The sequence below is a fragment of the Xenopus tropicalis genome, chromosome 2, assembly GCF_000004195.4.
Source record: "Xenopus tropicalis strain Nigerian chromosome 2, UCB_Xtro_10.0, whole genome shotgun sequence".
In the NCBI taxonomy this organism is placed as follows: Eukaryota; Metazoa; Chordata; class Amphibia; order Anura; family Pipidae; genus Xenopus; species Xenopus tropicalis.
The window spans coordinates 47,978,246-48,050,334 of NC_030678.2; the positions used below are offsets into that span (position 1 = coordinate 47,978,246).

The window sequence follows — 72,089 nt, forward strand, 5'->3', positions numbered from 1 at the left end:
GTGAGTCAAATTCTATCTGTTACTTCTATATTTGCTCTTAAGTTGGTGTGAATGGGGCAGTAGCCCTTATTGCATAGGTCTGTTCCTTTGGGGTATATAATTTTGGGAAATAAAATAATCCCATTTTGACCATATTTTATCATGTTGTGGGGTTGTTGCCCTGAGTCTAGCTGTCATTTCTTCAATAAAACAGTACTTTGTACTTGATCCCAACTAAGATATAATTAATCCTTATTGGAGGCAAAACAAGCCTATTGGGTTTTTTCAATATTTAAATTATTTTTAGCAGATTTAAGTAATGGAGTTCCAAATTACGGAAAGAACCCTTATCTAGAAACCCCAGATTCCGAGCATTCTGAATAACAGGTCCTATACCTGTAGTATTATTGTTATAGAAATATACTCTTCATGCCATGTATTTCAGTCAGATTAAAGGGCTGTGGCTGCTTGGGCTGGTACAGAAGCACAAAACATAAATTACAACATTTCTAGCCTACATCTTTAGTTAAGTTTTAGTTCTCCTTTAAAGAAAATTAGAATGATAGTTTGAATAAAGATAACTTATAATATGATTGCTATAGAAATATACTCAACTCTTCATCCCTGATTTATCAGGGATTCCTGAGATTTTGCCAGCAGTTCCAGTTTCATGATATTTATAAACACTGTCCTGACTGTCAGGGAAGTGTTTAAAAATCTTGCGTATTAATGAAGCAATTCCCACATTGTCAAGTGTGGCACTTCATCAAAATTCAAACAAAATTGTTGGCAAGCCCAAAGAAATTTAATTCAGTTCATTACTATGGTTGGGGGTGGTGGGTTGGGGTAATGTAATAAAAGGCACTATTTGCACAGGAGCAGTAACCCATAGCAACCAATCAGCAGGTAGAATTATCTGGTTTAGTGCCTTTAGTAACTTAATGCCTTTTATTACATGTGGGTGATAGGAGTCGCTGCCTTGCAAGACAGAACGGAATTCTACCAGCTTACAAATTGATATAGTTGCCCAAAATTATTCATTACCCTAATACAGGTATGGCATACGTTATCCAGAAACCTGTTATCTAGAAAGTTTCAAATTACGGAAATGCTATCTCCGATAGATTCTATTAAGTGAAAAATTTAACTATTTCCCTTTTCTTTGTAATAATAAAACAATACCTTGTATTTGATCCCAGCTAAGATTAATGAATTCTAATTGGTAGCAAAACAATCTTACTGGGTTTATTTAATGTTTAAATAATTTTTCAGTAGACATAAGGTATGGAGATCCAAATAACAGAAAGATCCCTTATCTGGAAAACCCCAGGTCCCAAGCATTCTGGATAACAGGTCCCATACCTGTATTAATAGAATTGTTAAAATGATTTTTTGTGCCATTCCAGTTGCATAATGGTACAAGACAAGAATTGTTGCTGTATGACAAATCTGCCCCTAAATGATAGTAGATTATTTATATTCCCAAAAGTCATTTCCCACTTTGACAACATGTTAATATAGTATAAGTAATATATTATTAAAAGAATATCTTAATAAATTTCAAATCTTCCAAATAATATAATTGTAATGGCATTTTCTAATATAAATTGCAGTTATAAGACCATGTAGACAAGAGTTTATAATGATTACAAAGATAAAGATGCTACAATATAGAGAAAACCTAATGATTGCATTTATCTGAACAATTATTTAAAGTAGGTTCCAACTATGCCTGACCAGGTTACACAAGGGCGCATTTACACAGATTTCTTAGCACTGGCGTAAATATAGAGCAAGCAGATCCTGTCTGAATACTTTTTTGCAGAGGGGCCTGGCACCGCCAAGTTGCCCCACTGTTTTTCAGTTTTTCTATTGACATATAAGCGCAAGTATTCCTGTGGGGACATTAGCACAAAATCCCCAGCATTCCTGAAGGTAAACTGGCACATCATTTACGTTTTATATGATGGCACACAATTGCAAATATTTCTGCAAAGGTACTGAATCCCAGGTAGAAGGTATCTCAGAGCATTTACAATTGCAAAGCCATCTTGGTTTGCACGGGCGTCATGTCATTTGTGCACATGCACTATCTTAATATATTTGCCAACCTTCATGTCACCCAGGGTTTCTGAGGGGAGAAAGGAAAGGAAGTGCAGTGACATGTAGCAGCTCTAAGGCTAATGCCACACTTAGCGCATGGCGTATATTTTCGGCAAGCCGAAAAACACTTGCCAAAATAGCGGCTTTTTTCCCCTTGCTTGTAAAACATGCCTTCCAGTATTTGATTCACATTCATATCAGCAGATCATGTAAAAAGTTGAGGGCGCTTCCAAAAAATCCATCTAGAAAGCTTGTACTGGTTACAATGCAATATGTGATACATACATAAAATAAATGCTTATTACACAAAGAGCAGGGTTCACTGCCAAATTATTGCATAGGAAACATTTAAAAATATTTTAAAGCACAGAATTATTACACGGCCCTGTTGTCACTAGCTGAGAGACTAAACTGGCTATTTATTTGAATACTGCAAATGAACTGCAATAAGTGACGCACTACAGTCCTTTCCTATTTTATAGGAAGGCCATGTTTGAGTTCTGTGCAACTGCAGCTGTACACAGCCCTCTAGTGTTAAGTAACATACCCTGCAACCTCCTCAGGCTGATCCAATTCACCTAGATATTACTAGAGAAGTTCTTATGTTAGTACCAGATTTATCTCTTCTCACCTGGAATTTTCAAGTTCATGCTTATTAAGAATTCCTTCTTCATTCTATTAACACATACTGTACGTACTACACTATTTAAGGGCAGGAATACCTTTCTTCACCAGCCATCTGCAAGAGTTGGATTCAGCCTATTCTCTAAACCCTGTTAACATCCTGAAAGATTTAAGCCTGAAAAATCTTTTCTTTGCTTGATAAAAAAGCACCTTTTCTATGCATATTCATTTCAGATTTCTAAAGGTTCTAAAGTTATTTGTAATTTTTTTTATCCCTTTCTGTTCACAATGTAAAAGTCTGTAATGTATCTTTCCATTCACTTTCCATTCTTCATTACCCTACACCATGCTACCCTAATCCTTATCTGCTGCTCCTTATTTGGATGCAAACACCCCTTATAAATTATTGGGAGCCTGCAGTATCCTAACATTTTCCAACCTTATTCTGCAGAACCAATGCCATTACTGTACATTTGAGCCATCTTTGTTTTTCAGTAATTCATCTCTAGTATCAAGCCTTATTTACCACTATGGTGCCTCCTGGTTCTAAATTTGCTCTGTATTACATATACATCAGTTTTTAAACTTTTGTCCAAGTTCATCCTGCTTAACTTATAGTTGATAAAGAGGAAGGTGACAAAACTCTTCTGAAGGAGTCTCCAGTTTGTCTTAGACATGGGAAATATTCCTTCCTGTCTCCAAAGGTGTAACTGTCCCTGGATAAACATTGGGGCATAATACAGAGAACTCCTGCTTAGTTTATATTGTATTTACCATATGCTGTTTGGGTTTCAATGAATCATGCCTTAGACAAGTTACGTTTTGAAACAGAGTATTAACATTCTTTGAATAATAATATTTGTGTTACAATGTCTTGTTAAGTTTAAAAAGAAAAACCATTTAACTGTAAACTTTGTCATCCATTTTTATATGTATAATTAGTAATGATTCTCTTTGATGTACAATGTCCATGAGGGTTGCAATTACTATAAGTGTGCCAAACCTAGGTATTTATGATGTGCCCACCAAGATATTTCTATTACAGCTGCTACTGTAACAAGTCTCTGAGTTGGTTGAATTGGCACATGGTTACCCATGTGAGCAGTAACGCCACGTCAAGGCTTCAACCATTGTTACTGTCCATTCACACACCTATTGCAGCAAATGGCTCACCCTATCACTTGCTGCAATAGTTCCCTATCGGGCCAGGCACTGGCTGATATAAGCCGCCGGGGGGGAGGTATAAGGAACAAAAGTTCCCCATTTGGGATATTTGCACTAATACACACACACACTTATTTAACATCCACATGCCACATTTACACGCTATTGATTTTTTCCCTTTTTCTAAGGAGCTAAGATGATATAAATGGGTTTGGTTCCTATCACTGGATTAAGGACACTGTTACATAGTTAATGAGGGTGAGTGTGTCCATTAGATTAAATTTACCTAATTTCATGCTGATCCAGAGGAAGGCAAAAACCCGATCTGTAGCCATGCCAATTTGCTTTAGATGGGGGAAAATTCCTTCCTGACTCCAAAACGGCAATCGGACAAGTCCCTGGATCAACATTGTACTAAGGTTATTCCAGTAGCCTTTTATTATCTAAAAGGCCTGGACGAAAGATTATTATAGGCTTTTTTTTTAGGATTTGTCTCTAAATATATGGCTTAGGGTGGGGTGTGGAAGGAGGAGGTTGTGACTAGGCAGCATTTTGGGCCATACGGCTTTCCTAGTCTGGTAATATTACTTTGCTCCTTAACCTTTAGCTTCCCTAAATCATTCACCAAACACTTTCACAGCACTATTTGGCTTATTTTTTAAAGAAGGGACTATATCTGCTGCATTACTTTCTATTGGGCATAACAAACAAAAAGGATACCAACCTCCTCATACGGGTCTTATACATTTTAAAAGAGATTTAAAATCAATTTGCAGCCAACTGAAAAGGTGAGCTGTGCTCATCTTCTAAATTGGTGCAGTGGGGAACCCTATTCACATTCTCACACCATTTCCATTCATACTTACTGCAGAATACAATACATTATACATATACAATACAATACATTAAATAATACAACACAATACAATACATTAAGTAACCCAACATTTTTAACAATTTATTCCATACATCCCCCCCCATACTTATAAATTATTTATAAACTCTTATACGACTCTATACATCATATTTTATATGATCTAATATTCTATATATTGATTTTTTTTTTCACATTTTTTTTATCCTATATATCTTATAATACTATAAAAATTAAGAAAAACTTTATACCAACCTTGCTCCCTTTAGGATGAAGATGAAATTCATCTCTGATGGTCAAGGAAGATGTAGGCCCTTATAGAGAAGGGGTACTTACCTGCCTAAACAATAAAAAATGAATAAAAGACAAAATGGTTACAGAGAAAAGTTGCTGTTATATGTATGCTAAATTAAGTTTCTCATTAAATCCTATAAGGTTTTCAATGTATGACATTCAATAGTAGCCTTAACATATGGTGCTCTAAGTTAAAGAAAGATCCCTTATCCAGGATATCCTAAGATAATAGATCCCATACCTGTATATATTTGCTGCATTATATAATTAAGTTTTTTCCTCACTCTCATTTTTATCTATATAGAATGTTGCCATGAGAACAATTGTGTACAAGCCTGTGCAGTACAATTATAATATAGATGGAGAACTGTATATTTTCATGTTATGTATTTTTTACCCCAATCATATCTCAAATGGGATTGTATATTTTATTAGTAGGAACTATTCAATCCCATAAAATGATTAGAGGGAAATACATAGCAGGTCCCAAGACTCTGACATGCCTTTTATATCCTACTATACTGTAAGTGCAATTTGGGTCAAACTTATTAATGAAAATAATGTAATTCACTTATACCATTTCCCCTCACCCATGCAATGCCTTATATATATATAGACCATCTGTCTTTTATCATTACATAGCCTAGCATCAGTTTTTAATCTTCTGTTTTATTCCTAAAAATAACCATTGTTTGACTTTATTGCTTCTTCTATATTTGATCCAATTCTATATCTGATCCAATTTAAATAATTAAACCATAATTTTTTGGCTTTTATTTACATTCACTCACCACTTTGACTCAAGTTGCCTCTTGTTGTTAGTAGAAGGATCCAATGGGGTGCCTGACTAGGTGGTTGGACACTTGCTGTAGACAGTTGCAAATTTATAATGCAGGCAGACCTGATGTTAATAGATGCCACTGATGGTATGATGGCATGGTCACTGGCTATCCGAGCAGTAATGATGTTGGACCACATGAGCACAGAAGAATGCCTTACTCCTGGCAATTCCAGGTGGAGGCCACATAGGAGAGTTCTTCTACCTTCTCTCTCTTGGAGCTATCAGCAGGAAATCCTGGTGAAATCGCTGGTAACTCACCTGCTGATGGCTAAGGAAAAAACACTTTGTTATATTATAATTTCTGTGAAGCATGAAGATAAGAAATTACCTAAATTATCGCTGATTCTAAAAGGGGTCCCATATAATCTCAGCCCTAATGTCACCTACATCCTGGCAGATGAGGATAAAAATAGAGTGATGGAGGCTTGAAACAGCCATTAACTTCCATCTCTTTTAAGAGTTGGACAAGAAACACTAAACTAAACTAAAAAGAGCTAAAACATGAATACCAAATCTATAAAACCCCACATGAAATAGGTCACCAAGTAGGTTTTTGAAGTTATCAACTCACCCCTACTTCATTATAAGAGAAATTTCTGTTAAAGGGCACACCCTTTCCTTCCTATGTCTGCCCTCCCCTACTTTTATGTTGGATGATTAAATGAGGAGCAGCGATGAGACTGAAATGTGAATGTGACCGAAGTATCCTATTGCCCTGCCAGCCATGTACTTACCTTTTTTGGCCGGAAAGGGGTCTTCACTCTTCTCTTTTCCATTCTTTTCCACTTGATTGTAGCATAGAATGGGTGCTCCCTGATGTTTCCTTTCACTCCTAAGCGCTTGTTTTGGTCTATCTCCAGAAGCTAATAAAAAAAAAACACTTAATATCTGATATGTTATGTTAAGCACCTCCCACTGACAGAGGCATATCCAACTAAAGACCTGAATTTGTATGCAGCCCTCTAAGTAAATCTAATAGTTACCTGGGAAAGAGGCTGGTGACATTGTTCACAATATCTCAAGATAAGACAAAATATTAATAATAGGTCTGTCTGGGATACTCCCAACTGATAACCAAACTCAACAGAGTGTAAGTAGATAAACATCCCCTTTAAGTACAACAGGTACTGAAGATGTAAGTTTTGCAACATAACAAAAACTTTGTATTTATAAACAATCTAGTATTCTGTTTCCCGTTGTTTAATTACTCTTACTTACTTTTGACAGGAGGTCCAGCATTTCCTGGCTCATGTGGCTTGGATAATCAGGTTTTGAGGACTTAATGGTGGAAACCTCCCTCAGAGCACTGACTGATGGGGCAAATGGTAGGTTGCCTGTGGCCATTTCGTAAGTGATCACGCCGAATGACCACCAGTCAGCCCCTGCATTGTAGTCATTCATTATCAAAACCTTCAAGAAAAAAAAAAGAAATTGTTACATTTTTATTGCAGAAAAAACGCTATGTATATTCTCCCATAACATTTTAATGCCCCATTAATTACAAACACTTAAATTCTATATTCATCAGAAAACACATCTAAACAAATGTATAAAGAATAACAAATAAGCATTTTCCCCAAATGTCCACCAAAATAACCTCCAAGCTGTGCCTCCCCTACTACTCCTCCATTCCCCCTAGAGCTATATATGTACCTTACATCTTATGTAAAAGCTTGCAAACCTTCATATTAATGCAAGTATTTTTCTTTAAATAGTTTTTTAATGGAGGCAGTTATGCTTTTCACTGCATTGAGGTTATTCTGCATCACTATAGCACACAGAGTGTCTAAAAGTGTAATAGAAAGTTACCAAGTCTGGCTTTAGTTGTTACTACTTTACAGTTGTTCCAACTTGATTTTACATGTCTAGGTATTTACACATCCTGTTTGAGCAAAATCACTTTGCTAAACTTTATGCTATTGTATATAAATTGTGAATGCATGAAAAAGTTTTGGTTTTTTTTTACCTCTGGGGCCCGGTAGCCTGGGGTTCCTGACAATCTGCAGATCATCTTTTCGCCAAACAGTCCTTCAGCAGAGAGGCCAAAATCACAGATTTTAATGTGTCCGTCCATATCCACCAAGATGTTATCAGGCTTGAGATCACTGCAAGATATACAATAAGAAACAATTAATGTGGTATGTGATACCTGAAACGAAAAGAGTTCTGAGAAGGGCAGGGGTGCTTGAATAAGTAAAGCACATATTTTATTACTTCACCCGTCCTTTACACGTAGAACTTAACTGCTATCAGTGACTATAAATGTAAACTAGGCATAATACAATATTCTAGAGAAATGAACTTAGATTTTACAGACCAATGAACGATGCCATTCGAATGCAGAAACTGGAGTCCGATCACAATCTCTGCAGTGTAGAACCTTTAAAACAAAATAGTTATCTTTATTTCATACACACTTCATATGGTTTTGTAATTCTTTTTTAACATAATATTTGCTAAAGCTGACATTAAAGGGTAAGGAAAAATAGTCACTTGCAGTGTAACTTTAATCACATACCTCATACCCAGGGCTGGTGCTCCACTACTTTATAAACTGCACCAGGCTGCAGTAGTTTATGGCAGGGTATTCAGCCACCATCTAACCATAATTCCTCTTATGGCAGGCAGCAAGTACATGGCTCTGCTATACCCTGTGTCTACCAGTGCTCTCTGATTTATGTGTCTGAATGATATGCAAGGTAGGGGCCAGGTAGGGTGACAGGAGGTAGATGCATATGTGCCTCCCTCCTGCTTGACCCTCATGGGTAGAGCTCTGCCAAATGCAGGCAGCACTGTATTCATGTAAAAGCGCAGGTACTTGCTCTGCATTATAGCTTGACAAAGGGTCAATGTAGACCTGAAACATTGTGATACTGGTCTGTGCCAATTATGTGAATAAAGGCAATTTTAAGAAGATTGGAATATGGAGTGCTGTTCAAACTTTATTGTGCAAGGACCTGTGTCCCAAGTGTAAAGTGTATGCAGGGTAGAAAAGTGAAAATCTATGTTATTTTGTGCACTTTGTAAATGAGCCTAAATGTGTAACTAGAAGGAAAATTCATAGAGTTTGCAGCTTCAACCAAACTTAACTCTTATATTGTAGTTTGCATTATATACTTTCTCTATTAGCCTATAATGCTCTGACTTAAGGATATTAAGACTTACTTGACTCTCTCCATTGGTAGTTTTCCTTTCCTGGATATCATTTTGTATAATGATCCCCCGCTGGCATACTCAAGAACAAAGAAAGCTTGAATCTGGTTATAGTGACAAATAAAGGACTGGTAAGATTTAGGAATACATGACAGAACAGCAAAGCACAAAAGTATAAGAAGCAGAGACTGAGTGTTGCTGGGCTCTGCTCTTCATACCATTTCTTTTCTTAAGTCACTGAAGCTGCACCCCTTTATGGTTTAATAGGATTCACCATAAGCACATTGTATTTGTGTATTGCTGGTGCCAATCTGGGTGCAAATTGTCTCAGTTCAAAACGTGATGCCAAGAAACCATATTAGACTACTGTCATATGATGCATTTTTGCTGGTGGAGAATATGCAGATGTTGCCTCATGTGTGTAATAACAGGCATGAATGTAATCTATCTTTCACTATGCACATGGGATGCTCATGTATTTTCTTGCCAAAATCCACCCTGTGTGTGCAGTCACATTTAGATCTCATTCATCCCTGTTACCCCACACACAGAGTAGGTTCAAGAGATGCATTAATGTCAGAGCCCTTTGTATTCATGCACCCCCATGCCTTGTGCATAATGTAACAAAGCTTGCAAATGTGCATTTTACTTCTAAGGCCTGCTATATAGCATCATGGACATACACAAGTATTCTTCTCTAAATACTGTTTAAATGGAGGCAGTTATGCTTTTCACTGCATTTGGTTATTATGCATAACTACATCAAAATAGATAATCAGGTCAAATGAAAGCAAATAGAATAAAGGCACAGGTAGGGTGCACTTGAGCAAAAACAATGTCGATTTGCACCCTGTCCTGGACATTATTAATGATCCATTATATATCATAGGATATGTAAGAATTAGCTGAGCACAGGATGTGTTATGTGTATAAGGCTGACCAAAGGAAGAGAGAATTCTAATAAAACAGATTATGATGCAACACAAACTGTAGGCTTTACCTCTGATTGGAAGGCTGCGTACGAATGACACAAAAAGGGGCAACCGTTGGCCATCTTCAAGAGTCGAGCTTCTTTCTTGATGTTCTCGTAGTTGCTCTTGTTGGTTTTTTTGGAGATGATCTTGATTGCCACAAGTTGTTTCTTCGGGGCAAAGGTTGCCAACATCACCTAAGAATGGAGAGAAAAATATCACAAGGTTTCTTGAAAGCTGCAAATATGATAATTGGCTTAAAGACTAGTACCAGAAGGGCCATGTTTGTTGCATAAGGAAGGGCCAACTAGGGACACTATTGGTTATTTACTATTTCTATCACTTTCACATAAATATTGTTAGGATTGTTTTAACAGAGTATTTACACACATTGAGTATATTAATAAATAGTTGAAATAGATCACACAAGTCACCAGAGGAAAATTTTGCCACACCCTATTTGTATGGGATTTTAAAGTCATATTTAACAATGGCAGCAGTGAGAGTTCACCTTTTGATAAATGTAAATCTAAAAATCCCAACCAAGTAAAGACAGTTTGGAAGAATTTCCCTCTGTCGACCTGTGGTGAAATTCTATTCACCTTCTGACAAACATGGCCCTGTTATATACTAAATCTTTGATTCTCCCTTGCATTTTCTGATTTATTTTAATAGCACAATACAAATAGAAGTTTCCTGAATGGGAGGCCCCACTCACCCGGCCAAAGCTGCCTCTTCCGAGATCTTTATGGAATCTGTAGCTCTCTATATCCAGGGGGGCTGGTCTTTTGACATCCAGACAGGGTTTTTTATATCCGCTTCCACCTTTTGGGATGAAACAAATTCAATAGTTACAAAATATACTTTACAGAGCACACTTCCATAAATATATCTAGATATCTGCATAACCATGAATCTTAGCTATGCTTCCAGAACAAAGTTACGGCATTCCTAAAAAGTCTTTTTTGTTACACATAAAAAAAATCTCTCTTATGCAGGTTGCCTCTTTTAATTGGACTACTGTCAGAAAGAAACCAGTTTTACTGTAGGATTTTTGCAGTGGGGTTACACTGTAGCATTAGGATTTTAGGCATATTTCTCAATGTCTGTCTGAAGAATTTCAATTAGTTTAAAGGGTTTCCTGCAGAATTTTATATGTTTAGGCAAAAGTGACAAGATTCCTATTTCTCCCAATACTCTCTGAAAAATCCTAACAATTAATGGTAAGACCCTTCTGGAAACCCTTACCAAAAAAGTGATTTAGGATGTTTTGTCACCCACAGTAACAAACTACATGGTGAAAATCCACGCCTCAGAAACAAAGTTTTGTATGAATAAAGCAGAGCATTATTTCCCAGGCATCATATCCATGTAATCATCCATCACAAAATTAAGGTAGTAGGTTAACAAAGCATGTCTAGAAACCATTCTGAAAATAGTAAAGAAGATACAAGCAGGTCCCATAATTTATAGATGAATTTAAAGAACATTGAAAGTGAAATTCACTGGTGATTTTTCACTGTGAAAATGTAGTAAATTGCATATTCTCTTGGCCAGTACCAGTGCATTGGATACATGGGAGCTTATTATAATATGCATGCCTGGCACAAAAAGTAAGCCACTGTATTCACTGCCTAATTAACTGCCACTCGCTAGTACATTTCTGGATTAACAGGGGTATCTCCTACCAAAAAAGACTATCAATGTAACTTGGGGGAATATATTAACTATGTTGACTATGTATATTAACAAATAAATAGTAGGCAAAAAATGAATACAAAAAATAATGTTTGCAGATTATCTCCCTTACCTTCTAACGGATCTTCTGGGCTCCTTGGTCTTTTAGTCTTCCTCTTCTTAACCTTCTGCTCCTCACGCAGTCCATGAACTCCTCCCTGAAGACTTTCTTTATCATCTAATTTGATCTTCTTCTTATTATCTAGGTTTTCTTCAGTATGCTTCCTTTTCTTCTTTTCTTCAACGCTGGTCTTCTCTTCTACATGGGTTTTGCTCCTTACAACCACCTCTTGACTCCCTTTCTTGATCTTATCCTCCTTCTCCTCTACACAGCTTACATATTGCTGAATTTCTTTCTCCTTTGGGGTCAAAATCCTTCTCTTGCTCTCCTCCATGTTGATCTTCCTTCCTTTATGAATTTTCTTCTAATTTTGCACCTTTTCTTTCTCAATTTGTCTCTTTTCTCAGCATCAGCTCTGTCACTGTCTCTCCTTCTCCCTTTCCAAAATGACAGTTGGGCTGAACCATTCGAGGGACAGTTATGGTAGCAAGAGACAATCAACGGTTTCCCTAGGAGCAGCATGTGACCACCAGCAGTGAGACATTTGTAAGCTCAAATTGATGTTCATACATTGATGTGTTATATGTGTAATGTTCCTCTTGAATTTAAGACGAATACTAATCATTTCATACCACAATAATTTTAAGCAGGTTCCAAATATGCTTGACCAGGTTACACTTACATAAATTCTTCTGTATTTCTTTTGGCATATAAACCACTATTCCTGTAGGCACGTTGACGCATAGGGGCATATTTACTAAAGGGCAGAAGTTAAAATTTGGAGTATTATCACCAAAAAATAAAAATTCACCACAAGATCAGCAATTTACTGAAATAATTTTGGTGAAAATTCCAGTTTTCACCAGGTGACATTTCTGCCAGAGATCCCCTATAAATTGTACTCACCATTAAACTGGATCTGATGAGATGCCAGACACAAAAAGGAAAACTTTTCCTATCATTGTGGACCTGCAAAAGACTATATCCCTTTTGGATAATGATATTGGTTTATAATAGCAGAGATTACATTTTTAGCACAACTTTGTTCAGGTCAAAAAAATTGGCAGTCTAAATGCCCCTATTTCCCCTTCAAAAAAAATTACATATATGGGAACATCTTGCCAAGGCAGAAACAAATTGAGCGGTATTCCGCTTCCTGCTTCCTGTGTAGGGGTACCTGTAACTACCTCTTCTGATTTAGGCAGTGTGTTTCCCATTTACAGGTATGGGACCTATTATTCAGAATGCTTGGGACCTGGGGTTTTCTGGATAAGGGATCCATAATTTAGATCTCCATAACGTAAGTCTTCTAAAAATCATTTAAATATTGAATAAACCCAATAGAATTGTTTTGCCTTCAATAAGGATTAATTATATCTTAGTTGGGATCAAGTACAAGGTACTGTATTCTGTATTACAGAATTATTATAGAATTATTTGCTTATAATGGAGTCTATGGGAGATGGCCTTTCCGTAATTTGGAACTTTCTGAATAACGGGTTTCCGGATAAGGGATCCCATGCCTGTATCTCTATGAAAAAGGGTGACAGGTAGAAAGCACCCTAGGAGGCACACCCAAGCCCTGTCTTTACTTCCCGCCTACCTGCCTAAACCTCACCCGACCCCTTTGAATCTAGGGCAGCTAACATAGGCAGCAATAAATTAATTAACTAAAACATTAGTCCACAGGTCTCTGCCCTCCCAAATACAGCTATTACAAAAATTGCATGATTGTGTCCTTTTTTGTACTTTACACACTGCGTGGGGCATTATGAATGCAACCTCCTGATCCACTACGCTGCACTAACCTGTGTTGTAATATAAATTAAGAATTAAACCATGTCCCAAATAAATATAATTGTTTAGGGAATATACGCAAAGCCCTTTCACCAGAGAAACCAAGAAATGGTACACTGTGCCAAACACTTCTTGTAGTATGGTTGCCAAGTGAACTGTATAGTCCAGAAGAAGTCATGCTGCCGCACTTTAAATCAATGAAACAACCTTCTTGTGGTGGATGCTATACCCCATGGTCTTTCTGTAAGAGAAAAGGTATTTTGTTTGTAATAAAGACTAGGCAACATTTCAGTCTTACTCCCAAGCCATTTCTTACACACTTGTGTAACACACTTCCTATTCAGGGGAGGGGTTAATAAGCTCCCAAGTAAAGTACAACTCCCACATTTCTCAACTGAACAAAGATATTTCTGGCACATCAGTTGAATCCAAGGTAACTATATAATACAAATATATAAAGCATCATACATATCCATTATTTCTGAACTACCAAATCTCTAAAATACCCATTTAGCTTTTAAGCTTATGGTTAGATTACTTAATTATTGATAATATTTGCTCTTATCTTGGGCCTGAATCTCTATATGTGACAAGAGCAATCGTCCCAAGAAGCCGCCAAAAGAATTACGCTATTACTCAAGTAGTACAAACTGAGCAAAATGACTTATAATATGACTACATTAATAGTATTATACAGTAGTTATACAGTAATATATTCCAAGTTCAACCCACTGGGGCTCAGCATACCAACAAAATTAATCCACTTCTTCTCTAGCTTTTTCTAAAGGTTTACCCAATCTCCCACTCACCTTAATGTTCAACATCATCAATTACCTGGTGTCTAAGCTAGCTAACTGCATGTTTTTGGTCAACAAAATGATGGAGTGGGTAAATTAATGTGCCCATAACAGATGTTTGATTTGTGTTCTGAATTATCTTTCATTTTCTGAGTTGTCTCACTCACACAGGCCAAACCAGAAGGGCACTTAATAAGATTGGCCACATAAGATGAATGACCCTTTGTGATGTTATTGCTGTTAGCACAACATAAGCAGGGGAAAGTACCCATTTTGGGGTGGCTCAAGAATATTTGTCTTTTTCATTTTATAGGTCGAATATCAGCATTAATATGTGTATCTCTCAGATGTCTATTGCATTAATATACCCTCATGGGTATCACCTTAAAGGAGAAGGAAAGGCTAGAAAAGAGTTATTCTCAAGCTGCAGTCATACCTTCAGTTGTCTTAATAAAGCCCTAAGTATTTCTCCTGTTCAGATGATCAGAAGCCAAACATGTGTTGCACAAGTTTTTAATACAAACTTATAATAATTCTTCTGAGCCAATGGCAACTGTATATTTACTCATGAAAGTTCATCTGCAATCTGCAAAATGATGCACATAGTAGTGATGTGATGTGAGGGCCGGCCCGATACCCGCGGGACCCGTTGGTTTACCCGCGGTCAGGCGGGTTCTGGCCGACCTCGGCACATCACTTGTGAGTCACGGGCAGGTTTGGGTTGAGCTCTTCCGCTCGCTCTCCCCACCTGCGACCTGATACTGCCCCTGCCTCTTCCGGCTTCTGAATTTATAGGTGTGTGCCCACCCCTATCGTGATGTCATTGTGAGGTGGGCACGGGTCTATAAATAGAGGGGAAAAGCCAGTTCAGATAGGGTCCGTATTGGGAATGGGTGGGTTAGGGTTGGGTGCGGGACGAGTTTTTTTGACCCGCACATCACCATATAGGTATGGGACTTGCTATCCAGAATGCTCAGGACCTGGGTTTTCCAAATAATCTTTCCATAATTTGAAAAAATTATTTAAACATTACCCAAAAGGACTGTTTTGCAATTTTAATTATTTTGTTAAAGGAAAACTTAACCCTAACTAAAGAAGTAGCCTAGAAATGTTGTACGTTGTGCATTGGGCTTTTGTACCAGCCCAAGGCAAGCAAAGCCTTTAAGCAGGGAAGACCCGTGCCTCCAAAAATGCCCCAGTAGCTCCCCATCTTCTTTTCTGCTGATTCACTGCACATGCTCTGTGCCGCTGTCAGTTACTGAGCTTAGGCACAATATACTGTGTATACAGAATATAAATATCCCATTTGTAATTAATACAGATAATTACTACATGGTAGCGCAGGGGCAAGTTGTGATCTTTCTAATTACCAGGTTTTGTCTAAAATTCAATAGTATTTTTGTTGATTATTTTGTTTCAGCTTATCTATATCACATTTTATCAGTGTGATGTAAGAGTCTACCACTACATAAATGGGGGCTGGCACAAAATTGCCCATCAAAATGTTTATTGTAAAATCTCAGTCTCACCACAGGTAGCATACATTTGTCCTTAAGCTGGAGACTGCAAAAGTTAAAACCCCAATCAATGTCTAATTGGAATGTATCACTTGCAGCAACTTGCAGGGCAAAAAAATAACTTTGTTTAGAAGAATCATCTCTCCACTGCTCATTTGAGTCAATTAGATGTTTATTACTAAAGTTTCTTGGAGCTTAGGACCCCCTGTTATGGTAACCTCTGGGACTCTTCTATGCCTCCTATGGTGTCTTCCCCTCTCCATTTCTGGGAGTGTTTGCTTGAACCGACACACATAAAAGAAGAAGTGGACGATGTAGTGAAAGGAGTAATCTCTAATCCCATTGGCCATATTTCTGTGGGGTCTCAAATTCTATAGATTTTTGGTCACTCTGTCTCCTCATCTCATGTTTGTTGCATCTATGCGCCATCTGCAAGAGACAATGAACAACCTCAAAATATTCTTTTGAACAGTGTCCATGTATAGATATTTACAAGTATCTCTATCAGTGGAGAAGGATGGCTGGAAACATCCACAGACAATCCACACTAATCTATAACGTGGCTTTTCAGTAACATGCTCCAGCGCACCAAATGTCTTTTCCTTAAACACAAACATTTTGCAGAAGCAAAGGCGCTAGTGTCAGATCTCTGCAAGTTGCTATTTCTCATATTTCTCTGCACTTTTCTCATAATGTGGCAACTTTGACTTAATTGGAGTTGACATGTGGCCTTCAAACATTTTCCACATTTGAGAGTAGTTCATGGCAAACAATGTGTGTTGTGACAAAGGTCTGGATTCAGCGGATTCCCAAAACATTTTGTGGGAGTTGGATTCAGCCTGAATGCTGTTCACCAAAACCTGGTTCAAATACTTAAAGGGGAACTCCGCCAGGAAAGATGCATGATGAAAATAGTAAATTTCCAATACACATCCATTACACATTGTTAAAGGAATTATTTGTATATTGCTACTTATATTTGTATTTTTTTTATTATCCCTATCTGTTTTAATTTTCTGAGATTTTGAACACATTATAATCTCTGTGGGTCAGGGATCTCCTTTCTCTTTGACACTTAGCTCAACCCTTTATGTAACTGTACTTTGCATTTATTTGTATTTAATATTGTAATGACTCCCGTTTGCTCTGTTCATGTATTTTACTGCAGTCAATTTCTGAATACATAAGTAGTGCTACATAAATAAAAATGAACATAAATATAAACAATGTAGAAGTCTGTTATCCTCCAGCTCTGTTAATCAGTCAACTTTTACATTGTTTCAGGAGTCCTAAGCAGGAGTGCAAAAAATATAAACAGCCAGATATATATGTTGTTTTACATAGCAATGACATTTACAGGCAATGTTTCTTCCCATTAACGTTCCATTCTTCTTTACCCTATAATATCCTACACCAAACCCCATCGGTTGCACACACTCTAGCACGTTATTGGGATGCAAACACCCAGTACATATAATGGAAGCCAACATTATCTTAACATTTATCACTCAACCTTATTCAAAAGAACCAATCACATTACTGTACATATGCACCTTATCTGTTTTTCAATAATTTACCTTCTTTCTGTAGGCTTCACGGCATCCACCTAGATGGGAATACAAAAAGACATATTACTTCCAATAACCAGCCTTATATGTAGCGCTATGATGCCTGGTACTGGTTCAATATATTTACCAAGTTGCTAAACTTATGTGCTTAACTTCTAGTTGCTAGAAAAAGGTGACACAGTCCTTCTGAAGGAGTCCCCAGTTTGCCTTAGACAAGGGAAAGTTTCATCTGTCTCTAAAGGGGTAATTGTCTCTTGAACAACTTTGGGGAATAATACAGAGAACTCCTACTAAAATGATATTATATTTATCATATGCTGTTGGGGGTTTAGACTGAAGAAAGCTTAAAAAGTGTTACTTTTTGAAACAGATATTGGTATTCATTTAATAATTATATTTATGTTACAATGTCTTAATGAGTTTCAAAAGATAAACCAATAATTAACTGTAAACTTTGCCATCCATTGTTATGTGTATAATTACTAACGATTGTCTTTGATGTACAATGTCCATGAGGGTTGCAAAAGCTAGACCTAGATATTTATGATCTGCCCACCTAGTTATTTATGATGTGCCCACCAAGATATTTCTATTACAGCTGCTACTGTAACAAGTCTCTGAGTTGGTTGAATTGGCACATGGTTACCCATGTGAGCAGTAACGCCACGTCAAGGCTTCAACCATTGTTACTGTCCATTCACACACCTATTGCAGCAAATGGCTCACCCTATCACTTGCTGCAATAGTTCCCTATCGGGCCAGGCACTGGCTGATATAAGCCGCCGGGGGGGAGGTATAAGGAACAAAAGTTCCCCATTTGGGATATTTGCACTAATACACACACACACTTATTTAACATCCACATGCCACATTTACACGCTATTGATTTTTTCCCTTTTTCTAAGGAGCTAAGATGATATAAATGGGTTTGGTTCCTATCACTGGATTAAGGACACTGTTACATAGTTAATGAGGGTGAGTGTGTCCATTAGATTAAATTTACCTAATTTCATGCTGATCCAGAGGAAGGCAAAAACCCGATCTGTAGCCATGCCAATTTGCTTTAGATGGGGGAAAATTCCTTCCTGACTCCAAAACGGCAATCGGACAAGTCCCTGGATCAACATTGTACTAAGGTTATTCCAGTAGCCTTTTATTATCTAAAAGGCCTGGACGAAAGATTATTATAGGCTTTTTTTTTTAGGATTTGTCTCTAAATATATGGCTTAGGGTGGGGTGTGGAAGGAGGAGGTTGTGACTAGGCAGCATTTTGGGCCATACGGCTTTCCTAGTCTGGTAATATTACTTTGCTCCTTAACCTTTAGCTTCCCTAAATCATTCACCAAACACTTTCACAGCACTATTTGGCTTATTTTTTAAAGAAGGGACTATATCTGCTGCATTACTTTCTATTGGGCATAACAAACAAAAAGGATACCAACCTCCTCATACGGGTCTTATACATTTTAAAAGAGATTTAAAATCAATTTGCAGCCAACTGAAAAGGTGAGCTGTGCTCATCTTCTAAATTGGTGCAGTGGGGAACCCTATTCACATTCTCACACCATTTCCATTCATACTTACTGCAGAATACAATACATTATACATATACAATACAATACATTAAATAATACAACACAATACAATACATTAAGTAACCCAACATTTTTAACAATTTATTCCATACATCCCCCCCCATACTTATAAATTATTTATAAACTCTTATACGACTCTATACATCATATTTTATATGATCTAATATTCTATATATTGATTTTTTTTTTCACATTTTTTTTATCCTATATATCTTATAATACTATAAAAATTAAGAAAAACTTTATACCAACCTTGCTCCCTTTAGGATGAAGATGAAATTCATCTCTGATGGTCAAGGAAGATGTAGGCCCTTATAGAGAAGGGGTACTTACCTGCCTAAACAATAAAAAATGAATAAAAGACAAAATGGTTACAGAGAAAAGTTGCTGTTATATGTATGCTAAATTAAGTTTCTCATTAAATCCTATAAGGTTTTCAATGTATGACATTCAATAGTAGCCTTAACATATGGTGCTCTAAGTTAAAGAAAGATCCCTTATCCAGGAACCTATGTTTCTAAGATAATAGATCCCATACCTGTATATATTTGCTGCATTATATAATTAAGTTTTTTCCTCACTCTCATTTTTATCTATATAGAATGTTGCCATGAGAACAATTGTGTAAAAGCCTGTGCAGTACAATTATAATATAGATGGAGAACTGTATATTTTCATGTTATGTATTTTTTACCCCAATCATATCTCAAATGGGATTGTATATTTTATTAGTAGGAACTATTCAATCCCATAAAATGATTAGAGGGAAATACATAGCAGGTCCCAAGACTCTGACATGCCTTTTATATTCTACTATACTGTAAGTGCAATTTGGGTCAAACTTATTAATGAAAATAATGTAATTCACTTATACCATTTCCCCTCACCCATGCAATGCCTTATATATAGACCATCTGTCTTTTATCATTACATAGCCTAGCATCAGTTTTTAATCTTCTGTTTTATTCCTAAAAATAACCATTGTTTGACTTATTGCTTCTTCTATATTTGATCCAATTCTATATCTGATCCAATTTAAATTATTAAACCATAATTTTTTGGCTTTTATTTACATTCACTCACCACTTTGACTCAAGTTGCCTCTTGTTGTTTGTAGAAGGATCCAATGGGGTGCCTGACTAGGTGGTTGGACACTTGCTGTAGACAGTTGCAAATTTATAATGCAGGCAGACCTGATGTTAATAGATGCCACTGATGGTATGATGGCATGGTCACTGGCTATCCGAGCAGTAATGATGTTGGACCACATGAGCACAGAAGAATGCCTTACTCCTGGCAATTCCAGGTGGAGGCCACATAGGAGAGTTCTTCTACCTTCTCTCTCTTGGAGCTATCAGCAGGAAATCCTGGTGAAATCGCTGGTAACTCACCTGCTGATGGCTAAGGAAAAAACACTTTGTTATATTATAATTTCTGTGAAGCATGAAGATAAGAAATTACCTAAATTATTGCTGATTCTAAAAGGGGTCCCATATAATCTCAGCCCTAATGTCACCTACATCCTGGCAGATGAGGATAAAAATAGAGTGATGGAGGCTTGAAACAGCCATTAACTTCCATCTCTTTTAAGAGTTGGACAAGAAACACTAAACTAAACTAAAAAGAGCTAAACCTTGAATACCAAATCTATAAAACCCCACATGAAATAGGTCACCAAGTAGGTTTTTGAAGTTATCAACTCACCCCTACTTCATTATAAGAGAAATTTCTGTTAAAGGGCATACCCTTTCCTTCCTATGTCTGCCCTCCCCTACTTTTATGTTGGATGATTAAATGAGGAGCAGCGATGAGACTGAAATGTGAATGTGACAGAAGTATCCTATTGCCCTGCCAGCCATGTACTTACCTTTTTTGGCCGGAAAGGGGTCTTCACTCTTCTCTTTTCCATTCTTTTCCACTTGATTGTAGCATAGAATGGGTGCTCCCTGATGTTTCCTTTCACTCCTAAGCGCTTGTTTTGGTCTATCTCCAGAAGCTAATAAAAAAAACACTTAATATCTGATATGTTATGTTAAGCACCTCCCACTGACAGAGGCATATCCAACTAAAGACCTGAATTTGTATGCAGCCCTCTAAGTAAATCTAATAGTTACCTGGGAAAGAGGCTGGTGACATTGTTCACAATATCTCAAGATAAGACAAAATATTAATAATAGGTCTGTCTGGGATACTCCCAACTGATAACCAAACTCAACAGAGTGTAAGTAGATAAACATCCCCTTTAAGTACAACAGGTACTGAAGATGTAAGTTTTGCAACATAACAAAAACTTTGTATTTATAAACAATCTAGTATTCTGTTTCCCGTTGTTTAATTACTCTTACTTACTTTTGACAGGAGGTCCAGCATTTCCTGGCTCATGTGGCTTGGATAATCAGGTTTTGAGGACTTAATGGTGGAAACCTCCCTCAGAGCACTGACTGATGGGGCAAATGGTAGGTTGCCTGTGGCCATTTCGTACATGATCACGCCGAATGACCACCAGTCAGCCCCTGCATTGTAGTCATTCATTATCAAAACCTTCAAGAAAAAAAAAAGAAATTGTTACATTTTTATTGCAGAAAAAACGCTATGTATAATGCCCCATTAATTACAAACACTTAAATTCTATATTCATCAGAAAACACATCTAAACAAATGTATAAAGAATAACAAATAAGCATTTTCCCCAAATGTCCACCAAAATAACCTCCAAGCTGTGCCTCCCCTACTACTCCTCCATTCCCCCTAGAGCTATATATGTACCTTACACCTTATGTAAAAGCTTGCAAACCTTCATATTAATGCAAGTATTTTTCTTTAAATAGTTTTTTAATGGAGGCAGTTATGCTTTGCACTGCATTGAGGTTATTCTGCATCACTATAGCACACAGAGTGTCTAAAAGTGTAATAGAAAGTTACCAAGTCTGGCTTTAGTTGTTACTACTTTACAGTTGTTCCAACTTGATTTTACATGTCTAGGTATTTACACATCCTGTTTGAGCAAAATCACTTTGCTAAACTTTATGCTATTGTATATAAATTGTGAATGCATGAAAAAGTTTTGGGTTTTTTTTTTACCTCTGGGGCCCGGTAGCCTGGGGTTCCTGACAATCTGCAGATCATCTTTTCGCCAAACAGTCCTTCAGCAGAGAGGCCAAAATCACAGATCTTAATGTGTCCGTCCATATCCACCAAGATGTTATCAGGCTTGAGATCACTGCAAGATATACAATAAGAAACAATTAATGTGGTATGTGATACCTGAAACGAAAAGAGTTGAGATGGGCAGGGGTGCTTGAATAAGTAAAGCACATATTTTATTACTTCACCCGTCCTTTACACGTAGAACTTAACTGCTATCAGTGACTATAAATGTAAACTAGGCATAATACAATATTCTAGAGAAATGAACTTAGATTTTACAGACCAATGAACGATGCCATTCGAATGCAGAAACTGGAGTCCGATCACAATCTCTGCAGTGTAGAACCTTTAAAACAAAATAGTTATCTTTATTTCATACACACTTCATATGGTTTTGTAATTCTTTTTTAACATAATATTTGCTAAAGCTGACATTAAAGGGTAAGGAAAAATAGTCAGTTGCAGTGTAACTTTAATCACATACCTCATACCCAGGGCTGGTGCTCCACTACTTTATAAACTGCACCAGGCTGCAGTAGTTTATGGCAGGGTATTCAGCCACCATCTAACCATAATTCCTCTTATGGCAGGCAGCAAGTACATGGCTCTGCTATACCCTGTGTCTACCAGTGCTCTCTGATTTATGTGTCTGAATGATATGCAAGGTAGGGGCCAGGTAGGGTGACAGGAGGTAGATGCATATGTGCCTCCCTCCTGCTTGACCCTCATGGGTAGAGCTCTGCCAAATGCAGGCAGCACTGTATTCATGTAAAAGCGCAGGTACTTGCTCTGCATTATAGCTTGACAAAGGGTCAATGTAGACCTGAAACATTGTGATACTGGTCTGTGCCAATTATGTGAATAAAGGCAATTTTAAGAAGATTGGAATATGGAGTGCTGTTCAAACTTTATTGTGCAAGGACCTGTGTCCCAAGTGTAAAGTGTATGCAGGGTAGAAAAGTGAAAATCTATGTTATTTTGTGCACTTTGTAAATGAGCCTAAATGTGTAACTAGAAGGAAAATTCATAGAGTTTGCAGCTTCAACCAAACTTAACTCTTATATTGTAGTTTGCATTATATACTTTCTCTATTAGCCTATAATGCTCTGACTTAAGGATATTAAGACTTACTTGACTCTCTCCATTGGTAGTTTTCCTTTCCTGGATATCATTTTGTATAACGATCCCCCGCTGGCATACTCAAGCACAAAGAAAGCTTGAATCTGGTTATAGTGACAAATAAAGGACTGGTAAGATATAGGAATACATGACACAGAACAGCAAAGCACAAAAGTATAAGAAGCAGAGACTGAGTGTTGCTGGGCTCTGCTCTTCATACCATTTCTTTTCTTAAGTCACTGAAGCTGCACCCCTTTATGGTTTAATAGGATTCACCATAAGCACATTGTATTTGTGTATTGCTGGTGCCAATCTGGGTGCAAATTGTCTCAGTTCAAAACGTGATGCCAAGAAACCATATTAGACTACTGTCATATGATGCATTTTTGCTGGTGGAGAATATGCAGATGTTGCCTCATGTGTGTAATAACAGGCATGAATGTAATCTATCTTTCACTATGCACATGGGATGCTCATGTATTTTCTTGCCAATATCCACCCTGTGTGTGCAGTCACATTTAGATCTCATTCATCCCTGTTACCCCACACACAGAGTAGGTTCAAGAGATGCATTAATGTCAGAGCCCTTTGTATTCATGCACCCCCCATGCCTTGCGCATAATGTAACAAAGCTTGCAAATGTGCATTTTACTTCTAAGGCCTGCTATATAGCATCATGGACATACACAAGTATTCTTCTCTAAATACTGTTTAAATGGAGGCAGTTATGCTTTTCACTGCATTTGGTTATTATGCATAACTACATCAAAATAGATACTCAGGTCAAATGAAAGCAAATAGAATAAAGGCACAGGTAGGGTGCACTTGAGCCAAAACAATGTCGGTTTGCACCCTGTCCTGGACATTATTAATGATCCATTATATATCATAGGATATGTAAGAATTAGCTGAGCACAGGATGTGTTATGTGTATAAGGCTGACCAAAGGAAGAGAGAATTCTAATAAAACAGATTATGATGCAACACAAACTGTAGGCTTTACCTCTGATTGGAAGGCTGCGTACGAATGACACAAAAAGGGGCAACTGTTGGCCATCTTCAAGAGTCGAGCTTCTTTCTTGATGTTCTCGTAGTTGCTCTTGTTGGTTTTTTTGGAGATGATCTTGATTGCCACAAGTTGTTTCTTCGGGGCAAAGGTTGCCAACATCACCTAAGAATGGAGAGAAAAATATCACAAGGTTTCTTGAAAGCTGCAAATATGATAATTGGCTTAAAGACTAGTACCCAGAAGGGCCATGTTTGTTGCATAAGGAAGGGCCAACTAGGGACACTATTGGTTATTTACTATTTATCACTTTCACATAAATATTGTTAGGATTGTTTTAACAGAGTATTTACACACATTGAGTATATTAATAAATAGTTGAAATAGATCACACAAGTCACCAGAGGAAAATTTTGCCACACCCTATTTGTATGGGATTTTAAAGTCATATTTAACAATGGCAGCAGTGAGAGTTCACTTTTTGATAAATGTTAATCTAAAAATCCCAACCAAGTAAAGACAGTTTGGAAGAATTTCCCTCTGTCGACCTGTGGTGAAATTCTATTCACCTTCTGACAAACATGGCCCTGTTATATGCTAAATCTTTGATTCTCCCTTGCATTTTCTGATTTATTTTAATAGCACAATACAAATAGAAGTTTCCTGAATGGGAGGCCCCACTCACCCGGCCAAAGCTGCCTCTTCCGAGATCTTTATGGAATCTGTAGCTCTCTATATCCAGGGGGGCTGGTCTTTTGACATCCAGACAGGGTTTTTTATATCCGCTTCCACCTTTTGGGATGAAACAAATTCAATAGTTACAAAAGCACACTTCCATAAATATATCTAGATATCTGCATAACCATGAATCTTAGCTATCTTATTGAAACAAATTCAATAGTTACAAGAGCACACTTCCATAAATATATCTAGATATCTGCATAACCATGAATCTTAGCTATGCTTCCAGAAAAGAACTTTTTTGTTACACATAAAAAAATCTCTCTTATGCAGGTTGCCTCTTTTAATTGGACTACTGTCAGAAAGAAACCAGTTTTACTGTAGGATTTTTGCAGTGGGGTTACACTGTAGCATTAGGATTTTAGGCATATTTCTCAATGTCTGTCTGAAGAATTTCAATTAGTTTAAAGGGTTTCCTGCAGAATTTTATATGTTTAGGCAAAAGTGAATATTTTGTATTGTGACAAGATTCCTATTTCTCCCAATACTCTCTGAAAAATCCTAACAACTAATGGTAAGACCCTTCTGGAAACCCTTACCAAAAAAGTGATTTAGGATGTTTTGTCACCCACAGTAACAAACTACATGGTGAAAATCCACGCCTCAGAAACAAAGTTTTGTATGAATAAAGCAGAGCATTATTTCCCAGGCATCATATCCATGTAATCATCCATCACAAAATTAAGGTAGTAGGTTAACAAAGCATGTCTAGAAACCATTCTGAAAATAGTAAAGAAGATACAAGCAGCTCCCATAATTTATAGATGAATTTAAAGAACATTGAAAGTGAAATCACACTGGTGATTTTTCACTGTGAAAATGTAGTAAATTGCATATTCTCTTGGCCTGAACCAGTGCATTGGATACATGGGAGCTTATTATAATATGCATGCCTGGCACAAGGGACCACTAGGAAAAGCACTCAAGACTGCTGTGCGGTGCTCAGAGGGAAAGTACCCCTAGCCAGTACAGTTTTAACATAAACAAAACACTGGCCTTGGGTAAAAAGTAAGCCACTGTATTCACTGCCTAATTAACTGCCACTCGCTAGTACATTTCTGGATTAACAGGGGTATCTCCAACCAAGAAAGACTATCAATGTAACTTGGGGGAATATATTAACTATGTTGACTATGTATATTAGCAAATAAATAGTAGGCAAAAAATGAATACAAAAAATAATGTTTGCAGATTATCTCCCTTACCTTCTAACGGATCTTCTGGGCTCCTTGGTCTTTTAGTCTTCCTCTTCTTATCCTTCTGCTCCTCACGCAGTCCATGAACTCCTCCCTGAAGACTTTCTTTATCATCTAATTTGATCTTCTTCTTATTATCTAGGTTTTCTTCAGTATGCTTCCTTTTCTTCTTTTCTTCAACGCTGGTCTTCTCTTCTACATGGGTTTTGCTCCTTACAACCACCTCTTGACTCCCTTTCTTGATCTTATCCTCCTTCTCCTCTACACAGCTTACATATTGCTGAATTTCTTTCTCCTTTGGGGTCAAAATCCTTCTCTTGCTCTCCTCCATGTTGATCTTCCTTCCTTTATGAATTTTCTTCTAATTTTGCACCTTTTCTTTCTCAATTTGTCTCTTTTCTCAGCATCAGCTCTGTCACGGTCTCTCCTTCTCCCTTACCAAAATGACAGTTGGGCTGAACCATTCGAGGGACAGTTAAGAGTAGCAAGAGACAATCAACAGTTTCTTTAAGAGCAGCATGTGACCACCAGCAGTGAGACATGTGGACATTAGAAAAAGCAGGGCATTGCCTGGGCGCCACAGCCCATCTTAACAGCTTTAAAGAAGAATTTTAACTTCATGTGAAGCAGTTTAACAGTAAAGAATTTGTCATAATGTAGGCTTTGTTATTTTCATATTATTTTGATTCCAAAAATCAGATAGCATTCTAAATTCCAGGGAGGAGAGCATTGGAATGCAAATAATGCAAGTGAAATAACATGAAATAACTGACAGGTTGTTTACATTCTGGCCATCTTCAACATAAAGGGGAATGTGTCATTTAATGATGAGGAGAGAATTATAAGGCTTGTCCAATATGCAGATGAGGATATTGTTATGTCTGAATTTAAACCCCATTGTTTTCAGGTAAATAGCCTGATCATCTTTGCTCAAGTACTTGTCAGGAACTCATTGCCTGAAACCATGGAACTCCATGCAATAGAAAGCAATGCGGGAATAGCCTTCTATGCTGCAAATGTAACAATGAAGCAACCCATTCCAGTAGTAACGTGTATGTATGTTATGTATTATAGATCAAACATTTACAGGTGTACGTATGTATATACAAAGTTACTAAAGTAAGTTTAAATGACACTATTAGCACACACAGCCATACCCATTTGCCTGTTAAAATGACTGTTGTTCACACACAATGCGCTATTAAGCCTTTTAGTACTGTATCAGAGCAAACTACAACACTTAATTCTTGCAAGTGAATCAAAATTCTGCCCCCCACACAAGGAAAAAACACAGTATTAAAAAAAAATGAAAAGGAAATTATAATATATAATTCAGATCAGAAAGCAGGTAATTCCAAACAGTCTTTCTCTGTTACCACAATAACAACAAAAGTGGTGGTAGAGAGTAAAAGAACACACACATTTTTTTTTTAACTTTGGCTTTATTTAAATGTTTGAACAACAGAGACAGCATAGATATATAGAGACTTTCATATAAATGCACATGAATCAATAGTGAAAGCTTCTTCTAAACAGAAGCACAGGTATGGACCCCTTATCCGGAAACCCATTATCTATAAAGTTCCGAATTACAGAAAGTCCGTCTCCCATAGACTCCATTTTAATTAAATAATTAACATTTTTAAAAATGGTTTCCTTTTTCTTTCTAATAATAAAACAGTACCTTGTACTTGATCCCAACTAAGATATAATGAATCCTTATTGGAGCCAAAACAATCCTATTGGGTTTAACTACTGTTTAAATAATTTTATTAGCAGATTTAAGGTAGGACATCCGAATTACGGAAAGACCCCTTATCCAGAAAATCCCAGGTTCCAAGCATTCTGGATAACGGGTCTCATACCTGTAGTACATTGCAGCAAACAGAATAAAGTTACACTTATCAATATATTCACAATTTACAATGCAGCCAGCAATAGTACTACCTTATTAGCTCCATCCCCATCTATAAGGAAAGCAAGGGAACTCTTTGTTTAAGTAAAAAGTTCTTACTGTTTGCCACAAATCTCTTTCTGTTTTGTGCTGGATCCTTAATTTTAAATATCAAGCTTTCCAGTGCACACAGGTAGTTAACTTCAGAGAGCCATTAAGCATTAAACATTTGTTAACAAACAAGTGCTGGAATTTTGTAAGCAAGTCCTTACCCAATAGAGGATCGAGGTTCAAGGATCAGGTTCTAGGGATTTCCAACTCCAAGACCGAATCAAGTTTTTCTAGGATCTTAGTCCAGTATGTAATTAACGTTGTACAGTGCAATACCATGTGTAATAATATAGCCTGCTCAACACAACACCTGGGAAATTCTGAGGAATATCTGGTGCAGCCTAGCTGGGTTACAGTACACTCTGTGGCGTACATGTAGTTTAGTGGTAATCTAAAGTAGTGAGGTCCAAGAGGCAGCTTCTCTATGCTCACCAAATGCTAAAATACCCACCAGGAAGCCTTCATCTGTTACTAGCGTAGTTGTTAAGGAATGCATAGAAATACATATTAAGCTTAAGGGAGATACTGCATTGACACGTTAGTGAAGTACCTTTCTCTTATTAACATATTATAACCAAACTGAAACATAACTGAGAAGGCAGGAAAACTCTACATATAAAGCCAATGCAATTTTGTATGTTGTCCAATAATGATCTAAAAGGGGTGACAGGAAGGAAAACCTCAGAAAGGCAAAAACATTTTTATATACAGGCAGTGTTAAAGACAACAACAATTACGGAAAACAAAGAAAAGAAATCCCTTTTTAAGGCCACTGGGTGCCAAGCTATAGGGATTATGGCCCAAAGGGCTTTCTTATATTTTAGATGTGAAATCAACAGGCCACATGCGTGTGGGAAATCCTTTATCACTAGATATTGAACTTAATTGGAGGCCATTAATTTCATTTGTATGCTCAAATTGATGTTCATACATTAATGTGTTATATGTGTAATATTCCTCTTGAATTACTAATAATACAGAGAATTCACAATGTTTTAAAACACTGCAAAGTAAACAGGGCAAAGGGAACATGTCAATGCATTTAGGACCTGGGGTATTAGCCTGATGTAGCTGACTGAGTAACATCAAAAATTGTCAGACATATTATTGGTACTGTAGTATAGTGTGAATTGAGCCTAGTTGCCCCTGTACCCCTGAAGAGAGAATTACCCTCCCGAGGATAAGAATAGAATCAGAAGGAGGCCCCAGGACAGAAGATGGATGTGCAAAATCTCAGCAGAAATTAGGAAATTAGGATGAGGATAATGCTGCCAATATTGAGTAAGTAAAATTGAGTCAGAAGTCAGAACGTAGACAAGAGCTCATAATGGTTAAATTGATAAAGAAGAAACACTTTTGGATCACAGGCAGTGGCAGGACATGGTGGACAGGCGCCCTATACAGCCTCGCCTCACCCCCTCCAGCGAGCAGGTGTGTGACACATGTGCATGCGGAGTGACAACCGTGGGGGCCAAGTGAGTGGGCCGTGGAGGCACACTTTCCAGATACATCTGGAGCTGAACTTAAGGGCACAGACTAGGGTTAGGCATAAAGAAGAGGTATATGCATAGCTCCCCTTTGCACTGCACTGTAGGCTTCTGCCTTTTCTGCCTGTATGTGCACAGCTTTTAATATAATTTACTACCACAATAATCTTAAGCATGTTCCAACTATGCCTGGCCAGGTTACACTTGGGCATACTTGCATAAATCCCTCTGTATTTCTAAACTGCTATTCCTGTAGGCATATATTCCATATATGGGAACATCTTGCCAGGCATAAAAAAAATTAAGCGGTATTCAGCTTCCTGCTTCCTGTGTAGGGGTACCTGTAACTACCTCTTCTGATTTAGGCAGTGTGTTTCCCATGTATCTCTATGAGAAAGTGGTGACAGGTAGAATGCACCCTAGGAGGCACACCCAAGCTCTGTCCTTACTGCCCGCCTACCTGCCTAAACCTCACCCGACCCTTTTGAATCTAGGGCAGCTAACACAGGCAGCAATAAATTAACTAAAAAATTAGCCCACAGGTCTCTGCACTCCCAAATACGGCTATTACAAAAATTGGATGATTATGTCCTTTTTTGTACTTTACACACTGCATGGGGCATTGTGAATGCAACCTCCTGTCTTTGATCTACTAAGATGCATGAACCTGTGTTGTAATCTAAATTAAAAATTCCCAAAACCCCACGTCGAAAATAAATATCACTGTTTAGGGAATATGCACAAAGCCCCTTCACCAGAGAAACCAAGAAATGGTACACTGTGCCAAACACTTCTTGTAGCATGGATGAAAGCTGCGTACCTTCTGCCAAGTGAACCGTATAGTCCAGAAGAAGTCATGCTGCCGCACTTTAAATCAATGAAACGGCCTTCTTGTGGTGGATGCTATACCCCATGGTCTTTGTGTCCCACAGACACCTGTAAGAGAAAAGGTATTTTGTTTGTAATAAAGACTAGGCAATGTTTCAGTCTTACTCCCAAGACATTTCTCAAACCTAAACACTTGTGTAACACACTTCCTAAAATAGGTGTATTCAGGGGAGGGGTTAAGTAAGGTCCACCTCCCACGTGAGGTACAACGCCCTGAATGTATATATGTGACAAGATCAATCATCCCAAGGAGCCGCCATACGCTAAAAGAATTACGCTATTACTCAAGTAGTACAAACTGAGCAAAATGACTTATAATACGACTACATTAATAGTATTATACAGTAGTTATACAGTAATATATTCCCAGTTTAACCCACTGGGACTCAGCATACCAAGAAAGTTAATCCACTTCTTCTCTAGCTTTATCTAAATTATACCCAATCTCCCACTCACCTTAAAGGTTCAACATCATCAATTACGTGGTGTCTAAGCTAGCTAACTGCATGTTTTTGGTCAACAAAATGATGGAGTGGGTAAATTAATGTGCCCACAACACATGTTTGATTTGTGTTCTTTGAATTATCTTTCATTTTCTGAGTTGTCTCACTGACACAGGCCAAGCCAGAAGGGCACTTAATCAGACTGGCCACATAAGAGGAACTGCAGGTAAAAATTTTGTGGGCATGTAAAATATGACCCTTTGTGATGTTATTGCTGTTAGCATAACATAAGCAGGGGAAAGTACTGATTTTTGGGTGGCTCAAGAATATTCTTCTTTTTCATTTTATAGGTCGAATATCAGCATTAATATGTGTATCTCTCAGATGTCTATTGCATTAAAGGAACAGTAACACCAAAAAATGAATGTGTATAAAAATAATTAATATCTTATATACTATTGCTCTGCACTTGTAAAAGTTGTGTGTTTTCTTCATAAACCCTACTACAGTTTATATAAATACCCTGCTGTGTAGCCATGGGGGCAGCCATTTAAATTGAAAAAAGGAGAAAAGGCACAGGTTACTAAGCAGATAACAGATAAGTAGCATAGATTCCCATTGTATTCTACACAGTTTATCTGGTATCTTCTTATGTAACCTGTGCCTTTTCTCCTTTTTTCAATTTAAATGGCTGCCCCCATGGCTACACAACAGCTATTTCTATTAACTATAGTAGTCTTTCTGAAGCAAACACGCAACTTTTACCAGTGCAGGGCAACAGTACACTATATTTTAATTATTTTAAAACATTTTTATTTTTTAGTGTTACTGTTCCTTTAATATACCCTCATGGGTATCACTTTAAAGGAGAAGGAAAGGCTACCAATGAGTTAATCTCAAGCTGCAGGCATACCTTCAGTTGTCTTAATAGTGCCCTAAGTATTTCTCCTGTTAAGATGATCAGAAGCCAAACAGGAAGAAAAAACGCTGAGCTGTGTAAAGAAAGTTCCCATAATGCCTCACTCCTGAACCGAGACCAAGGGGCTGATTTACTAAGACACGAATTCGAATCCGAATTGGAAAAATTCCGATTGGAAAACGAACATTTTGCGACTTTTTCGTATTTTTTGCGATTTTTTCGGCGTCTTTACGATTTGCGAGAAAAAACGCGAGTTTTTCGTAGCCATTACGACTTGCGCGAAAAAACGCGAGTTTTTCGTAGCCATTCCGAAAGTTGCGCAAAGTCGCGATTTTTTCGTAGCGTTAAAACTTGCGCGAAAAGTCAAGCCTTTTTCGTAGCTTTAAAACTTAAAAGGCGCGACGTTTCGCGCAAGTTTTAACTCTATGGAAAAATCTCGACTTTTCGCGCAAGTTTTAACGCTACGAAAAAATCGCGACTTTGCGCAACTTTCGGAATGGCTACGAAAAACTCGCGTTTTTTCGCAAAAATCGTATTGGTAACAAAAAAGTCGCGATAATTTCCGAAAAAATCGCAAAATACCGATCATTACGAAAAAAACGCAATCGGACGCATTCGGCCCGTTCGTGGGTTAGTAAATGTGCCCCCAAGTGTACATGCTCAGTTAATTAGACTAGGGGGAACATTTACTAATCCACGAATCCGAATCACGAATGGGAAAAAATCGTATTGGAAACGAAAATTTCGGAAGATCGCAAATATCACGAAAATGCTTACGAAAAAATCGTATTAGTCACGATAATATCGTATTGGCGATTCGAAAATCACGAAATTTTTGTACCGAACAATTGTAAACAGCGGTAAAACCTTTCCGATTTTTTCGTACAAACGGCCGAAAAAGTCGTGTGCCGTACGCCCGAAAAAAATCGGCAAAAATACGCTCGAGCGTTCATGGTTTTGTAAATGTGCCCCTATGAGTCAGCTTCCTGCTGATTGGCTCCTATCCAGGGGGGAGAGAGTTCTTAGCATTCTTGAGGGAGGGGGGAGCAGGAGAGAGGAGAGAGCAGAGAGCTGTGTGTCTCTGGCACATGAATTACAGTGCAGTATTTCTGTGAGTGCTTATGGCTGTATTTACATAGACCTTTCTGTTAAAGCTTACTTAGTTTTTACCTTTCTTTCTCCTTTAAATTCCCCAGTAGCTCCCCATCTTCTGATTCACTGCACACGCTCTGTGCTGCTGTCAGTTACTGAGCTTAGGCACACTATATTGTGTATATAGAATATAAATATTATATTACAAGGCTGATTTGTAATTTATACAGATAATTACTACATGGCAGTGCAGGGGTAACTTGTGATCTTTCTAATTACCAAGTTGTGTCTAAAATTCAATAGTATTTTTCTTGATTATTTTGTTTCAGCTTATCTATATCACATTTTATCAGCATGATGTAAGAATCTACCACTACATCAAAAGGGGCTGGATAAAATTGCCCATCAAAATGTTTATTGTGAAAACTCACCACAGGTAGTATACATTTGTCCTTAAGCTGGAGACTGCAAAAGTAAAAACCCCAGTCAATATCTGATTGGAATGTATCACAGCAACTTGTGGGGCAAAAAAAATACCTTTGTTTAGAAGAATCATCTCTCCACTGCTCATTTGAGTCAATTAGATGTTTATTACTAAAGTTTCTTGGAGCTTGGGTGGGTCCCCCTATTATGGTAACCTCAAGCACTCTTCTATGCCTCCTTTTTTGTCTGCCCCTTTCCTTTTCTGGGAGTGTTTGCTTGAACTCACACCTATAAAAGAAGAAGTGGAAGATGTGGTTTAAGTAATCTCTAATCCCATGTTACATTTCCCATGTTAATCACATGTTATAGATTAGCGTGGATTGTCTGTGGATGTTTCCAGCCATCCTTCTCTTGTAACCCCTTCTCCACTGATAGAGATACTTGTAAATATCTATTCATGGACACTGTTCAAAAGGATATTTTGAGGTTGTTCATTGTGTTTTGCAGATGGCGCATAGATGCAACAAGCAAGAAATGAGGAGACAGAGTGACGACAAATCTATAGAATTAGTGACCCCACTTAGCTCAATCCTTTATATAGCTGTACTTTGCATTTATTTTTATTTAATATCGTAATGACCCCTGTTTTTCTATTGTATTCCTATTCTATTGTTTTGCTATTCTAATGTATTTTTCTGCAGTAAATATCTGAATAGATAAGCATTGCTAAATAAATAAAAATATACATAAATACAAACATACAATGTAGAAATCTGTTATCCTCCACCTTTTAATCAGCCAACGTTTACATTGTTTCAGGAATCATAACCAGGATTGCAAAAAATATAAACAGCCGGATATACTGTATATATTGTTTTACATAGCAATAACATTTGCAAGCAATGTATCTTTCCATTAATGTTACCTTCTTCTTTACCCTGTAATATCCTACCCTAATCCCCATCGGTTACAACAGTTTTAATGATCATATACTAATAACCCCATATTTAAAACCATAGTCCTAAAAATTCCCTTATTTCAGTCTCCAATCCCATATCAATTCAAACCACATCCCTTCTGGCAGACTTTGAATAGCATTTCCCTTACATTACTTTATCCATATCCTAGAATCTCTTTCTCATATCCCTTACCTTACATTACACCATTTTTAATATTAACATATGTAGGAACCCATAGGGTTAATCTGCCCCTAGGGCTTTAAACTAGTTATGAGCGAATCTGTCCCATTTCGCTTTGCCATAAAATTCATGAAACGGCAAGAAAATGTGCAAAACAATGAAAAATTTGCAAAGTGCATTTGTTGCGTGATTCTTTTTGTCGCCTGCGTCTATTTTTTGTGGCCCGCGCTTTTTCGACGTGACCGCACTTTTTTTTTTTTTTTTAACGTGGACACATCCAGTTTGACGCGTGACAAAAAAAAATTCCATGCGACAAATTAACAGAAATTTTGCAAAACAAATTCGCTGCGAATCCATACCTGGCAAAGAAATTCGCTCATCACTACTTTAAACCCTACTACTTCCTCATTTCCACTGTTACTGGGCAAAGACCCATGTATCTAGTTCACCCTTATCTTGTACCTTATTGGTTTGTTTTGGTTGAGCACACCCCTTGCAAACTCATATAGTGTTTAGTAAGGAGGTATGGCTTCCTCTTTGCCTGCCTTCTGAATCTCAAGGAACAGCTCCACTGAGCCTGGGATCAGAATAGGCCCCAGTAAAGCCTTACTGCCCTAGAGTACCCATCCTATACCCCGTGAACGAGGACCAGTTAGATAGTTAGTCTTGTAAGAGCACTCTCTAGGAGAGTGAGATAGAGAGGGTAGGAAGCAAAAGCAGCTCAGCTCCACCAAGGAAATTAGGAAAGGAAGTACCCTTGCATCCGGCAATGTTGCCTCAGCATAGGGCCACGGTTTAAGACGTAGGAAACAGGCAGTATCTCAAGCCTGTTCCACAGTCGGCTGTAGGACTCTCAAGCTAGGGGTTATCAACCTGAAGACTGAGGTATCAATCCTGACTGCTTCCAAAGGGATGCCAAGCTGACCAGGTGCATTTACCCTGCCCAGACTCCAAAAGAGGTGGGATAAACCGGTGTGCATCCTCTTTTTGCTGTCTTCAGAGTACTACTATAATATACCATCTGTTTGTGACAATAAACCTGTTTATAGTTCAACTGCAAGAACCTTCTGGCGTCCATCTTTGCTAATCTGTACTACACACAGATACAGTGAGTTGTAGTTCCACTACGCCCTTGCTCCACATGGTCTCTTCCATATAGCGAAGGCCCATCCTGTCTAAGAGAGTTGCATGTACCCCATGCTCTAAACCATACTAGTTTGGATTTTAACTATTTCATAGCCAAATAGGGGTTACACATATAATATGAAATGATTTATATATCACTCTATGGGTCTGATTCACTAAAGTGCGATAAAAATTATTGCACGTTTTTTTGCGTTAAAAAACGCAAAATAATTTGCGCGCGATTCACCATAGTATTATCGCGTGCAAAAAATCGCCATTTTCGCATGGGTTATTTCTCGCACTAGTTTTACCGCATGCGTTAATTTCCGCGCTGAAAAGAATACGATTGCATGATTCACTATAACTTTTGCGCGCTAAATATCGCATTCGGCTATGCGAAAATTAACACCTACTACAGGCAGGCGAAAAATTTTACAAAAAGTACAGTAAATGATTTTTTGCAATAAAATATGGACTTACAGTGTTATTTATTCAAGTATGTGTTTCCCCTAGAGTGACGCAGCCGCCAGTTTGCAGCTAAATGTTCATTTTTAATACAGTAATTTTCTGCAAGTATTGGCGTGTATGGCTAACATGGCGTGCGTTCATTTGCGCGACTATTTATATTTGGCTACAAGTGATGAAATGTTTCGCCAGGCATGGATTCGCAGCGAATTTTTGGACGTGCGTTGAATTTTTTTGCGGCGGATTTTTTCATGCGTTTCACAAAACAATCCACCAATGGCAAAACGCATGAAAAAATTCGCCACGTAAAAATTCACTGCACATACAAAAATTTATACAAGCGTCAAAAAATAATAGTCACAGCAGCAATTTTTTTGCCCACACAACATTTTTGCCGTTTCGTGGATCTTTCGAAAGATTTGCTAATTTTTCACTAAAGAAACCAGAACACATTTGCTCATCACTAGTGGCTACTATTTATAAGCATCTACTATTTATATGATACCATTTATATGTGGCTAATATTTATATACACCATTTATATGCGGTGACAATTTTTATACACTATTTCTAAGCTACCATTCATATGCGGTGACTATTCGCGGGCGTAATTTAGCACATGTACCAGCAAATACCGCATTGAAATAGTCTTCGCGAGTTAAATAACGCATGCAATATCGCGCGTAAAAAAGCGCGAGTATGCTTATAGTGAATCGTGCGAAAAATCGCCAAAATTAAGCCGCGGTAAAAATTTTAGCGCACAATAAAAATAGCGCACGTTTTATCGCCCTTTAGTGAATCAAGCCCTATGTATCTTACTTTTGAAATATCCTATATATTGTGATCTATCACTCTACTTTGTCATAAGTTTTTTTTTTATTTTCTTCTGTATACATTTACAATACTCTATATATTGTAATTTACATTCTATAAATACATATTATATCTAAACCATAATCCTATATTTAGAAAACAGTAGAAGATAAATGGTATATAAATATATATACTAGTATTAATGATGATCAATAAAATGTAATTTCTTACAACTCTTTAAATTAAATAAATAACTAAATTATTAAATAACTAAATTACTTACTCCCCATATATTAATCTATATTTCATGCTACATTAGCAGTATGCCCCATCCCTTATTCATATTGTTTATTCAATATTTATTATCCATATCCCTTATCCCATATCATCTTATCTCTAATGCTCTATCCCCTATCACTTAGCCCACACACCCTATATCGCTTATCATATATTCCTTACCCCCACCATTATACCACCCATATCCCAAGCTTATGAATTATTTATAAACTCTCATACGGCTCTATATATCACTATATCATATATATTATATGCTGTATAATCTAATATTCTATATATATTTTTTTTCCAATTTTTTTATTCTATATAGCTTATACTATGAAAACTAGTTTATACAAATCTCACTCCCTATTGCCAGACAAATATGAAAAGGAAGGATGATAGATGAAGTTTATCTTAAAATGATGGTTAAAGAAGATGCAGACCTTTGTAGAGAAGGGATACTTACATGCCTAAACAATAAAAATTCAACAAAGACAAAAAGGTTACATAGGTTACAAATGGTTTATAGGTATCTGGACAAACAGGGCAATTGCTACTGTAAGTGGACTGCTATTATTTCTTATAGTCAATTTTGAGGATTAGTTCAAAACTGCATGAAGACCTTCCAATATGTTTATCCGGTCCCTGAACTCTGACATGCCTTTATATTCTATTATCCTGTAAGTGCAATTTGTGTCATCCAATATTGTTGGGGTAAATAACTCGTTAAAAGTATTCAACAAACTCAGCCCCCATCTGAGTTTTAAATATAAAGAACATTTTACACGTTTTTTTGTTCATTTTCTTATTGTATACCATTTCTCTCCACAGGTTTCCCTTTCTTGGATATCATTTGGTAAAATGATCCCACGCTGGCATACTCAAGCACAAAGAAGGTGTGAATCTGGTGACAAATAAAAAACTGGTAAGACATAGGGATACATGACACAGAACAGCATAAGAGGTATTTTAAGTATGAGAAGTAGAAACTTAACAACTTCTGAGTGTCCCTGCGCTCTGCTCTTCATACAGTGTATTTTCTCAAGTCATTTAAATTGAATTCCTTTATGGTTTAATAGGGTTCACCATAAGCACATTGCCTTTGTGTATTGCTGGTGTCAATCTGGGTGCAAATTGTCTCTCTTCACGAATGTGGTGCTCAGAAACAATATTAACATCACAGGATGCATTTTTGCTGGTTAAAAAAAAATCTACCTATAACTACGTACATGAGATGGATTTTGGCCATAAAATGCTCATGTATGTATTTTCTTACCAAAATCCACCAGGGTACAGTGATAGCCAGATCTCATTTTATGCCTGTTACTACACACACAGAGTATAATCTGGTGAAATGGCTCAAGAGACGCATTAATGTCAGAGCTCCATTGTATTTGTGTAACCTGTCCCTTGCACCTTATGTAGCAAAGCTTGCAAACCTTCGTTTTAGTGCAATGTCCTGTTATACAGCAGCATGTGCACACACGCAAATATTTTTCTCTTAATGTGTTTTAATGAAGGCATCTATTCTTTTCACTACATTTGGGTTATTCTGCGTAACTACATTCCTTATGAATAGATACTACTAAGAGCTGTGGTATAGAATTAACATCACAAAATGCCAGGCTTACCATTGGAGCTGTAGTATAGTATAAATGTTTAGTATAGTCTTATCTTATTCTATATAAGATAGCTATTCCAATATACATTTTACTGCATATTGTTCATTCCCGCGGTCTAAATCTTTTTTTTTTACATCTGAAATCCTATATCTTGTCATAATATAATAAATACATCTAAATAATACCGTAACTGTTTTCAATGCAGTTCAGGGTCCAAAAAAACGATTTTTATCTTATCTTTAAAATCTTTTTCTCTCTTGATCGATACAGGGACACAGGCACTGGAGGGTTAACATTACCTTCTGGGAGGATAGTACAAAGAATGAAAATGCGTTTACAGCCCTCCCAGGGGGCCAGCCTGATGACTCCCTGCAGCCTACATCCCCTTCTGGAGACTGTCGCCACCCAGAAATTTAGCAAATAACTAACTAGAAACATGGCAAACTTGCCTAAACCAAACGTTGGGCTAAACAGAGCACTCATCCCTATTAGACAGGAAATATAAGTCCCCGGCAAGAGTCTGGGACAGAAGGGTTTTCCATCTGGATGAACAAGAAGGGCCTGTTCTGTGCAGGACATCTACCAGGAAAAACCAAAACCACCAGGCTTGATTGTTCAAAAAGGGAAGGTGTCACAGAAGATGAGGCATTCAAGGACCCTATAGATAAGACTGAGGTCACATTTAGAACTTAAGATCCCCATACACAGGCCGATTCTAATTGGCCCGCATATGGGCACTGCGGACGGGTAGCCTGACCGATATCTGGCCTGAAATCGGGCAGATCTCGATCGGGCAGGTTAGAAAATCTAGTTGGATCAACGAGCCGATGCGGTCCCCGATCCGACTAGATTTTCTAACCTGGACCGACTTTTCCTATGCCATACGTTATAATTCAATCGTTTGGCCCCAGGGCCAAATGATCAAATTATCCTGGATTCTCCCGATATCGCCCACCTGATATCGCCAAGCGAGCAAATCGGCCCGTGTATGGGGACCTTTAGCCAGCACTGCAAGCTTGCCAAAATTGCACTTTGGCAGAAGATAAGAACAGAGCTGCATTACACACGTCTGCACTGTGGCTTCCCCTTGCATAAAATTTTAATTTGGCATGAACGGCATGACCAAATGAGCATCTTTGGTAACATCAAACCTAGTGTGGATTGTTTCCCTTTGCCTACATTTTGCGGATAGGCGGAGAGAAAAGGATCAGCTCTCTTCTGCAGCTCTGTGTAGCTGCAGTGACACTCACGGCTTCGGCCTGAGTGCAGCTACACGGAGCAAGAGAAGATTGGCCCAAAAATGCCTGCTTTCTCATTTTTTAGTCCAGTCTCTGCTCCATATAGCTGCATTTAGGCTAAAGTTTGCTTGGCAGCACAGCTATAAGGAGCTGTGAAAGAGAGTGGCTCTGCTTCTTGCTGCCTGCATACAAAATGAAGACTAAAAGAATCAGATTGTATGACAGGTCTCACTTTGTCAATAGGGTGCAATTTTGAGACTCTTAGTACTCTAGCTGTCCTTTATACCAAATGAGGTCATTGGTTATGTAGATTAGCCCAGTGCCCCAATCTGAGTCTGTCTTAAAATGAATTATAATTTTAAATAATCAGCCACAATTGATTTAGGCACATTGTCTCCTCACAACCGCAATTACATTGAAACAAATGGGAAAATGCTGCATTGTGGGTTACAAATGTGGCAACTTGCGCTCAAAATTGCATTCTGCACTGTGCGCTTTGGGTCCTACAGGAGAAAAGCGCTTTACAAATGTTTGTTGTTGTTGTTGTTGTACTTGCCGTCATAAATGACCCTATTATAAAATAGTTGATAGCTTCAAACACCAAAAGCAAAGAGCATGTTACTTCATCTACCTGAACAACACACACACTGGCGAGTACAGATAAGTGTCTGGTGCAACTGGCAGGACAATTGATATAGCAGGTGATTAAGCCTTTGCAGTATATTCTGAATAATGAATGTTGGTACATGCATATGTGATAAAACAGGCTAGATTCTAACAATTCTGCCATCAGTATCTAGTAGAAATAAGTCTACAAAGTGTATCACCACTCATCCGAGTGGCTTCTTCAGTTCAAAAGACTGGTAGGGAATTCCCCGGCATTTAAACCCTTGAGGGCAGTACAGTCACAGACACCAATCATAATGGTTCCATTGAAAACGGACACTGACAGGTGTAAGAAGGTATAATACAGTCAAAATTGTACCATAATTCTCATTGATGCCATTAGAATGTTACATTTTATTTTCTCTTGTTCACTTGTAACTGCCACAGTAATTTTGGAATGAAGCTTGATCCTACACAGGCTGTCGGTGGGGTATGTTAACATGTTATTACCTTAAATAGAGATCATAGAGCATAGGTCTCCAAGTGTGATCATGCTCATTTTTTAATTCATAAACTACATTAAAATAGACATTGGGGTGCCGTACAAACTGAATATTCCTGGGATTTTTAAACAAGGGCTACAATTGGCTATTTGTTAGCCCCATGTGAACCAACAGTATATTTATTCTTATACCTCCAAAACATGTCTTCAAACCAGGAATTCAAAAAATGAGCATCTGCTTTGAAGCCACTGGAAGCAACATCAAAGAGGATGGCAAAATACATTATGCTCATAAGCCACAAGTTGGGGCTTGTTAGATTGTAAGCTATACAGCCCACAATCAGACACTTTTGGAGAGAAACTCCAAACCCTTTTCAATTGCTGTAATCTAGACCATGATGTACCACCTTGGTTGGAACAAATAAATAGGTACAGGGGTGCTTGGTTGGAACAAATACATAGGCACAGGGGTGCTTGGTTGGAACAAATACATAGGCACAGGGGTGCTTGGTTGGAACAAAAACATAGGCACAGGGGTGCTCGGTTGGAACAAATAAATAGGTACAGGGGTGCTTGGTTGGAACAAATACATAGGCACAGGGGTGCTTGGTTGGAACAAATACATAGGTACAGGGGTGCTCGGTTGGAACAAATAAATAGGTACAGGGGTGCTTGGTTGGAACAAATAAATAGGCACAGGGGTGCTCGGTTGGAACAAATACATAGGTACAGGGGTGCTCGGTTGGAACAAATAAATAGGTACAGGGGTGCTCGGTTGGAACAAATAAATAGGTACAGGGGTGCTTGGTTGGAACAAATAAATAGGCACAGGGGTGCTTGGTTGGAACAAATACATAGGTAAAGGGCTGCTTAGTTGGAACTAATACATAGGTACAGGGGTGCTTGGTTGGAACTAATACATAGGTACAGGGGTGCTTGGTTGGAACTTACACATAGGTACAGGGGTGCTTGGTTGGAAAAAATACATAGGCACAGGGGTGCTTGGTTGGAACAAATACATAGGTACAGGGGTGCTAGGTTGGAACAAATACATAGGCACAGGGGTGCTCGGTTGGAACAAATACATAGGTACAGGGGTGCTCGGTTGGAACAAATACATAGGCACAGGGGTGCTCGGTTGGAACAAATACATAGGTACAGGGGTGCTCGGTTGGAACAAATACATAGGTACAGGGGTGCTCGGTTGGAACAAATACATAGGCACAGGGGTGCTCGGTTGGAACAAATACATAGGTACAGGGGTGCTTGGTTGGAACAAATACATAGGCACAGGGGTGCTCGTTTGGAACAAATAAATAGGCACAGGGGTGCTTGGTTGGAACAAATACATAGGTACAGGGGTGCTTGGTTGGAACAAATACATAGGCACAGGGGTGCTCGGTTGGAACAAATACATAGGTACAGGGGTGCTTGGTTGGAACAAATAAATAGTACAGGGGTGATTGGTTGGAACTAATACATAGGTACAGGGGTGCTTGGTTGGAACAAATACATAGTACAGGGGTGCTTGGTTGGAACTAATACATAGGTACAGGGGTGCTTGGTTGGAACAAATACATAGGCACAGGGGTGCTTGGTTGGAACAAATACATAGGCACAGTGGTGCTCGGTTGGAACAAATAAATAGGTACAGGGGTCTTTGGTTGGAACAAATACATTGGCACAGGGGTGCTCGGTTGGAACAAATACATAGGCACAGAGGTGCTCGGTTGGAACAAATAAATAGGCACAGGGGTGCTTGGTTGGAACAAATAAATATGCACCGGGGTGCTCATTGGAACAAATAAATAGGCAAAGGGGAGGGGTAACGCATTCGTTGAGCTTTTTTTTTGTCGCCTGCGTATTTTTTTTTTTCTGTCGCCCACGTATTTTTTGACACGACTGTGCCCATTTTTGGCATGACCGCAACAATTTTTTCTGCACAGAATTTTCATGGAAGTTTTGCTAAACAATTCGCCAATGGCGAAATGCGGAAATTCACTGCGAATCCATGCCTGCCGAAAAATGTGCTTATCACTAAAACGAACCCCTGATTATGTCCCACTGCTCTTCCCGCTGTACATATCACATCACACTTCTCTCCCCCAGTATCCCCGTATGTACTGAATCACACTGTGTCATCACTGAACACCTGGGGTACACTAATGCTTAATATAGGTTTAAGTATGTAGGATCCCAAGATGAAGATACCCCACACTCTCTGCTAGCATCAAACCAAAAAGTATGTTGAGGTTGAGCACAAAAAAAAGCGCAATAATGCTGCAAAAAGTGCTTTGTGATGAAGGGCACGAAAGGGTACCGAAACATGTTGTGTATGGCATAGCAATAAAAGCACTTTTTGCTGCATTATTGCACTTTTTCTTGTGCTCCCCTCAACATACTTTTTGGTTTGATATTTTTGGAAAGTACACAGAGAATACACAAAGAAACCCAGGAGATCACATAAGCCCCTCTAAGTACCCTTCGTACATACATACAGATCCATACTGTGACCCTTAGTCTCTCCCCTACATATCATACTGTATTCTACCAGCAACCAAATATATATCACACAGGTCTATTTGTGTACCCTTTTATATATTACTATTTTTTTCCTTCAGCAGCCCTGTACCACACTGTAGCTCTGTATCACTCTGCAGTTTCCCAAACACCTCTGTACATAAGACACTGTCAAGGCTATGCTACCGTGCTCCTCCCACCACTCTTGTAAGCGGCAATCTTTAGCACCCATGTACATATCACATTCCTTTTCCCCACCACCCCTGTACATGTCATACTGTGCTTTATCATGGGTGCTTTATCTCAGCACCCAAACAGTGCTATACAAACCTGGCAACAATTAGCCCTGAACATATATCACACTCTTGCAACCCTAAAATAAACTCTGCTCCCAGCATTTCTGCACACTGTATATTTTACCCAGTAGCCCTGTACAGACTACTCTGTGCACATCCAGAAACCACTGCTGAATTTCTGTTACTGTCTAGGCATGACTCCTTGTCCTACCTGATGTGCCAGCCACCTGTGGGCATGCATTGATGGCATAGTAGAGGGTACCTCCTCAGCTCTTTTTCTGGATTTAGCCACAAGCGTCTGGTAATTTATTTTTTTTTAAATTGCATAATTTTTTTGCACATAGAAAATACACATCTTTGCATTTCAAATGATTCCTACTGCCCTCACACTACAGCAGTCCTGAACAAATCACACTGCACTGTGCTCTCATATCGTAATAGGGCTCCTCCACCACTCCAACACACTAATGACCCCAGAAGTCCTGTATATATCACAGTGTGCTTCTCCAGCTCTGTGCTTTAACCTTAAATAACAATTTCTCTGCATTTGGACAGGATCTCAGATACACAATTTATGTTGCCACCTTAGTCATTCTGCTTGGTGCTGAATGGAGTAGCATATCCCTAGGCATAGCATAGTATACATTCCCCTCAGAGAAGCCCTCACATTTTTGAATCCAGATCACTCCCTCAGGATGCAGAAGCAACACACAGCAGCTTTGAGGAAGTTGACACACCAGCACTAGGCCTTCCCCATCACAGGCTCCCTCCCACATCCTGGTCACATGACTGCAACATCACTCATTCTGCAATATCATTCTCTGAAGCTGCTTTTGCTAAGGTTGCCTCTATTTACACTAAGGTTGCCACCAGGGCCGGAATTAGGGGTAGGCAGAAGAGGCAGCTGCCTAGGGCGCAATGATTGAGGGGCACCAGGCAGGAGCCTCTCCTGCCTACCCCTAGTGCTACTTTGTCATTGCCTCCGCCGCTTGTCATTAGCGGCGGAGGCAATGACCGATCTAATCGCCCCGCCCCCCCCTGCACCGCCTCCTGTGCTTTGGTGCGCATGCGCCGTTCGGGGGGGCGGGGAGGTGGGCGGAGTTGGCCGACCGGGTTGCCTAGGGCGCCCGGTCGGCTTGGCCCGCCCCTGGTTGCCACATGGATCGTACCCTATTGTGAATAGAGAAGAAATGTGGCTGTGATATGCAAGCCTATATATACTGTATATAGTGTATATATATATAAATTAGTGGCAGCCCTAATTTACACAGACAATTTTCCCAAAATGTTTGCATTAAATGTGTGTAATTTAAATTCTGTAACAATGCTGTTTTACAACAACATTTTCAGTCAGATCTGTGAAACCTGGGCCGATGCAGACCCGCTGGCCTATGTATTCACACCAACTTGCACCCAACCTGGCCTGCATTAGTTGAAAATCCTGTTTGACTCTTCCCCTTCACACATGCCAAGCTGAAGTGATGTCACCACACATAGAAAGGGGTATCATGCCAGCCACAGGTCAGTGCCATGATTCAGTGAAGTCATTTTTGGCCCCTGGAAGTAATGTCATTCCAAAGGCAGTAGGTAGTTTTTTTGACAGCATAAGAGTAATAATAATAAGAGTCCTGCACTGTGCCCATGTACCAGAAAAAGGTGCCCACACACTTCTTGCAGATATCTGGAAATCAGATGTGTTTTGTGGAAATTCCATGGGTACCCAATCTCACTCAGTACTTTGTCTTCAGTCCAGACAAAGCTGTAAAATGATAAGATGATCACAAAAAATCGGCAGGTTTTAACTAGAAAAAAAGAGTCAAAGGGGTGTGACCCCTATTTGGCTGTTAAAACAGGCAACACCAGCTAGAATGGCTTCAGAGCTTGGGGTACATAGGCCTCTACACATCGGATGGGTTTTCGCTAAGTGGAAATATTCTTGGGGTGTAGTGAAACTACAACTCACTTATGCTGTGTGCAAAGTAATTGGAAAGAATGGATACCAGAAGGTTTTTTCTGATGAAACAAATGGTAACTGATTTATTGTCCCAGACAAATAGTGCACAGGGTTGAGGTATATAACAGCTTGACACTCTGAGGACAGCAAGAGAGAATGCCCACCAGTTTATCCCAACTCTAATGAGTCTGGGCAGGGTAAAGACATCTGTCAGCATGGCACCACTATGGAGGGTAGTCTGGAAAGGTACCTCAGGTCCTTAGGATGAATACCATAGCTGTATTAGGATCTCAACAGCCGACTATGGATCAGGGGTTTTCACTAGCCGGATTCCTATCCTAACCGTGGTCCTATACTAAGGCAACAATGCCTGTATGGAAGGGTACTTCCAGCTATCCTCCTGGTTGGAGCCAGAAACTGCTCTTACTACCTTATCCTACACTACCTCACTTTCCTAGAAAGTGCTCTATGGAGTTCTTCTATTTAGCTATTCCTCGTTCATGGGGTCCCTGTTCCCCGACTTCGCTAGAGTTTGGATGGTGACTCTAGGGTAGCTTTGGCTTTACTGGGGCCCTGTTGATCCCAGGCTCAGTGGAACTTCTACCTGAGACACCAGAGGCAGCCAAAGAGGAAGACCCACCCCTTTGCTAAACACTATATTATAGTGCAAAGGGTGTGGTCAACCTAGGAACCAATAAGGCACATAATGCAAATGGTAAACTAGATACATGGGTCTTTGCCCAGTAACAGCATAAAGAAGGAAATGGTAGGGTTTAAAGCCATAGGGGCATATTAACCCTATGAGTCCCTACAGGGACAAAGGAAACGTTACCAGTAAATACACATACATACTCAGGGGTGCCATCCTGCCCTGACAACTCTCTTTAATGGGGGTGTTCACTGCATGATCTTATAGCTCACTGAACAGAACATTTACAATGATATCTAGTGAGTGAAATCTGGCTAAAACAGTTGGTGAGACATGTGTAAATTGTATATGGCTGTAAAAAATAAAGTATAATCTTTTGTGATGCACTCCACATAGCTATTCCTGTCCTCCCCAAGGTGGGTAGGAGTGTGACCTATATGTGACTTGAAGCAGGTAAGGCACAAGGTGGCAGAGTAAAAGGAAATGTGTTATTACTAGTGGGAGCCAGATGTTAGGTGCCCCCCCCCCTATGATTAAGTACCCTATTGGTTCTTTTATATATGGATTAAATAAACTGTATACAATTTTTTACTTACAATATGGCTGCTTTTTGCTTCATATTTTTGGGAATCCGGAGTGCCTGCCTATATTGTTCCTATATGTGATTTTCAAAAATGTGATACCTAACCAAGGGGCCCACCCCACACATAGAGTGTCTGACACAGTGAACACAAGGGCTTTACCCCGTGGTCTTTTTTCTATGACTCTACGAAGCGGGTGCAATGCTGACAACCAGAGCACCTGCTGAACCCAGTCACCTAATTTCACTGCATGTATCCAGCAGCAGGCAGAAAAAAGTGGGGAAAATGTTTTAATATTTACATAGCCCCCAACAGTGATGCCTTCAAACCTGCCACTCTAGAAATCAGTCACCAGTAGAAAATACAAGCCCGCCAATAGAAGTAATGCAAGTGTGATGCAAATGATGTTGGAAGCCTGCTCCAGCTGCATACCCTGCAGCATAATGGGCATCTTGTTCCTACTGGGAACGGGTCATAAAGTAGGGGTACAGAACAGCTGTGAGCTACCAGCTTTAGGTCCTTCACACGGACCATGTTGGACAGATGTCCGTGGGCCCAAATGCTTTTAGTTTTAGCATAATAAAACAAAATTGATTTTAAAGGACATGTAAACCCCACACACAAAAATGTAATCAGTGAACAGCCTCTTTGAAATCTTTGAATACCTGCCACTGGTATTGCAGAGGTTAATAGTAAGGCTGCAGCATCCCCTTAATCACTTAGATTTCCATCTCCTCCTGTAACCCACTCAGCACCCTCTATCAGGAATTTGCTTTGACTTCTGGCTTGTGGGCATGCTCAGTTGTTCTAAGCTCAGATTACTAAACACGCCCTCCAGTCTAGCAGCCAGTGAAGAGATGGCATTGCTGGTTCCCATAGAAACTCAGCTCTAGCTGGGTGCTTCAATTTTTTTCTCCTGAGCTCAGCTTTACCTACAGTGCTCAAACAAAGCAGAACTTTTATCTGTGTGAGCCTGTATTCTTGATGAAATGTATGCCGAATAAGGGTCTGTCTGTGTGTATGATGCTTGCAGATTTAAATATATCCAATTACATTATCAGAGGAAAAATGGCCACCAGGTGAAAGCTGCTACAGTAGAACCCCAAATTTACGTCCCCTGATTTAATGTTTTCACGCCTTTTACACCATTTTGTTGTGATCCCACAAATTTCTATGCATTCCTATGGGCTCTCTTCCCGGAATTTACGTTTGTATTTCCTGCATTTTACATTGTTTTTAACATGCCTGTCCCTAGCAAATCGCTTCATTTTAAGCTGAAAAGGGTGCTTACTTTAGGAAGTAAAGTTCCCCCATGTCTTGCGATCGCAGGCACCATCTTGGGAAGGTCAGCGTCATCGCCTCATAATACACACTGCGCATGCGCACCTATCCGGGAGCTTACAAAATATCGCAAGAGTTGCAGAAGCATGGGGGAATTTGTGACTGAGCGACAGAAACACCAATCCTTCATTAAAGGTACAAGTTACAAGGTACAAGGTGCGGATTCTCTTTAAAATGGTACAGAGTTTTGGTTTAGGATTTATGGATGTACATTTTGAAGTCAATGTTATGGGGTGTCTCTGTGTAAGCGTCATGCAGCTTAAATAGCTTACATTTATGTGTCTTTAATACATTTCCCTGATTTTACATCTTTTTTCCATGGTCCCTTGAAAAACATAAAATGGGGGTTCTACTGAATTTAGTTTAGGAAAATGTGATGGTGCTAGCAAGCGGAGGGGATATATGCAGTACAAATGATGCCATTTGGGTGTGGGGATGTGCCCAACTGATATACATTGTAGGCAAATGTAGCCTTTACATGTCCTTTAAGAACTGAAACCTTAGTATCCTGCTAAATCTATACCACATGCTAAGCAACACTCTTCAATAAATAATCTAGGTCACCTAAGGCATCTGCCTGAATTATTTTGTCCGAGAGATGATTTGTAGGAAATCTTTGGCAAAGTCTAGCAAGCAGCTGCATGTAGCCATGCCCCTATTTACTGCACAATAATACACATAGGAAGCCAAGAACTGACTTAAATACCTGCCTTCAAATACCTTTAATTATACTTTAGGGGGCCCATTTAGCAAAGTACAATCACTTCCGAACACAAAAAAATCGTTTTTTTTCTACTGTGCGTATTTTTTGCGACTTTTTCGTTAACTTGCATGACTTTTTCGTACTTTGCGACAAAAAGCGCAACAATTTGTGCGACAAAATCATATTTGTCACGCAGAGTAAGAAACTTTGGGAGGCTTCCAAAATCATGCACAGAAGGATCACAGTCCAAAAGGTTTTCTCGCCGTTTACATCATTCGGATACGAACATTTTGTGACTTTCGGATCGCCAATACGATATTATCATGACTTTTGTAAAGGTTTTTTTGTAATCACTTTCGTGACATTTTCAATCATTAGAAATTATTGTATCTAATCCGAATTTTACTCATTTCGGGATTTGAACTCGTACTTTGATGAATCAGCCCCTAAGAATGTTATAAATGGAATAGGGATGAGCAAATCTGTCTGATTATGCTTTGCCAAAAAATTTGCAAAACTGCTGAAAACTTTTTGACACAAACACAATTTTTTTACAAGACCGCAACTTTTTGACGCGACTGCGACTTATTCCTCTTCACTGATTTTTTTCCCTCTGCAAATTTTCCCAGCAGTTTTGCAAATGTGGAATGCTTGGTGAGAAAATTTGCCCATCACTAACGTGGTCCTGTTTTAATAAAATGTTTATATAATCTTCATCTTCATTATTAGCCTTCCTATTCTGGTTCATTTTGGCCTATGACTGACCCCTGCAACAAAAAAAACACAGATTCACTGTAAAGCTATCATTTTATCATTATTCCTAACTGGAAATAAACTATAAAGAAAATGATATATAACATAAAAAAATAATGTTTACACCTGTGTATACTCAACATAAGCATTATAAAAAAAGGTTATTTTGAAAACATTTGTATCTTGCATTAATAAAAAATGGTTGTTTTTCCCCTTCATTTCTACTATAAATAAGTCACTCTGAGGTCGTTAACGCTTATCGCATATTTTTTTGTGTTTAAAAGTGTTTTATAATTAAGTACCAATTCATCAAAGTCATTTTGCATGCGTTACTACTCATATCGCATGCGAAAAAAAACGCATTATCGCAAATCGTAATTTACATCGCATTGAGGCAATTATTGTACAGAAATAATACTAACGCATAATTCACAAACACATATGAAGCGTTAAAAGCATAAAATGTGGCGATAATTACTGTGAAACCCAAGAGTAGGCGTCACTAAACAAAATTGAAGCTGGCGACAAGATGGAGTTTGCAGTCAGATTTTTTTATGTGCCCTAGAGTGATGCATCCTCCAGTTTTCAGGGAAATGGTAATTTTCAGAACAGTAGTTTTCAGAAAGTAACCGATACGTGCATAATAGCCTGCGCTAATATCGCGTGCTCAGAAATAACGCATAAATATGCGGTTTAAAATAGAGCTTGAAAATATGTCATCGCCAGATAAATAACAACAGAGGCATACTGCCCAAAGGAACTGCCACAAAGGAACCTTCCACTTGATAAATGAGCATGTCCTTTTTAACATCTAAAATGACTGAAAGTGGAAGTATTTTATTTAGGGTTTAACACTGTTGGCACTCATTGTAAGCCTCATAAGGCAGGGCCTTTCTTTTTTACCAGATGGCAATGAATTAGTGTATATTTATATTTATTACAAAGTTTATCCCCTGTGGTGGACTTTCCTGTTTTCTATTTCTTGCATAAAACAGGAAAACTTAAGATACTCCATGTTTGTTGATGGTAATCTTATTATCTGTCTTGCAAGAACCAAACATGAAGTAGCTTAATTCCCACAGAGTAGCTTCAATGTGCTCCAAAAAGGTAAGTGTGGAGCGGGTTGGGGGGTGGCATCAGGGTTGTCACCTCAGGGCTCTGGCACACGGGGAGATTTTAGCACATACATTATTTTTACTATTTTCATGAACTACTAATGACTAATTATTGGGCTCCACATCTTTGGGCCCCTAAAGTAATGCAGTTTATGTGGCTTATGCAAAAACTTACACAATTCCCATATCAAACAAGGACAATGCACAGCAGGGACAGGAAAAAGTGTAGGGTTTAAAGGTAGTGGATACTCCACTGCCCCAATGATCTGACCGTTAATTAGTACATTAATCAGTGGAACTCTTTACATGAAGAGCTCATTATAGAACATTATCAGCTGGTTTTGTTGCACACACAAGGGGCAAGGTCAAATTTCTGGTACACACACTTGTGCTCATTGGGGGCCCGATATAAATAACGTGTATGGGGCCTCAAAGTTTCTGATGGCAGCCCTGTCTGTACCATTTATTAATCTTCTGAATTCTAAAGGCAGAATATATTTTGACTTTACTGAATGAGCCCAAACCTCACCCAGACATTTTAAATATGCCAAATGATGGCTTAAATAGTTCTAACAGAACATCAATTCTGCAAAAAAAATCCCTCTCAGCCCAGAAAGGTGGCTTTACTCATGCATTATACTTAACAAGGTCATATTGGCTTTTCTGATACACAGCATATTTATTCCTTTTCAGACCTAATATTACTGATATAATGCTTTTCTGACAACAGAAAAAAATGAATGTGTAACAACTAGTTCTATGAATAAATCAAACAGCAGATGTCACTGTAAGAATACAAATCAACTCCTGTACCTCACAAACACGAATCTGCTTTACATAGAAATGAAAACTGCACAAAGTAATAATAATTAATTTAACATGAAACGGGAGTCATCCATTTCAAATCTCTTTGGCAACATCTTTCATGACTTACATGGACTTACCATCTGGAGTCCGTGGGTGGGTGCGGTGTGCTAAGGTTTCGTTAATGACAAGAGAAGATGCAGCAGTCGTTGCAGCAGGTCTGTTTGTGTAAAAAAAATAAACTTTCATGAGAAAATTAAGAAAATGGAACAATTTTAAACTGTGTAATCAAAGACAAGGGAATAAAATATACAGGATAGATAGATCATAATAGATAGATGAGCAACCACATCAATAGGTGATAAAGGTTTTTTCTCCGTTCACAAAATCTTGCAGGCCAGATGCCCCTTTCTAGTGGTCTGCTCTACATACTGGAGCTCACTTTTGACAGCGAGGTTGTCCTGTGGAAAAGTATTTAATTGTGATTAGAATGTTAGGATGGTCTCCCTGAGCATGACATCCAGATAGCCAAGACAACCAATGTAATTTTAACTACGTGCAAGAATGTCTCGGCGAAAGATCACTGCACCCACAAACCCCTATTTTGGGAAAATGTTGCATATAGTTATCTATCATTCGATCTCCCCTTCTGACTTATTGCTACTTCCAATCACGAGTTTGAATCCCGAAAGTGAAAAATTTGGATTGGATACGATAATTTCTGAAGATCGCAAATATCACGAAAATGCCTACTAAAAAATTGTATTAATTACGATAATATCATATTGGCGATCCGAAATTTTTGTACCGAACGATTGTAAACAGTAGGAAAACTTTTCCAACTTTGATCCGTGATTTTGAAAGCCTCCCATAGGAATCAATGGCACTCTGCAGCTCCAACCTGGCCCAAGGAAAGTCACGATAATGAAGCTTGAATGAATACGAAACTTTCGTACTCTGTGACAATACGATGTTGTCGCAAAAATTTTGTTGCAAAGTACAAAAAAGTTGCGCAAGGTACGAAAAAGTCGCAGAAAATACGCTCGGAGCGTTAGTGCATTAATAAATGTCCCCCTAAGTGTTTGAATACTATATGCAACTGCCTTTGGCATGATACCCAGGCTACACAGGCACTCCCCCAAACATTTCCTCACTGGGCCCCACATGAACTTACAACACTAGTTTGGAGGAGTGCTGACTCCCTGTATTGACAAATGATATCGAACTGTATATAAAGGGAAACTAGATCAGATCAAAAATAGATTAGAGCAAATGATGGTGTGTTATCTCTAGATCAGTACAGGAGTTAATCATTCCCCAGTGAGTCTGCTGAGTTGGGGGGTCTAGATTTTGGTGCTTTGAAGTGAGGACAGCCTGTAGGGATCAGCTGCCTTGGCCTACAGGGTCTTGGCCCTAAAAAAATTGTAAACCTCTAATTTGTCTGACTATACATTTGATGATTAAATTATTTAGTTTATGGGCCAAGGTGCTCAACATTGATAGTCCACCTGCATGGATGGTAAGATTTTTTAGTGGATTCAGGACTGAATCTACATCATCAGTTTTTGGGCCACTATCGAATCGTATTGTTCTGTGTTGACAACCAAAACATTTTGTTATCTGAACTGCTTTGGGTTTTGCTGAAAGATTTTATGACTCATTTTTTTCCTAGATTTCTGCATTCTATAGGCAAGGGAAAGTCTGGATAAAAGAAAAGTACCAATATGCTGTTTACTAAATCCTATTTATTCAGATTTTCATGGCAAAGCTTGGCAACCTTGTATTTTCTCACCTTAAATAGCTAGGTTGTTGGATATTTTAATCTAATTGTTGGTGGTCTGTCTAAAGGTAGCCACACAGTACATGTTAAGATCCGCTCGTTTGGTGACCTCTTTTTGCTGGATCTGGATTTGGCAGAATTAGTGCAGTATTGTAATCAGTGGTGGTGACAGGTGTATGGTGTATGGGAGGTCATGAGGAATTAATATTGTGGGTCACCCACACTCATGTGTGCACCGCAGGTTACACATGTGTGCCCCGCAGTGGGATGAGTAGCAAAAAAAGGCCTGGGGGCCATGTATGTATGTATGTATAACTTTATTTATTAAGTGCCATGTGGTATGAGACACAGTAGTAAGGAGATCCCTGCCCCATAGAGCTTACAATCTAAGTGGTTGGGTAACATACAGGCACAAATTGGAAGGTAAGAGTGCATCAGGTATGGGCACTTGCCCTGAAGCGCAGGACTGGGCAAAATAATGTTTTAGTGCTCCAGAAGGTAACAGCTGAGCTTTTTCTTAAAGAGAGTGGATGAGTTTTCCCTACGGAGAGATTCAGGGATAGAGTTCCAGAGGTAAGGAGCAGCAAGATAGAAAGGTTTAAGGTGAGAAAGCGCAGTGGGTGTGGATGGTGTAAAAAGACGGAGGCTCTGAGAGGAGCGGAGGAGACGACCAGGAACATGCAGGGAGACCAGTGAAGAAATGTAGTGAGGAGCAGAGGAGTGAAGGGCTTTGAATGTTAGTAGAAGGAATTTGTAAGCTATCCTTTGCTTAACAGGCAACCATGCAAGAGAGCTTAAGTGAGGCTGAACAGGTTCCCTCTTCGGAGACAGCAGGAGGATCCTGGCAGCAGAGTTTAAAATTGATTGCATGGGAGAGAGGTGGGAGTCTGGGAGGCCGGTTAGTAGGAGATTGCAGTAATATAAGCGGGAAAGGATAAGGGCATGTATTAGTGTTTTAGCTGTTACTTGTGAAAGAAAGGGGTGTATCTTGGCAATATTGCGGAGGAAAAAGCGGAAGGTTTTGGCAGTGTTATTAATATGGTTAGAGAAGGAGAGTGACTGGTCAAAGATAACCCCAAGGCAGCGTGCAGAATTTACAGGGTTGATGGTCATGCCATCAATATTAAAGGTGAAAGGAGGAGGAGGGCCAGGTTTGGGTGGGAAGACCATGAGCTCTGTTTTAGCTAGGTTAAGTTTGAGCTGGCGTCGCTTTATCCAGGAGGAGATAGCCAGGAGGCAGTTACCAATCTGGGTTTGAACATCAGTGGTTAGTGCAGGGGTGTCTAAATATATCTGGATGTCATCTGCATATAAGTGATATTTAAGACCAAAAGAAGAAATAAGGTCTCCTAGAGAGAGAGTGTACAGGGAGAACAGCAAAGGACCAAGCACAGAGCCCTGAGGCACCCCCACACTAAGCGAAACCGGGGTAGAGGATTTGTTAGCAAGAGCGACAGAGAAGGAGCGGTTAGAGAGGTAGGAAGAGAACCAGGAAGCAGCCTGATCCCGGATACCCACAGAATAGAGAATTTGCATAAGGACAGAATGGTCGACAGTATCAAAACCAGAGGAAAGGTCTAAGAGAATGAGAACCGAGTAGCGTCCTTTGGCCTTGGCAGTCTGGAGATCATTTTCTACTCTACATAAGGCTGTCTAAGTGGAGTGCGCAGGCCGAAAACCAGACTGCATAGGGTCCAGCAGATTATGGGTGCAGAGGAAGTTAGTGAAACGAGAAAAGACAAGACGTTCCAGGAGTTTAGAGGCTAGGGGCAGGAGAGAGATGGGACGGTAGTTAGAAAGGCAGGACGGGTCCAGCGTAGCCTTTTTAAGAATGGGTTTGACACATGCTTGTTTGAAGAGAGAGGGAAAAGTATCAGAAGCCAGAGAGGAATTGAATATGTGGGTAAGAGCTGGAGTAAGGGCAGGGGCACACTGTTTAAGTAGGGATGAGGGCATAGGATCCAGTGAGCAGGTAGTAGGCGGAGAGAGTAGAAACTTCAGACTCAGTTACGAGATTTAGGAAGGTTGAGATTACCGGTATCTGAAGTTTGGGAAAATTGATTGCGGATAGAATCGACTTTGCTTTTAAAGAAGTCAGCAAAGTCCTGGGGGGTGTGCTCAGATATGACTGATTTATTTGGTGAAGGATGAAGTAGCGTGTTAAATATGGAGAATAAGTGCCGCGGGTGTGTTATAGTATACCTGCTTGGCCTGGGATAGGGTAGTATTGAGACACACCATAAGAAATTTATAGTGGAGGAAGTCAGCTTTCCTGCGTGATTTCCTCCAAATGCGCTCAGCAGATCGTGCACAGGAGCGCAGAAATCGCGTCTGAGGGTTAAGCCAGGGACGGGGATTGCGGGCACGACTGTGTTGTGGCTGCAGGGGGGCATGGGTGTTAATTGCGGATGATAAAATAGAGTTGTAGGTATTTACCAATAACTCAGGATCAGAGGAAGCACAGAAGGAGGAGAGGCTAGAACTAAGAGAGTTAGAGAGAGCAGTTATATCCACCCTTTGAGTGTTGCGAATCAGGGTTTTAGGCTGTGCGTAAGTAGAAGGAGAAGGAGACGTGTGCGAGATAGAAAAAGAGATAAGATGATGATCTGAAAGAGGAAAAGGCTCACTGTTAAATGTAGATAGATCTAGATTTTTGGAAAAGATCAGATCTAGCCATGCGGTCACATCCCTGAACAGAATTGTTGCGTTTAGCAGGACTGAATCAAAATACACAGAGTCATGTAATTTATCAGTTTTGGAAAACTGAAAGCAACCTTTGTTAACAGAGTACCAATTTTTTTAAATCAAATTTTAATATGTAAATTAGGGTTTAATTAGGGTTAGGTTAATTCTATTGCGGAAGATACGTATGGTATTTGGTAGAGAATATTTATTATGAAAGTTTTTGGCAAAAAGTAAATGTGCTTTGTCTTGCCTGGAGCATTTCTCCAGTGTAATGGGATGCTTGGAACCAAAAGAAATATACATTAATATGAAAGGCAATAAATACAGCTTACAATTATATATTGTTGGCAATGTGTTTCAGCTTTGATGTATTTACAATGTGAAGGAAGCACTGCCACCAAAGACAAAATCCTACCGATCCTATTTCATCGGTGTCTCGTTTATATGCCAAGTATTCTTTTCTAAATGAAAGATTTTTTTGATGTGTATATTGCCACTGAACGTAGACCATACGTTCAAGAGAAGTTAAAAAAATTCAGTTACAACTAAACTGTTGCTGAATTCATCAAAATAAAAAAAACTTTAAAACACTTCAATAAATAAAAAAAACTTTCAATTCACATTATTTCTAATATAAACTATTAGTCAGTACATGTTTCCTGATAATTTCTAACAAACAAGAGAGATCTAAAGGAGATACAAGTGTATGTGAATCTGTTAACCTCAAAATCACCACAGGATCAAATCTACTGCTTAGTCAAAAATGATATTTGTGAGCCTTCCAAAGGAAAACTACACCCCCAGAATGAATACTTACAATCATATTTGTGTGCAATGTGAATCCTATGATCCCAGGAGGCAGCCCTTAATTCTTAAAATGGCAATTTTCTATTTAGGAGTACCCAATAGCACATACTACTAAGAAAGTATATTTTTATGAAAATGGTTTATTTAAATGAAGCAGGGTTTTAAATAGGAGCTTGTTTATGTAATATATTTTTATAGAGACCTACATAATTTGGAGGCATAGTTTTCCTTTAATATTGGGCTCCTGATGAAGCGTGATAAGGAAAAACACAAGAGTATAAATTAATGTTACATGACCAGCTTTAGCTTCCATTAGAAATCTTGGGGCACAATTTGATGAAATCAGGCGCATTGCAATGTTGGGCAGTCCTGACTTTTACCCACACTGGCAGCCCTGCATTTAATTTGAACATCTTTTCCAATACAAGGCATTTACTTTTTCAGATACAGAAGTTCAAATGAACAGGAAATGAGATTCTGATTATCAGTATGGATCTCACTGCAACACAACCTCAGTGAACACTATAACTGCTGGGGATGAGCAAGTATTTGTTATCATTTTTGGCTGAGAGAAAAGGAGAGGTTGATGAGCACAAGGACAGTGCAGGACGACTGTGACATAGTAAGTGAGACGGTAGGAAATATAACAAAATCAGCTTGCCCATGCAGAAAAACAGATGAGCATTATCAATGCATAAGAAAAGAAAAACAAAAAAAATAGGCCCTATGTTACAAAGTATAAGGGTTTACGTTACATGCTGTATGTATATATATATATATATATATATATATATATATATATACATACACGCACATGAACAAATATCTGTATTGATGACCATTATGATACTCTGTGCCATAATTAGAGCAAACTATAATGTACTACAGTTCCCATAGTAACTATAAAATTAAGGCTACATCCTCAGTGCTTTGTCAAGTGATACCTATTAAACCACAGCAACTAAAGTACAACCTGTGATCTATAATGTAGAATTATTGGGACTAGGGATAATCAATAAAAAATAAAATCTATGGGGCCGATTCACTAAAGGCCAAAAAAACGAGTGATATTTATAGCATGCGTTAAAAATATTATCACTTCTTACATTTTGAGAATTAACAATCGATTCACTAAAAGGACACTTGTCTGAATTAAGAAGCGATGTTATTGTCGTTATTTATCTGGAGATTACATTTTTAAGAGATATTTTAAAGCATGCAATATATTTATTTCGTAGCATGCGATATTAGCGCACGCTATTACACACGTACCCGCTACTTTCTGAAAACTACTGTCCTGAAAATCACCATTTCCCTGAAAACTGGAGGATGCATCACTCTAGGACGATCACATACTTGAAAAAATCTGACTACAAACTCCATCTTGTCACCACAGACAATCACCAGCTGCAATTTTGTTTAGTAACGCCTGCTCCTGGGAGGCGTTAAGTTTTACAGTAATTATCGCCACATTTTATGCTTTTAATGCTTCAAATATGTCTGTGAATTATGCGTTTGTATTATTTCTATTCGATAATTACCTCAATGTGATGGAAATAACTGATAATCAGGATTTTTGCTCATGAGATATGAGTAGTAAAGTATGCAAAATTACTTTGATGAATCGGTACTTAATTATCGAACACTTTTTAAAGCATAATACTATGCGTTAAGCGTCAACGAACTTTAGTGAATCAGCCCCTATGTGCTTTGGTGGAGGTCCTATGGATCACACACATTAGTCATAAATAATTTCATCCCCCTCACCTTAAGTACTCATGTAAAAGCTGTTATGTATTTTCAGTAGATATATCAAAGTTGTTGGGGGAACAGTAGTAGTTACATGTTGGATATATCTTATTTAAATAGTTTACTGTATCTATCCTTAGTTTAGTACCTAAGCCATCCTGCATTAAGTGGAGAGCTGGAATAGCGTTAAACTCTCTAAATCTGTGGATGTGAAGACAAGAATCTAGTTTTTAATTCAACTGCCATCTCATAAAAGGGTTGATAAAGCAACAGTACAGGTATAGGACCTGTTATCTATAAAGCCCGGAACATGGAGTTTTCCAGAAACGGGATCTTTTCACAATCATGGATCCCCATATATTAAGTCTGCTAAAAATAATTTAAATATTAAATAATTCCAATGGGCCTCCAGTAAGAATTAATTATATCCTAGTTAGGATCCAGTACAAGGTATTGTTTTATTAGTACAAAGAAAAGGGAATACTTTTTAAAAATCTAAATTATTAGCTTACAATAGAGTCTATGGGAGATGGCTGTTCTGTAATTCGGAACTTTCTCTATAGTGGGTTTCTGGATAATGAATCCCATATCTGTAAACTGACAAACTCATACAAATTCATTTTGTACCATTCACCATTCAAATCAACAATGGCAATACAGTATTAATACCAAAGTGTGACAAGTAGTTTCTTTATCATTCTTTAAGGGTCATTTATGGCTGCAAGTGCAGAGTGCTTATTCAATACTATACTTTTTTTGCTTTAGTAGCCACTGACGGACACTGCCTAAAGTTACACAGTTTGTTTTCCACAAAAATCCCGAAATAACCTTGCATTAAAGGAACAGTAACACCAGAAAATGAAAGAACTTTAAAGTAATAAAAATATAATGCACTGTTGCCCTGCACTGGTAAAACTGGTGTGTTTGCTACAGTAACACTACTATAATTTATATAATAAGCTGCTGTGTAGCCCCGGGGGCAGCCATTTAATCTGGAAAAAAGGAGAAAAGGCACAGGTTACATAGAAGATAACAGATAAGTTCTGTAGAATACAATCGTGTTTTATCTGTTATCTGCTATGTGCCTGTGCCTTTTCTCCTTTGAATGGCTGCCTCCATGGCTACATAGCAGCTTATTTATATAAATTATAGTAGACTTTCTGAAGTAAATACACAACTTTTACCAGTGCAGGGCAGCAGCACATTATATTTTAGTTACTTTTATACACTTTCATTTTTTGGTGTTACTGTTCCTTTAATAAATATCAATGTGCTTTTCAGCCTAAAACATTTCTTGTGAATGTTTTTAGGCTGAAAAGTACCTGTATTCCCTGTTCAATTCAGTGGGAGCTACAGGAGGCAATCAGGAGCACTTTGCAGTTAGCAAGGGACAAGGGTTTTGTGTGCCTTTACTCTAAACATAACCAAAAATATTTTTTTAGTAATGGACATGTTATACAATTTAATTCTGAATTTACGCTTACAGTGCCTTTAACTGGAAGATGTCTAGGAATACACATAAGTATGATGCTCAAAGATGGTTCTGTTATCTCTACCTTATTTCCTTACCTTTCTATATCAAATTCTTAAATAGTTTATTCAAAAGCAAAGTTTAATCTCTAGAACTATAACATGTTTTTCACCTCCTTTTGTACAATTTACCTCTTCCTGTTGGAAGATTTCTTAGAAACACTGAAATGGAAATGCGGATTACAGTTGTAGTTAACTAGTGGACTTAACAAAGAGTACTGACATGTTTACTTATGACAGTGTAATTGTCAAGCAATGTAGGTAACAATACATCAGATATAAAATTTTATTATCAAGCAATTTGCTTGTCATAACAAAACAGGTAGAAATAAAGGATTCTGGCAATGTTTCTTTCATTTCTTTGTTAAATGCAGCATTTTAGATGCTCTTTTAGTTTTCTGGCTGCTGATTTCTACCCACCACTGCTGGGCACAAAAAAAACATGTTTAATATACATACTCCCACTGACAGAAAGAAGCAACTTATTCTTTTGCCATCTAATGCTGAACACTCAACTACAACCAGATTAATAGTTTTATAGCTCCTAACCAGGAGTATAATCACAGAGGGCGCAATGGTCTTGGCTACCTAATGGCCCAGAGTCTTGAAGGAGCCCTTTTTAATATACATTTTTTTTTTTTACAAAAAGAATAATTGAGACCTATGTACAATGCCATTAACAGTTGTTGACAAATTGATAGAGGGGAATGGCTAAAGCAATTGCTTATAATTGAGGATGTAAGTGTTCAAGGTGTTAAGGCACTGATAGCATGTCTTAAAATACATTATTAATGAGACAATACTTTGCAGTACAAATAGCATTAACATTTATATACATGTAAATATAATGTACTGTTCCTTGCACTGGTAAATATTGTGTACTTGCTTTAGAAACATTTTCTATAGATAAGCTGATGTGTAGCTATGGAGACAGCCACACAGGCTAAACAGGGCTAAAGCTGGCCATACACTGACGGATCCACTTGTTTGGTGAGGCCAAAGAGATCAGGAGATTAAAAGCCATTTTAACAATATAAGTAAAAGTAAGGTTTATGTTTGTTACTGCTTGTGAAAAAGTATGTGTGGCAACTTCAACTGGCAAAATTACTAGATGATGAAAAATAAGAAAGGATAAAATATTGTTTTGTATTTCTCCTAAAAACCTAACTCTGGTGGGATTTGGATAAAAGCTGAAATATGATGATCCCATGGCATTAAAGAGGTCTGTTAATATCTCATAAAAGGTGGTTAGGGCACCAAAGTAATTAGAGTATTTACTTTTGCAGCTTGTTTTGTATAAAAAAAAAAGATAATGGGCACAATTAGACTCCCTGCTAGTAAAACCTTGGATTGTGTCTACGGGAATAAAGTAGAAAATACTCAACAGGTTCCACTTTCTAATGGATTAGGCCAAGAATAATGACTGAAGTTCTGGATGTGTTAATACTATCTAGTCCCTTGGTTTACAAAATTGTACCTTATGCTGGTATCATTAGAACTACACTACAGTGCAATTACCACACCCCTATAAATGCACTGCTTATTATTTGTAACCAGTGCTTTAAGTTAATTTAAATATACATTTATTAGAATAATCAATAGATAGCAATATACAATAGGACTCATTTAGGACAGCAACCATAATTTTCATGGCAAGCACTGGAAAATGCATTCTGACACACAAGATTTTCACTGCAATTTGCATCCAATTCATGTTGAAGCACATACCTAATAGCACTAGTTTTTATACAAACAGGGCTATGTAATAAAAGACACTAAGTTATTCCAGGGGCAGTAACCCATAGCAACCATTCAGCAGAAAGCATTTACTGGTCACCTGTTGAAAAGCAAACATCTTGTTGATTGCTATGGGTTACTGCTCCTGGGCAAACTTAGTGCCTTTTATTACATATGGGCAGCGCCGGATTTGTAGTGGGGATCCCCCGAGGCCGCCCCCATTTGGCGCCCCCTGTCCCCCCCGCCGCGCCAATACGCATGCGTGAAGCCCCCCTTCCCCCGCCCGCCGAGCGAACGCGCATGTGCAAGCGCCAAAGTTGAAGCTCCCATACGGAGCTGTGGGGAGAGTTCCCCATTGCTCCGTATGGGAGCAAAATGTTAAAATTTGCCTGCGGCGGGGCGGCATGCCGCCCCTATGCTTGTGCCGCCCTAGGCCCGGGCCTTTGTGGCCTCGCCACAAATCCGGGCCTGCATATGGGGCATTATCTGCAGTTGGCACAGATGCATCACCACCTTGCAGCCACTACACTAAAATTGTAGGAGGGGGAATTGCATTTTGGGTAAAAAAAAAATGGCAGCTTGCGCCAAAAATTGGACATGTAAATAGCCCTCCTTTCTTCAGTTTAAATGATGGTTTTCAGTACAGAAATGTTTTCTTCTCTGCATTGTTTCCTACTGGAATATCATTCCTCTATCCAAAACCCTAATTTCTGCTAGAGTGGGCAGAAAGATTGTAAGCTCTATGGGGCAGGGACCTCTTTCCTACTGTGTCTCATACCACATGGCACGTACTCCCTGTGTATTTATATATATATATATATATATATATATTTATTCTATTTATTTATTATAACACTTGTCCTCCCTGCGTGTAATTTTGTATTTTGAAAGATTGTACAGCGCTGCGTACCCTTGTGGCGATTTATAAATAAAGTTATATATACATACATACATACATACAAGAGTAAGTAAGTCCATTACAGCCTAGGTTTTGAAATGTATTCTTAAATTGGGAATAGCATGTCTGCATCTCTGACTGTCTTTCCATCTGGTACTCCATTTTCCTTCTACACTGTATGAACATTCACGCATCTGTGACCAGTGTGAGTAATAAGGACCTTAGACTGTTCGCTCCACTGGGGCAGGGACTAATGTAAATAATGTATAATCCCTGTAAAGCGCTGCAATATATAAATGATAACATAATAGTGCTGTATTCAGCACACAAAATATGTATCAGTATGACTGCTAATTTTTAGAGTTGGACTTCTGACCCACCCTTGCCCCTCCACCTAAAAAAAGCCTGCATGTTCCAACCTAGATCTAGATTAGTTCTCTATCTCAACACTTTCTCCTTATTTTGCCCTTCATCAAGGCTTAAAGCAACACAGGGCTGATTCTTGGCCTGCAGATAAACATAGGCCAACAAACAGCCCTATGCTCAAATCAGCTTTAAGATAGGCCTGCACACAGAGCAACTGTGTCAGCCCGGTTGCAGGCACACAGAGCAGATTTTGATGCATGGAAGTATGCATCTCAGTCCTAAAGTCTGGTCTGTGTGCCTGTTCCTGGGCCGATACAATGGATAAAGATACAGGCAACTGGAAAGGCTGCTCAGAATGTAGGGACTGATTCTCAGCCCTGTGTGGCCGTAGCTTAATCCATTCACATTATCACAAAGGATTTTGATTATTCACAGAATTTGTTATGGGTTCTGTACATATGGCCAAAGGTTCAAGTGAATTATGGTTGGGGTATCCCTAATTGAGCAGGATTTGGGATTTTTGTGGATAACAAGCTGTATACCTCTAGGCAGTGTCAATCAATGGCGGCTAAAGCAAATATAGTACTGTCATATAAAAAAAGGGTATTAAACTTAAGGGATGAAAATATATTTCTTCCTTTTTATAAGTCTCTGGTAAGGTCTTACCTTGAGTATGCAATGTTGTTTTGAGATCCATTCCTTAAGAAGGTTAAGAAGGATATTAATGAGTTGGAGAGAGTGCAGAAACGTGCAACTAAACTGGTAAAAAGTTAGGAGTTGTTTTCTCTGCTAAGGGACATGATACAATACTGCATTAAAATACACAGAATTGTTTGTACATCATCATGAACACCCTGACAACGTCTAAGGCATTTTTAGAATCTTCCTAAGATATTGGCTTTCATGTTTTATTTTGCTAATAATTCAGTCCCTGTAGACCCATTACTACAAGGATCTAACAGATATAGATTTTGAAGACATTAAAATTGGTAGAAGGTTGCCCACTTTCCTGCCTCCCATATAAATATACACCCATCTTCTAAATAATTACTCAATAGTTTCTACTGCACAATTTAAACAAAAAATAGTCAGCATTTTTAATGTAGTGATCAGTGTCCAATATGACTGTATCTGTATTTACTTTTTGTGCTGTTTTGGCCTGGTTTACTGGTTGGACAAACCCATACACCAACATATAGAAATATAGGAAAATTTGTCTCCCTAAAACGCTGAATTCACATTGAAGTCAATGTTGCCTATATATTTGTACATTCTCAGTTACCATGTATGACCTGGGGATCTAAACCCAAAAAATGAATTAATATAAATGTCATCATTGTGCATCTCTGAATAGTTTTGCAATTTTTTATCTTTAATGTTTTCTTAGCTATTAGCATTTTTTAGACTGCTAACACCAGCTTTTATCACAACAGGGAGTCAGCAACCCTAGAGTTAACTGAATCCTGGAAAACAGTGCATAGATGGAGAGGAGCCGATTTCTTAGAGTAACTTCCGCCAGAACAAGGGCTGAAGCGGTATAAAATGTAAAATCTAGCATTCAGATGGCATAAAATAAAACACACCTTCATAAATTCGCCATATATTTTACACAGCTTTTTACACAGTTTTTTCACCAAATTTTGTTTTACACAGCATAATAAATGGGCCCATTAAGAGTCGTTTATAATTTGGGCCTTCTAAGAGATCTGTTGAGCCAAGCCTGCCTAGCAGTATCAAACTGCCTAAAACTGTGAATACCTCAAAAACCACTTAAAAATCATAAAATCATTAAGCAATGTTTAGTTTGTTTACCTTTTATTAAACTGAATTAAATATAAGATCAAACAGGAGAAACCTTTGAGTACTGGTTTAATCTTTACTTGTTTTGGGGGCAATATACAGTGTCAGAGTGGGAGTCCAAGGGCCCACCAGGGAACCTAATATCAAGAGACAGCAGATAACTTAATATAAAGGGCCCAACAGCCGGAGCCCTAAAAACCCTGGTAACCGCAAGTTTGAGAGGTTCATTACTGAAATGTAACTGAATATAGCCTAGCAGGCAGAGTTTTTTCTCACTAGAAGCAAGTTCACTGAAGTCTAAGGGAAACATTTTATACGTAGAGCTATCACAGCATCCAGAGTGTCACATTCAGGGCTACCGTATATACTCGACTATCAGCCGATCCCAATATAAGCTGAGGTACCTAATTTTACCCAAGAAAACTGGAAAAACTTATTGACTCGAGTACAAGTCTAGGGTAGGAAATGTAGCCGCTACTGCTAAGTTTCAATAATCAAATAAATAATAAAAGGACACTCAGTGTGACCCCCTATAAACTCTTTGTAAATATATCATGTTGGCAGCTGCAGATTAGGGAAAGGTGGATGGAGGACCCTTTCACCCTCCTGCCTTGAAGAGTTACAACACTGCTGATAAAAAAAGAAAACAAAAAAGAAAGAAAAATGCAACAGCAGCAGACAAAAGCAAGTTTGGAAAAGCTAAGGAAGCAGCCATAATAAGTATCAAGTACTTGCCATGCTTTGGGAAAAGTGTCCCTATGAAGGTTTTCATTCATCCAGGCCATAATATATCTATTAGTGGTCATTTTAGTCAACTGGATTAGATGAGTACTTTGTAAATACTTACAGTGAGAGAAGGTGTCTTACAATGAGAGAAGGTGTCACTATGTGCCAGAGTCTTGTACATTAGGTGCCTTTGAGTCTTATTTATAAGTTATGAATAGAGCCTTATTCAGCCTGCAGGGACTAGTTTCCTAGCTTGCCTGGTGATTTACCCTGCAAGAATAAAAAAGTTTGTCTTGCTGGCATTCATATTTATTGCGCCCCCCCCCCATGGACGTGCGTGCGAACGCACACACACGCACTTCCATGAGGGGGGGGGGTGCGCACACAACGAACGAATGAACGTATGAATGCCAGCAAGTTAGATCTTCAAATCCATATACTCGAGTACAAGCCGAAGGTTACTTTTTCAGCACATTTTTGGTGCTGAAAAACTCGGCTTATACTCAAGTACATACGGTAATTCTATGTGGGCAGCTGTGCTTTCCTATGTGTTGTATTTGCTGGATTATTGCAAGTACACACTGGGGCATTATCATGGGTGTAAGCCAACATCACCAGTGATGTTACCCACTGCAACCAATCAGCAATTATAGTTAAGCAGTCACCTGCAAGTTAGAAAACAAAAGCAAAGATCTGATAGGTTGCTATGGGCAAAATCACCATTGATGATGGCTTATACACTATAATAAATATGCCCTATTGTGTAAGAGCACAGAGCAATGGATACAGATAGACTGCAGTGGATAGCACAGACAGAAAGACAGTGTACGGATGAAACATCTCCTGTGCTACTGCTCTCCCATTTACACTGTGCAAATTGTTTTTGAGAAACTCCCTTACTAATCCAGTACCCTCTAGACTATTTAGAGTGGAATTTATACTTACTTGATGTTTTGCACCATAACCCATACCAGTCAGAGTTTAGATTTATTTGTCTGACTTCACTAGACTGTAGCAAGCTTAGGGGGCCTATTTATAAAGCATTAAAGCAGTAATGATAACCACCTCATTGCTGATCAATGGTTTCCTTTTATGGTGCTTTATTTATTTATAAGATTTCAAAAAGTTTCCACTTTAGTCATATTAAAGTGATTTAGTTGCCAAAGAAGTAAAATTAATGGAAATCTGGTTTCAGTGGCCATGAGCAGATTTTTAACTGGGGAGAAATACAGAAGTATGCAAACACTGCCTATAATTTGAGATTTATTGCTATCTATATATGTTTCCTAATTTTTGATTGGTTACTATAGGTTACAGAAGAGATGCAGTCTTGCGCTTACGTTGTTACATTTCCTAATGTTAGTAAAGTCATAATTAGGGGAATTCTAGTTCTAGTCTTGTACAATGAAATGAGTAAGGTTAGCAGTCCAAGCAGAGATAAAGTATTCTGAACCTGCAACCTTTGGTTTTCAACACAGAGTCATAGTTTGAAGTTGCTATTTTCTGTGGATCTTCTGTGAATCTTACTCTCTGTGTTGTGTAAACAATAGATTGCACCTGTCACTGCTAATGGCTTTTCATTTTTTGGTTGAATGATCTTCTTTATCTCTTCTTTAGCTTTTCAGAAAAGAAGATTATATACATTATATGCGTACAGCATAGTGTCATTACTCACTGCCACTGGGGAAAAGGAACAATTTCATATCAGGAACTTTTCATTCATTAGGCATTTACTTTTTAATAGCAAAGGTTTTCTTATGGAGGCAAAAACCAAACAGCAAAACTAGGGCACCTTGGCGGTGCAATGGTTAATTAACATTGTTGCCTTGCACTTCTGGGGTCCTACGTTTATTTCAGTATGATCTTCCTGTGCTTGTGTGGGTTGCCCCCCAGGTACTCTACTTTCCTTCCATGCTACCAAAACATATAGGAACGTTAATGGACTCTAGATACTGGCTCAAGGTTCCCACCATGCCTCGTGGACAATTGGTACTACCTATCATTTTGGCTGTCTAACTACTCAGCTGACGGATTTAGGATGCATGGACCACTATGGACTACCAACTTGCATGAGTATAAATGATTGACTTGTTGGACTGGTTTTTACAGAGGCATACAACATGTCCATGTATGGTCAGGCCCACAGGGGTTCTATTTATCAGACCTCAAATGGATCTAATAATAACCTATGACACCTTGCATACCACCAGTTGGGCACAAAAGCATAATGGCACCAGCATTAGCAACCCTTTGTCTCCAATCAAATGTTTGTGCGTAAACCAGCAACTAGTAAAGTGTATTAACTGTGCTAGGAGTTAACTCCAGTTATTCCTGTATTTTCTCCCTTTGCTAAAACAGGTTTCTACCACTAATGTATCTACCACTCAATCAATTTAGCCAGCGATTTTCACAACTTCACTGCTCTCACTTTATTATTATTATATTATTACCTCTTAATATGGAATCTCTCTATGAAATTCATATTCATTTATAATATTCATCCCCCCTCAAAATGTGAAATGATGCAGAAGGAAAGGTGTTTTGAAAGCATTTTACCTCCTAAAACTGTCATTATATGAGAGCTGCATACACAACCTCTCTAATGAGAAGCCAGAGCAAAATGAAAGATGGGAGTGTCACTTCAGTCTCCCACAGGAAGTGGTCACAGTACTGACTGACATGCTTTACTCAGCAGTAGCAGGGAAAACCCCTCCGAGTTTCCTCCTTCTGTGTCTCTCTGCTTGTGCCCACTCTATGCATATTCACTGCACTTTAAGTAGCTCTGCTGTGTCACTGAAGTCTATCAGGGCCTGCAGCTCTGAGCCACATACTGAAGAGTCTTAATCGGAAGCTTGCAAAAGGTCTGCGTAGAGCACAGTTTTCAAGCAGTAATGGTATATTTGAACCCAAAGGTATTAAAATAAATGCACTTACTTCTATTTAACATGGTTTAGTGCATTGTAAAAATGTATGGTACATATCCCCTTTAATCTAAATAAATGCCATTGTGTCTTTGGAAGGGTCTACTGATAAATAAAGCTAGCTTAAGAGTTTACAATATGTAAATATATATATATATATATACACACTATCCCATATATAGTTATATATAGTTATCACATTTCCCCTTGAAGAAGTAAAGGTTAATAATAAAAGTACGCTTTATCAGAATGGTCTATGTAAATACAGTCAACGCTCACAGAACTGCTACTCTGAGTCCTTATTGAAAAGAATCATCACATTTCTTTCCTTCTATTCTGAATACATGATCTTCTGTGTTAAACTTCCTTGTCTCAGAAAAATCCTTCATGGTACAAAAGGAGCCTGCTAAGTTTGCTCCTCCCTCCCTCCCTCCCCCCCTCCCTTCTCCTCCACCCCCCCCCCACTCTGCTGTAATCTGAGCTGAGAATTGTTCCCTGCCAGCACACTGCTATTTGGAAGTGAAGTCAGACCAAGCTAAAATGGCAGCTACTATCTTGAACAAACAGAGGGAGCTTCTATGGCTGGTTAAAGCTGTTGGTAAAGCACTCTGCACGATAAATATAGTGTTTTAACTTGCACTATTGTGACTAATCTATTGGTAATAATATGCTTCATGATTAAGTGCGAATGCGCACGAAACACGTTAGGCGTTCTGATTTTAAATGGAATAATAAAGACTTGCTTTTAAGCATACACCCCAGTGTCCGGAGCAACTCCATTGCTTGCTCCCAGCAGTACACTACCAAATTTCCAAAGCACTGCTCCAGAAAGCTGCATACTTTTGATTTCAAGGTCAAAAATTCCACTAACAGAAGGTTTATCCCAGAAAATTATACATTTTTAGAAAGAAAAGATTCTGGGGAATTCAGAATAGGTATAAATGCCTGTCTACTCCAAACTACTAAGTTGCAATGGAGTTGCTCCGGACACTGGGGTGTATGCTTAGTAGTTTGTCTACTCCAAACTACTAAGTTGCAATGGAGTTGCATTTGGAGTTCTACTTTGGTCTACTTTGGTTTATAATATGCCTCAGTAGCTTTCTCTCTCCTTTAACCCTTTCACTGCCAGCCGTTTTGAACAAAGTGGAACTTCTACTGCCAGACAGTTTTTGAACATTTTGCACTGTTTCACTTTAGGGGCTTTTCCTCGGGGGGACTTTTAGTTTACCCAGGAAAACTATATATTGTTTTTTTCAGGACAACCTAAGCTTTAAAAATATGGTGGAATTTTGTGTAATTCCAATTCTGTAACAAGATATAGGCTTCTAAATGTCTAAAAAAATGCATGAAAATACAACTGATTTGGAAAGTCCCATGTCTCCTGAACATGCCAATACCAAATATATATGGTTTTATGGAGATTTCTCACTTGTATAGGTCAAAAACTCCCAGCAGTACACTACCAAATTTCCAAAGCACTGCTCCAGAAAGCTGCATACTTTTGATTTCAAGGTCAAAAATTCCACTAACAGAAGGTTTATCCCAGAAAATTATACATTTTTAGAAAGAAAAGATTCTGGGGAATTCAGAATAGGTATAACTGCCTGTCTACTCCAAACTACTAAGTTGCAATGCTTTCCTAAAGTTATTGGTTTTTATCAAAATTTGTGAAATTTCTTAAAAATCGCTTCAAAGCTTCCTGTCTATAGTATCTTATCTCCTACAGGTTATAAAGTAACCAGATAAAACACCCTAAATATGAACGCCAGGGGCCCACTGAACAGTTTGATGCCCAATATGTATAGGTTTACCTAAGTATGTGACATGTAGGAGCCCCAATGTGAACATACACCCATATACCTTCAAAAGTACCAAGCCGCAAAGCTTTCCTAAAGTTGGCAATTTTGATAATAATTCTAAAAATCCTCTCAAAGCTTCCAGTTTGCAGCATCTTATCTCCCATGTATCATTAGGTACCAAGATAAAACACTCTGAATTTGAACGCCAGGGGTCCACTGAACAGTTTGATGCCCAATATGTATAGGTTTCCCTAAGTATGTGGCATGTAGGGACCCCAATGTGAAAATACCCCCATATGATCTGTCATTTCTGTCATTTCAGCTTCTGCAAAATCAACACATTTACATCATTTTGTGTGGGATAACGCTACAAAAAAGTACGCTCACCCCAGAAAGCGATATATTTTTGGAAAGTACACATTCCCCTGAATCTAAAATGGGTACCCATGTCTTTCTACTCCAAAGTACCAAGCTGCAAAGCATTTCTAAAGTTAGCAATTTTGATGACAATTTCAAAAATCCCCTCAAAGCTTCCACTTTGCAGCATCTTATCTCCCACATAGCATTAGGTACCAAGATAAAATTTGAACGCCAGGGGTCCACTGAACAGTTTGATGCCCAATATGTATATCTTTACGTAAGTATGTGGCATGTGGGGACCCCAAAGTGAACATACCCCATGTGATCTGCTATTTCTGTCATTTCAGCTTCTGCAAAATCAACTCATTTACATCATTTTATGTGGGATAAAGTTAGTAAAAAGTACACTCACCCCAGAAAGTCATATATTTTTGGAAAGTACACATTCCCTGAAATCTAAAATGGGTACCCATGTCTTTCTACTCCAAAGTACCAAGCCGCAAAGGTTTCCTAAGTTTGACGATTTTATGACATTTCCAAAAATCACCTCAAAACTTCCAATATGCAGCATCTTATTTTCTATAGATCATTAGGAACCAAGATAAAACACCCTAAAAATGAATCCCAGAGGTCTACTGAACAGTTTGATGCCCACTGTACATAGGTTTATCAAAGCACATGGCACTTAGAGACCCCAAAATATACCTTGTGCACCCTAATTTCATGGCTTAAACACATGGCAGTTTTATGTGGGATAGAAGCTGCAGAAATGTAGGGTAACCCCTAAAAAACCATATATTTTTGGAAAGTACACGTTCTGACAAATCCAACATGGGCAAAGAGTCCTTTCTACACCAAAGTACAAATCTACAAAGCTTTCCTAAA

General features: G+C 38.5%; 2 protein-coding genes and 1 long non-coding RNA gene across 3 annotated transcripts; all 3 read right to left on the reverse strand.

Annotated features, from left to right (window-relative positions):
* Positions 1-4,933: 4,933 nt before the first annotated feature.
* On the reverse strand, positions 4,934-9,125 carry LOC105946713 (protein kinase C delta type). The gene is made up of 7 exons (XM_012958310.3): positions 9,045-9,125; positions 8,197-8,259; positions 7,846-7,984; positions 7,098-7,289; positions 6,614-6,742; positions 5,830-6,147; positions 4,934-5,084 (listed from the first exon to the last, which is right to left on the reverse strand). The coding sequence occupies exons 1-6, from the start codon at positions 9,083-9,085 to the stop codon at positions 6,034-6,036; spliced, it is 678 nt and encodes a 225-aa protein (XP_012813764.2). The 5' UTR covers positions 9,086-9,125; the 3' UTR covers positions 4,934-5,084; positions 5,830-6,033.
* Positions 9,126-19,254: 10,129 nt separating this feature from the next.
* On the reverse strand, positions 19,255-26,681 carry LOC100494858 (protein kinase C delta type). The gene is made up of 10 exons (XM_018091872.2): positions 26,294-26,681; positions 25,033-25,139; positions 24,345-24,512; positions 23,354-23,445; positions 22,506-22,568; positions 22,157-22,295; positions 21,425-21,616; positions 20,943-21,071; positions 20,159-20,476; positions 19,255-19,412 (listed from the first exon to the last, which is right to left on the reverse strand). Exons 1-9 carry the CDS (start codon positions 26,613-26,615, stop codon positions 20,363-20,365), a joined length of 1,326 nt encoding a protein of 441 aa, XP_017947361.2. The 5' UTR covers positions 26,616-26,681; the 3' UTR covers positions 19,255-19,412; positions 20,159-20,362.
* Positions 26,682-33,546: 6,865 nt separating this feature from the next.
* LOC105946524 lies at positions 33,547-52,270 on the reverse strand. Its single transcript, XR_001924019.2, has 4 exons — positions 52,187-52,270; positions 38,179-38,266; positions 33,656-33,829; positions 33,547-33,583 (listed from the first exon to the last, which is right to left on the reverse strand). It is a non-coding gene; the product is annotated as an uncharacterized LOC105946524 (long non-coding RNA).
* Between the last annotated feature and the right edge of the window lie 19,819 nt (positions 52,271-72,089).

Excerpts from the sequence above, each read along its gene's own strand:
- LOC100494858 (XM_018091872.2), bottom strand. The coding sequence starts at position 26,615 with ATGGAGGAGAGCAAGAGAAGGATTTTGACCCCAAAGGAGAAAGAAATT. Across the intron at positions 21,617-22,156 it reads CAGGCTACCGGGCCCCAGAG|GTTTTGATAATGAATGACTA; the intron begins GTAAAAAAAAAA and ends TTTTTCTTGAAG. Across the intron at positions 21,072-21,424 it reads TGCTGGACCTCCTGTCAAAA|CTTCTGGAGATAGACCAAAA; the intron begins GTAAGTAAGAGT and ends TTTTTTTATTAG.
- LOC105946713 (XM_012958310.3), bottom strand. The coding sequence starts at position 9,085 with ATGATATCCAGGAAAGGAAAACTACCAATGGAGAGAGTCAA. Across the intron at positions 7,985-8,196 it reads TCGAATGGCATCGTTCATTG|TGATCTCAAGCCTGATAACA; the intron begins GTCTGTAAAATC and ends TATATCTTGCAG. Across the intron at positions 6,148-6,613 it reads CCCCTTTCCGGCCAAAAAAG|CCATCAGCAGGTGAGTTACC; the intron begins GTAAGTACATGG and ends TTTTTTCCTTAG.